The sequence below is a fragment of the Bombina bombina genome, chromosome 1, assembly GCF_027579735.1.
Source record: "Bombina bombina isolate aBomBom1 chromosome 1, aBomBom1.pri, whole genome shotgun sequence".
Lineage (NCBI taxonomy): Eukaryota > Metazoa > Chordata > Amphibia > Anura > Bombinatoridae > Bombina > Bombina bombina.
Window position 1 is genome coordinate 1,066,571,622 of NC_069499.1, and position 72,089 is coordinate 1,066,643,710.

A 72,089-nucleotide genomic window follows, 5' to 3' on the forward strand; every position below is an offset into this window, starting at 1 on the left:
GGCAGGGTTTGTGTATCACTGGGTGATGTATGTACTCCTGGGAGTAGTTTGTATATTCCTGGGTGTGGTTTGTGCATTCCTGGGCAGGGTTTGTGTATCACTGGGTGATGTATGTACTCCTGGGTTTGGATTGTGCTTTTCTAGGAAGGGCTTGTGCATTCCATTGTGTGCTTTGTACATTCCTGTGTGGGTTTCCCATTTCTGGTTGTGTTATTTGTGCATTGTTGGACAGAGTTTTAGGAATTCTTGAGTAATGTTTTCAGATTCATCATTGGGGTTTGTGCATTTGTCAAGATTTTGATGGTCACTGATTTCTTTTAGACAAAAAAAAAATATATGGGTAAAATAGGTAGGAGGGTCATGTGTGACAATATCATAATTTTGTGGACAATTGGAATTCAAAGCAAGGTATCAAAAAAGGTTAACTATTTGTGCCAAGTATTATTAGGTTAACAATGTCATAAGATAAAAAATTGTTTTAGTTATTGATAGTGTTTATGCCTTAAATAATAACAACAGAAAGGTAAAAAAGTTAACGCTATTAGCAATGGGAAATGTCTTATTATTAGAAGAGAAATGTGAGCTGACGTTTTACATTTGTTTTTTAAATATATCACTTATTTTAAAACCCTTTATGCTTCTATTATTTACCATAATATAGAAAAAAATACTTATACAACCATAATATATGAAACTAAGTTTTAATATTTTGTAGATAATTTAGTCTTGGAGAGTAAATTTTGATACTTTAATGTTAAACTGGTGATACCTTTTTTGCATTAAGAATTTTCATATTAAGGGTTAGATTGGGAGTGAAGCTCAAACACAATGGCTGTGGGGTGTAAAATGTAACGGTAAATGCTCAGTTAGGCTCATTTTTGTATATGAAATGGCTCTTTTTGATCTTTAAAACTACAACCCCTGTAAGTTTGAGTTTGCAAGGATAACAGACCTCATTATCTTATATCTTGCTCAACACAATGGCATCCTTACCTTATCTCTGTCTGTATAAACAAAGCTGTATACTTAGACCCTGATGTTCGGCATCTAAACCCAATAATCTGTCGGAATATTTTAAAAAAGAGGCTTGGCTGAGTGACGTCACTGCCTACATCTACAACATCGCTGCTCTGTGGCATTTTACTGCAAATGGGGGGCCCTTTTCAAAGTGTGCTTACATGGCGCAAACATTGCACTCAAAATTAGTTTCTGTCTAGGCATGCTTCAAATATTACTGTGGGGACCTAGGTTTAATTACAGTTACACTAACTAGCTCAGGTGATGTTGGCTTGGCATAGCTGGCGAGACAAACATGGCTGGCCCGCTAACCTCCTTGCAACCTGCACGTCGCTGCTTTGAACATATTGATCTTGTTTAGATTTGTCCAAAATAAAGTTCACGCTATCTCCCCCTGAACACCTATATCTATGTAGACTTAAGCTATCCTCCCCCTGCACTGCCTTGCTACCTCCCACCGACCGCCTACACCTACGTCACAGCAAACCTACACTCCTCCTGCACCACCCAGTTAACTCCCTCTGACTGCCTATACCTACATCACGCCTAACCTACACCCCCAGAAAGCCTGTCTAAGTCCCTAATACTGCCTACAATGATGTAATGTCTAAACAACACTCCCCTGTAACGGCCATCTAATTGCCTACTGTCTAAAAATAACTAACTATAATAAACTATACAATAACTAATAAATCTCCTTATTATAACTATGAAGCTATGTTGCTAAAGTTATCATCAATGTTTAAATAATATATCACATTGATGCACTATAAGTTAACACCGGCAGTGGACCACCGGAGGACCATCAAAACCTGCTTGGCCTATCCGGCCTGCTGTGACTCAGTGTCGTACCAAAATGTAAGTATTGGAGATATCTTAAAATGGATTTAATAGTTGCTTGTTATTATTTCAAACATAAATATAAATTTCAAAAGATATGTTTATGTTTAAAATAATATTACACAAATATTAAATCCATTTAAAGATTTTTACAATACTGTACATGAAAAAGCATACTATTTAAAATTTGACCCCTAATCTGCCATATCCTAAAACTAACTATAGAACCTAAGGTCCAAAACATAAATATTCAATATTTAAATTATGCACTGTTATGTAATGTTATGTACAATGCATAATGTTCACATATTTACATATAAATTAAAATATGATTAATGTTGCTTGTTGTGTTTTATTATTTCTAATTAAAGACAGAATAATTTACATTATAGATATACATAACTGAATGCCTGTTATGTAAATATATTATTTAATGATACTGACTACTATAACATAAATATATATATATATATATATATATATATATATATATATATATATATATATATATACAGGGAGTGCAGAATTATTAGGCAAGTTGTATTTTTGAGGATTAATTTTATTATTGAACATCAACCATGTTCTCAATGAACCCAAAAACTCATTAATATCAAAGCTGAATAGTTTTGGAAGTAGTTTTTAGTTTGTTTTTAGTTATAGCTATTTTAGGGGGATATCTGTGTGTGCAGGTGACTATTACTGTGCATAATTATTAGGCAACTTAACAAAAAACAAATATATACCCATTTCAATTATTTATTTTTACCAGTGAAACCAATATAACATCTCAACATTCACAAATATACATTTCTGACATTCAAAAACAAAACAAAAACAAATCAGTGACCAATATAGCCACCTTTCTTTGCAAGGACACTCAAAAGCCTGCCATCCATGGATTCTGTCAGTGTTTTGATCTGTTCACCATCAACATTGCGTGCAGCAGCAACCACAGCCTCCCAGACACTGTTCAGAGAGGTGTACTGTTTTCCCTCCTTGTAAATCTTACATTTGATGATGGACCACAGGTTCTCAATGGGGTTCAGATCAGGTGAACAAGGAGGCCATGTCATTAGATTTTCTTCTTTTATACCCATTCTTGCCAGCCACGCTGTGGAGTACTTGGACGCATGTGATGGAGCATTGTCCTGCATGAAAATCATGTTTTTCTTGAAGGATGCAGACTTCTTCCTGTACCACTGCTTGAAGAAGGTGACTTCCAGAAACTGGCAGTAGGACTGGGAGTTGAGCTTGACTCCATCCTCAACCCGAAAAGGCCCCACAAGCTCATCTTTGATGATACCAGCCCAAACCAGTACTCCACCTCCACCTTGCTGGCGTCTGAGTCGGACTGGAGCTCTCTGCCCTTTACCAATCCAGCCACGGGCTCATCCATCTGGCCCATCAAGACTCGCTCTCATTTCATCAGTCCATAAAACCTTAGAAAAATCAGACTTGAGATATTTCTTGGCCCAGTCTTGACGTTTCAGCTTGTGTGTCTTGTTCAGTGGTGGTCGTCTTTCAGCCTTTCTTACCTTGGCCATGTCTCTGAGTATTGCACACCTTGTGCTTTTGGGCACTCCAGTGATGTTGCAGCTCTGAAATATGGCTAAACTGGTGGCAAGTGGCATCTTGGCAGCTGCACGCTTGACTTTTCTCAGTTCATGGGCAGTTATTTTGCGCCTTGGTTTTTCCACACGCTTCTTGCGACCCTGTTGACTATTTTGAATTAAACGCTTGATTGTTCGATGATCACGTTTCAGAAGCTTTGCAATTTTAAGAGTGCTGCATCCCTCTGCAAGATATCTCACTATTTTTGACTTTTCTGAGCCTGTCAAGTCCTTCTTTTGACCCATTTTGCCAAAGGAAAGAAGTTGCCTAATAATTATGCACACCTGATATAGGGTGTTGATGTCATTAGACCACACCCCTTCTCATTACAGAGATGCACATCACCTAATATGCTTAATTGGTAGTAGGCTTTCGAGCCTATACAGCTTGGAGTAAGACAACATGCATAAAGAGGATGATGTGGTCAAAATACTCATTTGCCTAATAATTCTGCACTCCCTGTGTATATATATATATATATATATATATATATATATATATATATATATATATATATATATATATATATTAGTACTGCAGAATCTGTTGGCGCTCTACAAATAACCGATAATAATATAAATATATATATATATAAATATATATGTTATCACTAATAAACACAACAAGCTTACATTAACACATTTTAATGTATATGCAATACTTAAACCATTTTGCAATCTTTAAATATTGAATATCAATTCAAGGCCTGACTACATTAGATCTACAATCTGAATTAAAATGCTTGGTCATGAATAATTCATACTAGATTAAGTATTAGATAAATTAATTTAAAATGTAGATATTCTTGCTTGATGCATTTATTAATGTAAATATAAATATATATTTAAAATAGATATTTATATTATTAAAGACCATTGCATTATAATTATAGTATCACATAACTGCAATTGTAACACTAATGACTTTTGTAACATGAATATACATTTTAAAATGTATATTTATATTTAAAATAAAAAACACAAGAAAAAATAAATACATATTAAATGTATATACAATAGTTAAAAGAATATGCCTCATATATAACAATACATAATTTAAAAATTGAAAATAAATGCACTGTTAACCCCTAGGGGCATATCTATCAAGCTTACGGATCTTGAAGCCCCGTGTTTCTGGCGAGCCTTCAGGCTCGCCATAAACACCAGTTATGAAGCAGCGGTCTAAAGACCGCTGCTCATAACCTGTCCACCTTCTCTGAGCAGGCGGACAGACATCACCGCAATTCAACACAATTGAGTATGATTGGGTTGATTGACACCCCCTGCTGGCGGCCGTGAATCTGCAGGGGGTGGAGTTGCACCAGCAGCTCACAAGAGCTGCTGGTGCAATGCTGAATACGGAGAGAGTACTGCTCTCCGCATTCAGCGAGGTCTGTCAGACCTGATCCACACTGTCGGATCAGGTTTGACAGACCTTTGTTAAATAGGCCCTAACCTAATCATCTAATCAACCCCCATACAGGTACAAGGGGTGGTTAGGAGATTAAGGCCTAATAAATGGTAGCCATCAATAATCATCAAATCATCCCTCATACAGGTATGAAGGGTGGTTAGTTGATTAATACTTTATGAATGGTAACCATCAATAATTGCCTAATCAACCCCCATACAGGTATGAGGGGTGGTTCGTTGATTATGGTCTAGTAAATGGTAACCATTAATAATCTTCTAATTAAAGCCTACAAAATACTAACAATAATCACCCAATCAACCCCCACACAGGTATGGGGGTGGTTGGGAGATTTAAGCCTAAACCACCACCTCCCAACGCAAACTAGAACTACACTAACAACTAAACCAACTAAACTAAATTCAGCCAATAGCAAGAACATTTTTAAATTTAGTCCTAACTATCCAGGATGAAGATGGGCCCGATGTTGGATCAAGAGGAGCCGGAGTCTCCATCAGATGTGAGTAACACTTTTGGGATTAGTTAGGTTTTTTTGGGGGGTGTTTTGTTTTTAATTTTAAGAATAGCCTTTGTTATCTTTACTTCTATTTCTTAGGCTACTTTTTTAAAGTTACATTTTCTTTTGTAACATTTTTATTTTTTATGCCAAAGAGCTTTGTTTAGATCAGTGCTCTACAAAAGGCCCCTTTAAGGTCTATTGTAATTTATTTTAGATTTAGTTTTTATTTTTATTTTGGGGGTTTTATTTTATGGGGCATGTAGTTTAGTGTTAGGTATAATGATTTTTTATTTTGGATAATGTGGTTTATTATTTTTTTTTCAGTCAGCTTTTTTTCATTTTGTGTAACAGCTTTTTTTTCCTTGTTTTGGTAACTTAGTGAGATTAGATTTATGGGGGGGGGTTAGTTTAGAGGGGAAGGTTAGGCGTTAGGTAGACTAAGGTTAGATTTTGTTTGGGTTTTTAAAGTTTAATTTTTTGTAATTTATTTTTTTTAGTTATTTTTTAAAACTTTTTTTTAACTTAGGGAGTTTAGTTTAGGGAAGTTAGGTGTTAGGTGGAGTAGGGTTAGATTTCGGTTGGGTTTTTTCGATTTCGTTTCTTTAATGTACAGTTTTTACTTAGATTTTTTTATATATATTTTTAACTTAAGGGGTTTAGTTTAGAGGGAGCGTAAGGCTAGTTTGTGTTTGGGGTTTATGTCGGTATAGCAGGTTGATAGTTAGGACTTGCGGTAGGTATGTGGCTGCATAGGGTTTAATAGATAGATGCGGTGGCTTTGTGGAGGCATAGGGGTTAATAGTTAGGACTTGTGGTGGGTGGCAGCATAGGGGTTAAGAGATAGATGCGGTGGGTATGTGGCAGCATAGTTAAATACTTGCTATGGGTATGTGGCGGTTTATAGGTTAATAGTTATCGACTTGTGGTGGATATGTGGCAATTTAGATTTTAGTTTAGTGTCAGTTTGCGATCGTGGGTTAATTTAGTTTAGGGGTAATAGGATTAGAGGATAAGCACGGCAGTTATATTCAAGGGATCCCTTTACTATACATCACCAATATGGTCAGCATCACTGACCAATGGCATGTGTAGTAAATGCCTCTTGGTGGTGCGGCTATGTCGGGAGCTTGGAATATTCTGACAATCTCTCTTAACATAGCAGCGGATTGCTTAGAATATTTTGCCGCCTCGTAGCACTTTCGATCATCGGGGCCTTAAAGAGAACAACTGAAAATTAACGTTTTAGTACCTATCTCCGCCAACCAAACTGGGAATTTAAATAATTGGCTCTTGTTTACACTCCTGTACACATTACTGCAGTATTGAAATTTTCTACAGGCAAAATCAGCTACTTTGAATTACAAAATAAATGTAAATTAACTATTTTTAAAGAATTTGATCCAATCCAGCATTTAAAATGGTTCATTGGGAATACATATAGGGGCCTATTTATGATGCTGCGAGCAGACATGATCTGATATTGCAGATCATGTCTGCTGCACATCAATAAATGCCGACTGCATATGCTCCAATCGGGCGCTAGCATGGGGTGTCAATCAACCCGATCGTATTCGATTCAGTTGATTTCTTCTCAGAGCAGGCAAACAGGTTAACTTCTGTTTCCGGCGAGCCTTCAGGAAACACGGGGCATCAAGCTCTGTACGGAGCTTGATAAATATGCCCCTAAAGGGGAAAAAAGTTTACAGTACACCGTCCCTTTAATACATTACTATTTATGATCCACCTACTGACTAATAATTTATTGCCAGTTATTACTAACATAATATGACAGACTTGTGATACTTTGTAAGTAGGTATTTTTTAGATTCAGTTCATTTAAGGCACGTGGTTGTCTTAGTTGCAGTTTAAGGTATTTTCTAGGTGATAGGTGAAGCTGAGGGATTAAATCAATGTGAGTGGGAATGTTAGAGTTAGTTTGTGCTTTCCTCTAGAATGTGTTTTACTTTAAGACAGTTATGTCTTTATGGCCTCAAAATGGAATTTGGATGGAATCCCTGAAACCCTGGTACCAGTGTTTATATCAGCTATTTTGACCAGGGCAGGTACTATTTCTTCTCCAACTTCTGCTGATTGTACTGCTATTCAGGATCACTTCTCAATCGGCAACTATATTGTCTTGCTCTTAGGTTGAACCTTAGAACATTTATTTTGTTTATTGCCTCCAGAGTTCAAGTGCACAGTGCATGCTAATGTGATGCAGAGAGTTTCGCTGTTGTTCTTTGGATTGGCTGTTTTTTTGTTGTTGGTGACATTTCATCTGATTCTGGGAAGGTGCTTGGAGTGAATTTCTTTATTAATATCAGAGTTTCAGCAATGAGTATAGCTAAGTCTTGTTTCTGTTTAGTTAAATTTGGAATGCTGTTTAATATGAACCAGTACCTAAAGGTGATGGAGGATTCCAAGAATGAGCATAAAAAGAATGAGCACAAGAGGATCAAATGTAGGGACAAGATGAATTAAAAAAACTTTTGATAATTGGCTGCAGTCTCCAAGTTAGCAGGAATCACTGTTGAAAATACTCCACCAGTCTGTTTACAGACTGAAACATTTTGTTATAGTGAATAGTTTTATTGGCATATGGCTGTCTAGATGTTTTGACTACAATTAATGAGATCTTCTTTGCTCTTTCCAGATTCAGATGGACAACTTAGGGCAGGGGGTATTGGCCAGGGTTTGCCAGGGTATGTGTAATATCTGTAAATGAGGGGGCGGAGTTGACTGCCAGAGTGAGAGGACGTGTTGTATGAGAGCTCCTCTCTTTTTTGCCTAAAACTACTTAAAATCAAAGCTAAAAACTCATATCTACAAGATAAATAGTAGATTTCCTACTTCTAGGACAGTCTGAGACATCAGAAAGACCGAACTGAGGATTTCGTACAACTTTATCTGACTAGTGAACGGAGCTGGCGTGTTGCGCATTTTATTTTGCTTTCCGGAGCGGCTAATCTGTGTGAGCTCTTCACACCACTGAGGACTAGTTTTGTGGCTCAACTTCACTCCGGAGGGTCGGGGCTCCGCTCCGGAGTGCTAGGACACCATCTACCTACAACCAGCATCGTGGCCACCAGAGGCTAGAGGTACTTCAGTTGCCGAATATTTAGGCGGTCACCCGCATCCTTGGCCACGACTTACCGGATCAATCCACAGGCCCCAGTGCTAGCCGTTAATCGGAGATTTTGGCTGAGCTTGACGATCAGCGGCGACACAGTGCAGCCGCAAGTAAAGCCCGTTAGCCTGCAGGTGCGCCACTTCAGCTCTGGCGCGAACATCCGCCATTTTTCCACATCTCAGGCTGTCCGGGGGAGAAAAACGGAAAAATATATAACCGGCACTGGCCCAGGAAGATCAATAACTACTGATCCTTAGAACTACATGGAGGGTAAGACCTTTATATAACCACTGTATATTGGCCATATTAATAATCCTTGTGCTAAGCCTATTGTGCTCCCTCATTGGACTTTGAGGCCTACAAGTGGCCGACAGGGACAGCTATTTTCCTCACTGCCACCAGAATATATAAGAGGGACTTGAGCTTAACATTACAGCACGGCAACTTAAGGCTTTCATACTTTACCAATTACTACTAGAGACTGTGCTTTGAGTGGTACTGACAGTGTATGATTTCATCAGTTTTCCTATAAATTGAGGAGAAGAAAGTGCAGGCAGATTGGGGAGGCGTTTGCTGCAAAGTTTATCTGCCCCATGTGGGATTCTAAAACAGCAATAGGATTGTGAAATACACTGACAAGGACATAAATATATCCTCTTTTTAGTGATATCTGTCATCACGGTTGATTTATACACAACAAAAAAGACTGTCTTTTGCATTTAAACTGCAGTATTCTATGTTATCAGGATTGCACTGCAAAAAAGCTACAGAAATAAACTGTGCATTAAGTGAAGATCTACAATCAAGCTCATATTTAAAGGGGTGCCTCATCATAATTGCTGAGGTCTATATAGTATATTAATAAAGGCAATAGTGGATCATATTCCCTGTGTTATTTACTACAGTTAATGATATAATAATATCTTCTACCAGATAACAAGGCTCTCTTCTCCCTTTCCTGTTGGCCCACGTGCCCACGGGTCATACCCACTCTCCTTTTCCCCTGCTGAGGGTCCACTGTTACTGTTGTATATTTGAAATTTTGATCTCTCTCCCCCCTTTCCCGCCGGTCCTCTTGCCTGCGGGTCATAACCCAAATACCTTGTCCCATATCGCCCTGCAGGGGCAACTCCCTGGGAGAGAGATTAGACACTTAGAAGCAAGGCTGCAGACCTTCCCATGTTACCATAACAACTGAGACCCTGCTATCCACTTGCAGCATTCTCCTTTTTACTAAGAGGCTCTAAGACACATTAACATGTAAGCCCCTTAGCAGCAGCCCACGACCCCGCCAACCCATGAGCACCTAACCAACATACTAGAAGTAAACGGATTCCCACTAAAGCAAGAACACAGAAAGTAAAACAGCTTAGGACCACATTTAGGAGCCCAGGCCCATAATGTCTCAACTCCATAAAAGAAAGCAAAAACCACACGCCACCCCTAAAAGAACGGTCGTTGACCATTTCCAGCACCCGACCAGAATGACTCATACAAGATCTGAGGACGATGGTTCTGATACTGGGAGCCTGTCAGACACCCAACCTGGCAAAACCTTAACAAAAAGAGTTTCCAGATTGCCATCCATAGAAGGTGCCCCTAACAACCTGATGGACTCTATCACAACACTACTAGCATCCCACCATGATTCCCTGTCAAGAAAATTCGACAAATCCCATGCTGACCTTAAAAAGGATATAGGCAGCATTGGAGAGCGAACAGATGCGCTGGAGCGCAGGCAGGAAGACCTTGCTGTGGATCATACAAATCTTCTGAGTTACTCCCAATGCTTGGCTGGTCAAATAACAGACCTAGAACTAAAGTTAGCGGACCTGGAAGACAGGTCGTGCCGCAATAACATTCAAATTAAAGGTATCCCAGAGACTGTTCAACCACAGGATCTAGATGCTTACCTGCAAGACCTGTTCAAAGCAGCACTGGGCGCTGACCTGGGCAATGAAACCCTAATTGACAGAGCACATAGAGCGGTCAGACCTAGATCTGCAGATGAGGGGAAGCCCCGTGATGTAATAGCCAAGCTTCACTACTACACATTCCGAGAAAAGATCATCCGAGTTCTTGCAAGAGAAAAGTCATTACCAGATAAATATGCTGATCTGCAGATTTACCCTGACCTCTCCCCACAGACGCTCCAAATTCGTAGGCACTACCATCCGTATACCAAGATTCTCAGAGATAAAGGCCTTAAATATAGATGGGGCTATCCAGTTCGACTGTTCATCACCAAAGACAGCCAACAATTCCTCGCCACGACACCAAAACAGGCCAGAGAACTTTTGCTGAAATGGGAACTGCTCCCACGGGACTCGGGGGACCGTGATCCTGGCCTTGCTGAGAACAGCGGACTTAGGGCCTCTGCACCAACCTGGAGACCGCTGCCACAACGGCCGGCACCCACTTCCAAAAGACCCCTAGACTCAAGGGATTTATCCTTAGCTGAAGATACATAGGGAATCCGTTTACAGCTTTATTAATACAGTTTTGCATTGATCCAGAGACTTTTGTGGGCTTCTCCCATGCACGCTTTTCAAAAGGAACCTAAGGCCACAGATGAAGATGGGTGAGACATCCAGATTTCATACTAACTTGAACTATGTACTTTCATACTTCCATAGTTTTGTAGTTGAAATGATAACCTCACTGGGTGCTATGTTCTAAATACAAGTTGTACTTGATCTCCCTGTTAACGATCTAACCATAGAACACTCAATATACACAATATATGCATTGATAGTACCTAGTATAATCAGACATGATTACCCCTATGTTTATTGCTGGTTGAATGAAGGATAAACTGTAATGTCTCACCCTAGTTATGTTTTTTCTCTAAGTATGTTCCTCATATTACTCTGAAATGTTTGCTCTGACTACCTAACAGCAGGATACACCGATAGAGATCTGACCAGCTGACTCCACACTACATCTTCTGGCTTTCCTCCTGACCCTTATACCCTGCAAACCCACACCCGACTTGCCCCTAAATGACAATATAATTACACCCGATTATAGGTGACACTAGTTATAATATGACCACTAGAGGAAAGACCAGAGTATATAAGTTAATTAGAACCACAACCCCCGACCTTACACAGAAGCAGCTCACTAACACAGGCTTAGCTACCTATCACTTTCTCATCCCTGTAAGACTGTCCACCCAACCAGAAAATCATATCCCCTCTTTGACTAGGACCTACACTATAAGCCAGGTACTTCTACAGCCCTAATTGACAGATATCTAATACCTTTTATTAAGGAGTCACTTGGTCAGATGACAGAGCACATTCCCCCTCTGGTTTGATAGTTTGATTATATGTTCTTGTTTATTACTGTTTAACATGTTACATATCAATTTAAGTATGTTACGTTATATTTATGTTGTATTCTAAAAGCAATATTGTTATTGGGTTTGGCGGAGGCAACGGCTGACCTCTGCACATCTCCGCCCCACAAAAATAGTTGTGTCCCCCTGATAGACATCAGGAGAGACACTCATTGCGAAAGTGATTCTTTGACACTTTTTTTCCCTCACCCTCTCATTACTCTTTCATAAGAGTAATATTCAGGGCACCCGATTTCTTGACTATAGCAGGCACCACAGCTTGACAGACTACCGTTCCAGGCTCCTCGATAGCAGCCCCCATATTCCCTTTACCTTCCATTCAGGTTGTACCCCTCCCTTTGTCCTTAACTGACCCTAGTAATGGCACCGATCAGAATAGCTACTCTCAATGCGCAGGGACTCAATTCCCCTACGAAGAGGAAACTCTTGCAAAATTATATCCGTACACACAAGATCCACATTCTGTTCCTCCAGGAGACACATTGGTCAGGAGAAACTAATACCATTAAGGGCACGCGACATTACCCTATCTGCGAAATCGCCTCTAATAACACAGGGAAGACACGAGGAGTGGCAATTCTGCTCAGTAGAGATTTAACCTACACATTAGAGCACATTGAGAAAGATGCAGAAGGTAGATTCCTCATACTAATCTGTAAACTTAATGGCATTCAATACACCCTAGCCTCAGTATACGCACCGAATACAAAGCAGATCCCCTTTGTAAGGCAGGTCCTAGCCAGGGTAGACCAACTAAAGAGAGGACACCTAATCATTGGTGGGGACCTCAACATGGTATGGGACCCACATAGAGATAAGAGATCCCCCCTCACCACTCACTTAGATAGAAATATCTCGTCAACCTCTAATGCCTTCAGAAAACTCATGTTCCAGCATTGTCTATACGATGCATGGAGGTGTCTAGCCCCTACTGTTATAGATTTCACACACTATTCCAAAGCACACAATTCCTCTTCGAGGATCGACTTTGTTCTATGTGACTCCTGGTCCTTAGATAAGATGACAAATCCGACTATCCAACCATGCACATGGTCAGACCACGACATGGTCTATTTAGACTTCTCTGAATTACAGACCTTGACTAGTAGACCCCCTTGGAAACTCCCCGATCAACTATTGACTGAGAGAGAGGTACCCTCACTTCTCAGGGAATTAACTGACTTTCTGACACACAATGACACAGGCTCCACTGCCCTAGACATGGTCTGGGCAGCCCTTAAGGCATTCCTGAGAGGATACTTCATCAAGACGTTAGCTCACCGTCGTAAGACAGGATACCAGTCCTTAGCCAAGCTCTATGGAGAGCTTTATTCTCTAGAGACTACTAACAAATCATGCCCCGAATCCCTATTAGCCCAACAGATAGGCCGCATTAGAGATGAAATTGCCAGAAGAGAAACCTTGCGAGTGCAGGACAGTTTACATAGACTTAAACAGCTATACTATTACAAAGGCAATAGGGCAGACAGGCTGTTAGCCAATAAACTCAGAAAGCGCACACAGCAGAGTAGGATAGCCTCTATCACAACTCAGAAGGGACCGGTCCACTCCCCCAAAGCAATAGGAGTAGCCTTCGCGGAATACTACTCCTCCCTCTATAACATCGCGTCAGCTGAGCTGACGACTAAAGCCACTCCAGATGACATCCGTCAGTTCCTGGAGGGACTAGACCTACCTATGCTGACAGCTGATGCCAAGACCGCACTAGCAAAGCAGTTTACATTAAGGGAGGTCAGCATAGCCATAGCTGATTTAGCACCCCACAAAGCCCCGGGACCAGATGGCTTCACTGTCGCCTTCTATCAGACCCTTAGTCCCTCACTCTCTCCATTTTTGCTTCGTCTCTTCAATAGAGTGGCCCAACGTGGTGAGTTCCTTCCGGAATTTCTGGAGGCTAACATCACTACGATCCACAAAGAGGGCAAGGACCCATCGCTGTGCTCTAGCTATAGGCCCATCTCCCTCATAAATGTTGACGCCAAGATCTACGCCAAGATCCTCGCCAACAGACTGAGCACACACCTCCAGACACTAATACACTTAGACCAAGTAGGTTTTGTCCTCAATAGACAAGGCTCTGATAATACGCGCCGTCTCCTGAACATATATTCAGAGGTAGCGGATCTGGGCCTACCCATGCTCACTCTGTCACTCGACGCTGAAAAAGCGTTTGACAGAGTGAGATGGGACTATTTAACTCAGACCCTGATGGCATTTGGGATCCCTAATGCTTATATCAAAGCTACCATGGCACTTTACTCATCCCCCACAGCTGTGGTGAGGGGCTTGGGTTTCTGTTCCCCCACGATACGGATAACGAACGGGACAAGACAGGGGTGCCCCCTGTCCCCCCTACTGTTCGTGCTGGCAATCGAACCGCTAGGCGCAGCCATCAGGAAGTGCCCCGAAATACAGGGACTCCAGCTCCATGACACCATTCAGAAACTAGCTCTATTCGCGGACGACCTTACGGTCTTCCTCACGGAACCTCTAGATTCTCTCCCTCCATTGTTCCGCCTACTGCAGAAATTTGGCGAACTCTCATATTACAAAATAAATGTTAGTAAAACTGAGGTGTATTCCCTCAACCTCCCTTTTGAAGAGGAACGCAGCATTCGGCTCCTTTATCCTTTCAACTGGTCCAGAAAGGGCATTAAACATCTAGGCATATTTCTATCTCATTCCAAACGGATCATTATAAGAGAAAACTATGAGAAATTACTGAGAGAGATCACACTCGAATTGAATACCAATAGGTATGGCGAGATCTCATGGTTTGGCAGAATAGCGGCTCTCAAAATGATGGTCCTGCCCAGACTCACATACGCGTTCCGATGTATTCCCATCCCAATTCCGGTATCTTTGATCCGGAAGTTCCAGACTCTCTTTAATGCCTACACTTGGCGCGACAAGAGACCACGAGTCGCAGCCCGCATACTGCAAGCTCCCATAGAGAGAGGAGGTGCGGGCCTCCCTAACGTGAGGAAATACCATGAGGCAGCAATGGTCACCCACGTGGGGTAACGACCTTCCAGAGACCAGATGGAAGGAGCTAGAACGGGCATCCTTGCCGGCACTGATGGAACTGGAGGACCTTCTGTGGTTCCCTCCACATTGGCGGACAAAAATTTGCATTCCTAATAACATAGTTAAGGGGTGCCAGGAGACCTGGCTGAAATTGAGACATAACAGACTCATAGCCCCACACCCCTCACCCACACATTCTATCAGAGGCCTCCTTATGGGTTTGCCTGATATCCCTGCCAACTCATGGTCTACCACGGAAGTGATCTCTCTAGCAGACTTCTATGATAATAAGAAGCTAAAAACCCATACGGCCATGTTGGCCCTACCCTCTGTAACCCCGAGGTTCCATTTTACACTTCTACGCCTTCGAGCGTTAATGCGTTCTTGGGGCTTTTTAGAAGATGCGTTGAGAGACCCTACCCTATGGGAATTACGCTGGAAGGCCAATCTTCAACTTCACAAACCTCTCTCGGTACATTATCAGTGCCTACTGGGAGACCCTGTCCCCTCCAAAACTATCCACATGGAGGCCTGGGAGAGAGATCTACAACTTAACTACCCACTGGAGGCTTGGGAGGAAGCAATTTGTATCACCAAAAAGGCCACCCATTGTGTCACCCTATATGAGCTTTATTTTAAGATACTTACAAGATGGCATTTAGTACCTACTAAACTGCAGAGGCTCTACCCTGATCACTCTCCCATGTGCTGGCGAGAGTGTGGAGAGAGGGGCACCCCGACACACATTTGGTGGTCATGCCCAAAACTGTCAGGTCTCTGGAAAAGGGTGGAAGCCCTATGTAAGGACCTTGAGCTGGTGGAAACAGTCAGCCCGGCCTTGGCGATTCTACATTTGGGAGTGGACCTGCTCCCTAGAGCTAAACGAAACCTACTAATATACATCCTCATCTCCACCAAACTACTTGTAGCCAGAAATTGGAATAAAAGCCAACCCCCCAGATGGCAGGGAGTAGTAGACTGTATGAATTACATCAGAAGTATGGAAAATTATGTATACGGAGAACGCAAGACACTGACTGACTTCTGCCTTATCTGGGAACCATGGGACACTCTTATGTCCCATAATGTACGCAACTAGACTATCTGACATCTGACACTACCACCATACCTTTACAGCCATTCCCCCACATTCTGCTATACGAGGAAGCCGGATACGGGACACTCAAGGGAGCTAGTGACGGCATTACTATAACCTCTCTTGACCCCCACAAGATACGTGGTGCAATGACCTAAACCCCCATACATGTACATCCTCACTGTGCCTGCAATATTCCCCTACTACATAGTCCTAACAATCCTATATGCTAACCCAAAAGCCGTCCCAGTTGTATATTCACTAAAAAGAGCCACTAGGCTCCATATTGTTTAGCAAGATCCTAACTGACGGCCTCTGTAAAAACGAGGTACGTGTACCAATTGAGGCGGTAATACGCCCCATGTTATGTAGTTTATGTACTGTGTTATACTGTTATTCACTTTGTTATGATGCATAAGCTGTATGCCTTGTGATTTACCTCAATAAAAACTATTTAATAAAAAAAAAAAATATCTGTAAATGATAGATCAGTTGAAAGTTCAAACACATTTGTTTGGAATGCAGAAACTTTGATATGTTGGTTCTTCTTTAAGAAAAGAGATAACTATGTTTGAAAGTTTGAAGACAAAAGTAAGTCTGTGCAATTTCACATTGGATAAATCAGTACCCAAGTGGTTAAGGCACATGGAGGTGACAGCATAGCTGTTGCAGGAAGATTTGGGTTGTGGATTTGCCACCCGCTCCTCTCTGTTTTATAATTTATGTGTTTCAAGTTCAGAAAGTTGTTCAAATATTTTGAATGATGTTGGCTGGGCTTTTTTATTCAAGCTTCTGGGTACTTCAGCAGGCAGTTACAGAGACTAAGCATTTGTTTTTTTCCATAACCTTGAATATATTTAAAATACTAGTGTCTTTACTACAGTAAAAGATTAATTTGCTGGGCATGGGTGCAGAACTGTGATTGTCTTTCATAATAGAGTCGACAATTTCAAGTTTATACTCTTAGATAAGCTTTAGTAGTTAATATTGATAGTCTATTAGTTTGTGCTTGTACTATTTGATCAGAAAAGGTGGCTAGGAGAAATTGTCGAGCAGTTTGGTAACTGACCCATCTGTAAAAGTTCAATAGAAATATATATACATAATCACTATCATTAAAATCTGTATTTTGTATCAGATGGTGTAAATCTCAATAAGGAGTGCAGGGATAGGCATGGACCAAGGCTGTGGCGGACATTTTCCAAAGTACAGACGTTAGTGAAGGACATCAAGGTACATTTCAAATTAAAAACATCAAAAAACACTCTCTTTACAAAGAGTGTAGTGGATACATGGTGGAATAGCCATCCATCAGAAGTGGTAGAGACAGTGAAGTAGTCTAAACATGCATGGGATAGGCGTAAGGTTATGCTAGATATAAGATAAGGCCAGGAACTAATTAAAGTATTCAGAAAATTGGGCAGACTAGATTGGCCGAATGGTTCCTATCTGCCAACATATTCTATGTTTCTGTAAGTCAGGAGAGCGACACTTTGCTGTCAAATGGGCTGCACGTTGGATGCCCCTGGTCTATTTCCACAAGAACAAATTAGTCATCTAATCAAACAAGTTTAAAATAACATTTATATACAGACTGCTTGTGGTAGTACCTTTTATTTATGTTTTGGTTATGTTGAGAGTCTGCAACTCCTGACCAAACCCATCCACCTTGATGTTAATTGCATGATCATCATGGTTGGTTACTTACTTGATTACGTAAGGTTTGTCAGAGTAGGCAGCGGTTTTCTACACACAGACACCAGCACCATGCTGCTGCACAGATCAAGGAATTGGTACGGGTCAGAAACTCATGGTTAGCTGACTGCAGGCAGCTTGCTTCTTCCCTCACTTTCCCATTACTAAGCGTGGCGCCGCTTGGGTCAAGGAGGAGTGAGGATCAGCATTCATCTGTCCTACTCCACCCTCCCCTCTGCAAAATGGGTGGCGGACACTGCAAGGGCCAGTCACGGACACCAGTGTCCGTGTACGGACACCTTGCCTATCCCTGAAGGAGTGGCTTTCATTATTTTTGTGTCATTAGAAAGAAGTGGGATATGCAGCAGAGGGAAAGTTTGGCAGGAACTATCCAACTAAGGTTTATGGGGTTGGTCCCCTGGTGGGGTACTTATCCAAACTGGGGTTGACTTGCATTATCCACAAGATATTTTGCCCATGAACATTTTGCTTGAGAAGACAGTAGAAGAGGTTTAAGATAGATTAGGGAAAAAAGAAATCTTTTGGATAGACTAAATCTGAGTCAATCTTAATCTGCGTATTGCACATTGGTATAATTTAGTATACATAGTAAGCAAAGCATGCAAACAATGACTGAGTTAATGCTTTTTATTTTCTGCAAATCCACTGGAGCCCTGGGGCATAGTTTATACTTGGTAAAATGCCACTACTGTTCTAAAACAAATTAGCACTACCAGTGTGTTTGATCATGCTAGCTGTTTTCTTTTAGTGTGTACATGCCATTCAATTTTATTATAATTATAATGGAGATTCTCAGCTGTCAGCTTTATTGACAAAGAATTAATAATAACAATAAGAAAAAAATTATAAAAATATTTCATAATCGTATAATGAGCAGAAACAAGCCTGCTGCGCATAGTTGATATATTCTTGGCACTGTATACCTGGCAAATCAACTCTTCTGGCAATCTGGATAATACAGACACCTCACCTCCTATAGCTTCAGAATAAAGTAGATATATAGGGACATAAAGAGCTGTGAAATGAAACAAACACTTAGTTACAGGCAATGCTGCCTGTTTCACTATCATTTCCCTGGCCAGTCATTATTTATTTTTATATGGCCTCCATGGTCATTTTACAAACATAAAGCGAACAAAAAGACTCCTCCAATACAGGTGGATATTTAATTTAAATGACATGCATAAACAAGTTTGCATTTGTTCTACACACAATATAAAATCGGTTATTTTATGCAGAATTTTGGTGTCCTGTGTTATGAACAGTGTACTATATGTAACCACAGGTTTCAGTTTATCCTCAAAGGACCTGAAGATCAAAAATGGGCCATCATGGAGTGAAATCTCACCAAATTTTTTGGGGCTTTTTTGAGCATTGCTTTGCAATGTAGGTGTCTGTCCTTCACATCCAGAAAACCACATAGAGAAATAAACAACTCTCAAGCAGATTAAGGAAATATGCAGCATTTTAAAGGAATGCATAATTTGCTTTTCAATCTCTCTAGGAAGAGCACAACATTGCCAATACCAAGAATTTTAACAGGGCAAGTGAAATAAATATTGATTGAATTTTAAAATATTCTCATTACCCATAATTCAATTTGAAAGGTTTTAATTATAATATTAAAGGCTTATAGATAAATTGGGAAAATCCCAGATTAAAAATCTCATGGAGTGTGACCCAGTGTTTGACTAAGAATTTAGAAAGTAAAACTCATCAGAATAACAGGGGCTCTCCATTCAATTGTAATGTTTTATTAATAAAAGTTGCTGTCTTTTAAATTATTTTATTCATTAGAGTTTTAGGTTAACAGCTTTTTTTTCCACTACTATGGGTTTGAGCCCAGATAATTCAAGGAAAATATAGTAGTCCTGATCCACTACTGCAGTTCTGCCTAGAAGTTGGTTTATTTGAATCATGTTTTCCCTCAAATGTGTGCCACTAGTGAATAAAAAATATGTATTTTTTTTATCTATACAGGCTTACCATGATGACAGTAGTCAAATTTATGAGACCACTGGTTTTTACTACCTACATCTGGTTCAACTAAATACAGGTGGGGCAATACAATCTTCTCAATACAGTGTAAAGTCAAAATGTCAACCAATAGTGACAGAAAACAGTGTCCCTATCAAGACACCAACCTGAGGTTGATAAGAGGAGACACTCTAGGATATCTTAGGTTGTTTTAATTGCATTTGTGTTACTGGGTGTAATGTTTAGTATCAAAATAATCCTCATGATATCATAATGGTATTGCTTATAAGGGTTTATGTACTGGATATACATAACTAAGAAGGTATCCTATAACTCCAGCTAGGGTTTGCACTGTGGTTTATGGTGTGCCATAAAACAGGTGGCTACCATTCTTGCCTACTCTGGAAGGGGCCAGATCAATAACCTGACTTAAGGAAGAAAAATGTATTTAATTGTGAATTCAACAAAATAATATTGAAATTCTACATGAGAGGCTGCATGCAGCAGTGTGTTCGACAATATTTCTTCCATCTTCCTGGAATAGAGGCTAATCTAGTAAAGATATAGGTTCTGTTATATGTCTCCTTTTTTTAATTGTTAAAAACTGTTTTGCTTTGTGTAATTATGTTTAGTAACTCATTTTTATATGAATGCACTGTGACTCTTTTTTCATAATAAATGCTCCTTTATTAGGTTTTTGCCTTTGTCTAATATTTGAACCACATTACCGAAGAGACAGTACTGTTTTTTAGATAGATTTTTGCCAAATTGTGTTTGGGTTTTTTAATCTGTTAATCTTGATTTTTCCTTAAGATTTCACATATAATGATCTTAAAGTGGGGGCAGCAGATATAGGTTTAGTGTGGGTGGCATTAAAGGGAAGTTTGGGCATTTTTCCGGGTCTAGTACAAACAAGTGTTTGTTAATCCTTGCACCCACTGAACTAAGTCACAGGCTTGTCTGGAGTGGCTAGACCGTGACAAATTGGTTAAAGTGGAAAGGGTCAGTTAACCCTTTCAGTAAAAAAACTGGTGGCTAGCGGTGGTGATATTTTTGTTATTAGGTTTAGTGCTTTGTGGATTTGCTAGTGTGGAAATCCAAGTACTAAAAGAAATTGTGAATTTCACAATTTCCAAAGACTAAAACTCAGTGCATTATATAGTCGCACATTGCAAACAGTTCTCCTCCCTATTCTCTGTTTTTCTTTCCTATTTTATTTTTTACTATGGAGGCATACCAACAGAAGTCCAAAGAAACTCTTGAAGTTTTGTGCCAGGATAGAGGAATAGCATCCTGGGGTGAAATTAAAAAGGAACTTATCCAAGCCTTAATGAATTATGACAGCAGTGACGCCTTAAACACAGATGAGAGAAGCTTGACCTCATGAGAGGTACATGCTGAATTGGGCAGATATTAATCAAGCTCTGGAGATCCCTTGCTCTGGAATGTTATTTGCAAAATGTTCTAAGGAATGTGGGCACACCGGATCCAAGTTTGCGTATACAACTGATCCTAGAATACCAAGAAAAACAAGCAAGTTAACGCCAGGTCATTACAGCAGCTGAACACCAGGCTGAGAGGAAAGCAGCTGAACATATGGCTGAGTCCCTGATATTCAAAACCTCTCTGCTTAGGGGAGATATTCTAAAATTATCCTCCAGCACTGCGAGATCCCTAGTGAAATTCTCAAAAGGCAGATTTTACTTTATTTCTCAAAGGGGTGTTCCCTGCATTTCTGTATGGGAAGGAGAGACAAGCTCAGTGCAATATAGCACTGCATGGCATAACAGTTCTGCTGTATTTATACTTTGTACTTTATATTTTATTTCACTGTATTTTTGTGTGTGTGTGTGTGTGTGTGTAAAACGGTGTATTTAGGATTGTGTTTTTACTAATTCTGATTATAGTGCTGACTTCTCAGAGGCAGAATTTACAGAATTGTCTAAGTAAAGGGGAGGAACCTGGAAATTCCAGAGAGATGAGAAATGCCTTCCATAGAAAGTAATGAAGCTCTCTGGAAAACAAAAAAATTACATGGGAGAGAAAAGATATATGGAGAACCCCTGGGGCTGATATAAAGGGGGATAGTTATCAACGCGTCTACTTTACCTGCCTTCGCCGGCCCAATACGCCCGCCTAAGCTCGCCTACCATCGCCACCGCGGACCTGAAAAAATTCGCCTAAGTTATCAATAAATCTGTCAAAAAGTACGGGGCGATGAGCAGCGGACTGTGAGAGTTATCACTCATCCGATCTCGCTGCTCTTCGGCTTTTTTACAGCTTTATTGCTAGCCTGTCACTAAGCACCCACACTAACTACACTGTTCTACCCCCTATAACGGCGCCCCCGGAGCCCCCCACAACTCAATAAAGTTACTAACCCCTAAACCGCCGCTCCTAGACCCCGCCGCAACTCTTATAAATGTATTAACCCCTAAACCACCACTCCCGGACACCGCCGCAACCTACATTATACCTAGTAACCCCTATCATGCCCCCTATACCGTCGCCCTCTATAATAAAGTTATTAACCCCTATCCTGCTGATCCCGCACCTCGCCGCAACTAAATAAATAGTTTAACCCCTAAACCGCCGCTCCCGGACCCTGCCGCAACCTATATTAAATTTATTAACCCCTAATCTGCCCCCCATACCGTCACCACCTATAATACATTTATTAACCCCTATCCTGCCCCCCACTACACCACCGCCACTGTAATAAATTTATTAACCCCTAAACCTAAGTCTAACACTAACCCTAACACCCCCCTAACTTAAATATTAATTAAATAAATCTAAACAATATTTATATTATTAACTAAATGAATCCTATTTAAAACTAAATACTTACCTTTAAAATAAACCCTAATATAGCTACAATATAAATAATAATTATATTGTAGCTATCTTTGGATTTATTTTTATTTTATAGGTAACTTTCAATTTATTTTAACTAGGTACAATAGCTATTAAATAGTTATTAACTATTTAATAGTTACCTAGCTAAAATAAAGAGAAATTTAACTGTAAAATAAAAACTAACCTAAGTTACAATTACACCTAACACTACACTATACTTAAATAAATTATTCCTATTTAAAACTAAATACTTACCTGTAAAATAAACCCTAAGATAGCTACAATGTAATTAATAATTACATTGTAGCTATTTTAGGATTTATATTTATTTAACAGGTAACTGTGTATTTATTTTAGCTAGTTAGAATAGTTATTAAATAGTTATTAACTATTTAATAACTACCTAGCTAAAAGAAATACAAAATTACCTGTAAAATAAATCCTAACCTAAGTTACAATTAAACCTAACACTACACTATCATTAAATAAATTAAATAAATTAAATACAAATAACGACAATTAAATACAATTACATAAACTAACTAAAGTACAAAAAATAAAAAAAGCTAAGTTACAAAAAATAAAAAAATAGGTTACAAACATTTAAAAAATATTACAACAATTTTAAGCTAATTACACCTAATCTAAGCCCCCTAATAAAATAACAAAGCCCCCTAAAATAAAAAAAATTCCCTACCCTATTCTACATTAAAAAAGTTCAAAGCTCTTTTACCTTGCCAGCCCTTAAAAGGGCCTTTTGTGGGGCATGCCCCAAAGAAAACTGCTCTTTTGCCTGTAAAAGAAAAATACAACCCCCCCCAACATTAAAACCCACCACCCACATACCCCTAATCTAACCCAAACCCCCCTTAAAATAACCTAACACTAATCCCCTGAAGATCATCCTACCTTGAGTCGTCTTCACTCAGCCGAGCCGCCGATGGAACTGAAGAGGAGATCCTCCAAGGGGCGCTGAAGAAGTCTTCCATCCGATGAAGTGATCCTCCAAGCGGCGCTGAAGAAGTCTTTCATCCGGGCGATGTCATCTTCCAAGCGGCGCTGAAGAAGTTTTCCATCCCGGCAATGTCATCTTCCAAGCGGGGTCTTCAATCTTCAATCGTCGGACTACCGACGAATGAAGGCTCCTTTAAGGGACGTCATCCAAGATGGCGTCCCTTCAATTCCGATTGGCTGATTCTATCAGCCAATCGGAATTAAGGTAGGAAAAATCTGATTGGCTGATTGAATGAGCCAATCAGATTGAAGTTCAATACGATTGGCTTATCCAATCCGCCAATCAGATTGAGCTCGCATTCTAGTGGCTGATCCGATCCTACCTTATTTCTTGGATGACATCCCTTAAAGGAGCCTTCATTCGTCGGTAGTCCGTCGGGAAAGAAGGATGTTCCGCGTCGGCGGGATGAAAATTGAAGATTGAAGACCCCGCTTGGAAGATGACATCGCCCGGATAGAAGACTTCTTCAGCGCCGCTTGGAAGATGACATCGCCCGGATGGAGGACTTCTTCAGCGCCGACTGGAGGATCACTTCATCGGATGGAAGATTTCTTCAGCGCCCCTTGGAGGATCACTTCTGCCGCTCCGGATCTCCTCTTCAGTTCCATCGGTGGCTCGGCTGAGTGAAGACGACTCAAGGTAGGATGATCTTCATGGGATTAGTGTTAGGTTATTTTAAGGGGGGTTTGGGTTAGATTAGGGGTATGTGGGTGGTGAGTTTTAATGTTGGGGGGGTTGTATTTTTCTTTTACAGGCAAAAGAGCAGTTTTCTTTGGGGCATGCCCCACAAAAGGCCCTTTTAAGGGTTGGTAAGGTAAAAGAGCTTTGAACTTTTTAATGTAGAATAGGGTAGGGAATTTTTTTATTTTGGGGGCCTTTGTTATTTTATTAGGGGGCTTAGATTAGGTGTAATTAGCTTAAAATTGTTGTAATATTTTTTAAATGTTTGTAACCTTTTTTTTAATTTTTTGTAACTTAGCTTTTTTATTTTTTGTACTTTAGTTAGTTTATGTAATTGTATTTAATTGTAGTTATTTGTATTTAATTTATTTAATTTATTTAATGATAGTGTAGTGTTAGGTTTAATTGTAACTTAGGTTAGGATTTATTTTGCAGGTAATTTTGTATTTCTTTTAGCTAGGTAGTTATTAAATAGTTAATAACTATTTAATAACTATTCTAACTAGCTAAAATAAATACACAGTTACCTGTAAAATAAATATAAATCCTAAAATAGCTACAAAGTAATTATTAATTACATTGTAGCTATCTTAGGGTTTATTTTACAGGTAAGTATTTAGTTTTAAATAGGATTAATTTATTAAAGTATAGTGTAGTGTTAGGTGTAATTGTAACTTAGGTTAGTTTTTATTTTACAGGTAAATTTCTCTTTATTTTAGCTAGGTAACTATTAAATAGTTAATAACTATTTAATAGCTATTGTACCTAGTTAAAATAAATTGAAAGTTACCTATAAAATAAAAATAAATCCTAAGATAGCTACAATATAATTATTAGTTAGTGTTAGACTTAGGTTTAGGGGTTAATAAATTTATTACAGTGGCGGCGGTGTAGTGGGAGGCAGGATAGGGGTTAATAAATGTATTATAGGTGGCGACGGTGTAGGGGGGGCAGATTAGGGGTTAATAAATTTAATATAGTTTGCGGCAGGGTCCGGGAGCGGCGGTTTAGAGGTTAAACTATTTATTTAGTTGCGGCGAGGTGCGGGATCAGCAGGATAGGGGTTAATAACTTTATTATAGAGGGCGGCGGTATAGGGGGGGCAGGATAGGGGTTACTAGGTATAATGTAGGTTGCGGCGGTGTCCGGGAGCGGCGGTTTAGGGGTTAATACATTTATTATAGTTGCGGCGGGGTCAGGGAGCGGCAGTTTAGGGGTTAATATGTATAGCGTAGCTTGCGGTGGGCTCCGGGAGAGGCGGTTTAGGGGGTAATAACTTTATTTAGTTGCGGCGGTGTAGGGGGGACAGCTTAGGGGTGTTTAGACTCGGGGTACATGTTAGGGTGTTAGGTGTAGACAGCTCCCATAGAAATCAATGGGATGTCTGGCAGCAGCGAACTTGTACTTTCGCTATGGTCAGACTCCCATTGATTCCTATGGGATCCGCCGCCTCCAGGGCGGCGGATTGAAAACCAGGTACGCTGGGCCGGAAAAGTGCCGAGCGTACCTACTAGTTTTTTGATAACTAGTAAAAGTATTCAGATTGTGCCGCACTTGTGTGCGGAACATCTGTAGTGACGTAAGAATCGATCTGTGTCAGACTGAGTCCAGCGGATCGAAGTTTACGTCACAAAATTCTACTTTTGCCAGTCTCTAGCCTTTGATAACTAAGGCGAATCAGCCTCGCCACAAATACGCTGCGGAATTCCAGCGTATTTGAGGTTGACGGCTTGATAACTACCCCCCAAAGGCTCCATTTACATCAATTCCAAATTAAAGTGAAATGTTTTCACTACAATTCAACTTGCTTTTGTCTATATTTTAGTTTATATTACTTTCCTGTTAGTTAAAAAAAGTGTTTTGTGAATTTTGAGCAAACTTTACCTTCATACAGCTGGCAAGACAAATCAGTGAGACCAGCTTGTTTAAAATGCTTGGCAAATTTCACAAGACTTGTCAGAGAGCTTCAGACATACCTGGGAACTCCCCTGTCCAACCCATGGAACTGCCCTGTCCCTTCCACTTTCTGAAAGTGTCAGTTTACAACAGAGAATATACAAAGTGCTTTGTAATTTTATACAAAGTATGATCATAAATTATTAAAGAAACACGGAAACTTTGAAAGCATAATTAGAATGTGTAAAATCACTGCTAGATCAAAATTTAAATGTTTTAAAATACAAATGAGAAAGTGAAAAGCGTAAATGCAATATTACTGAAATGACCCATAATGAAATGTGTAGTAAAATAAAATACAATGCACAAGGTGTAACAAAACTGTCAAATCATGCAATGCTATATTGCATTGGACTTGTCTCTGCTTCACATACATAAATGAGAGAGATCTTGCCATGCTGGAGAGTTCCGCCCTTTTGCTTTTAAAAATTCAATGAGTTCAGCCAGAGTGAACTTTGGACTACAATGTCTCTCCAAGCTGGAGAACCTTTGAATATCAGGGCCTATGGGCCCAATGAGCTAAAGCTCTCCACTCTGGTGAGATGATCTCAAACGTCACCTTAGTACAGCAAGGTCCCTCAAATGATTTTACAAAGGCAAATGATAGCTTTAAAGCTGTTTACCTAGCTATATGGAGGTGAACGAGAGCCACATTTCAATATAACCCTTGAACAAACCCCACAGACTTTGTGGGATTTTTCTCCATGCCAGCAAATTTTTGATCATCAGACCCTAAGTATTGGGTTTTGTGTATACATACAGAGATACAGTATGGTATGAATAGAGAAAAAGATAATGAGGTCTGCCCTCCCTGTAAGCTCAGCCCATTTTTTTTTTTTTTGAATCAAAGTTTTTTATTGAGGGATATCAGAAGTACAAAATTAACGCACAATACACATTATACAAATAGTAAAAACATTATACATCACAGGCTTATACATTCCTAAAGTCTCTAGTACAATATAAGATAGTCACGTTCTGGCGTTCCCTCTTTTCTATTTTGTTTTATTTCCTATGTAGATACATTATAAAGTGATAGAATTTAAACAACCCTGGTAAATTATACTTCCTATAGGGTGATACGTTTATTATAAAAGAGGTGTATTTATTTTTGAAAGATTGACAAATTATAGGGAATCATAACAAGTTGCTCCTATTAGATACACGTGAACAGGGGGCAGAAAGCCTCATTTTCATGGTAAACAAAAGACTAAGAGCAACTTATGACAAAATGATGTTTGTAGCGGGTTAATACCGCTTATTTATCCACCTAATATAAGAGTGGATTATAGCTATGAGGGCGGGGGGACGGAGCTATAGATTCTATTAGAGTTTACAAACTTTCCAGGCTGTCATCATTATAGCTGAACTCTATATATAAGCTTACGTAGAGACCTGTTCAAGTATCCTGGGTTTTTGTGTATAATACGGGTCAGATTACATTCTGGAACAATTATTCTCATAACAGAGTATCAGGATGTATGTAACATGATATATAAGGTAGATAATATGAAACATAGTATAAAACGAGATATAAAGGGCTTCTAGAGGAGCTCCTCTCCTGGGGAGGTGCCATCTACCGGCGACAAGGGAAAAGGGAGTAGGGGTATGACCCGCAGGCAACAAGTACCGACGGGAAAGGGAGGAGAGGAGTCTCTTCTGTATTATTTACGTATAATGCCAATTCCACTGGTCCGGCCGCAACCAGCAGAACAAACCTAGATTAGTATACCGAACCCTTCTAAGTAAACATACATTATCCATGTACACTGCAACATCCTGACTCACAATTAGGGTGTCTAAAGCAAACTTTCCAACTTAGAATGATTAGAAAGTATAACCTTGACAAATGTCAGTGATATACTAAGAAAAGGTTACCTATCTGGAGCAAGCTTATGTTATGGAATAGTAGCCCTATTGAAGTGCATTTAAATGTAAGCAATGAAATCAACTTGGGGTGTCCTTTTTAGATTACCTGCTTCCAAAGTAGGAAATGTACCATTTTCATATTAAGCATATATATTGGCAGATGTGAGTGAATAACACAGCTTTCATCTAGGAAACTGATAAATTTAAATAAAGCAGACCCTAGAGTACTACAATAGGCTATTCCTGTATAAATATATATACGTATGCTAAGCCAAGTTAATGCTATTATTATTATTAGGGGGAGAAATTATTGAAAGTGTGAAAAGATATATATTAAGTTCAGGCTTCAATCCTATTGGCCAACCCTCAGTGAGTATTTCGTATTGTAAACTTATTTTAACGGTTAGTTAGCCACAGAGAGCAAGCATGTAGAAGTAATAACGGCACTTTATAGGGAATTACACATAAAACTAGACAGCCACACTCCTACATACCTTATCTAACAAATAGTATGATATCATTACCCCTAGAATCTAACTTCAGTGTGAACTCTTGAACACCCTCATTGAAAAATAGCTATCAATATGTCTCTAAGGGGTATACGTAGCTGGGATAAATTAGCTATGTATAGAAATTAATATGGACCTTTATAACTGAACCTTAGCATTTTTTACAGAGAGGTCCTTAAAACATATTTAAATATTGTAAAATGACAGAAAACATTTAACAAATAACAGATATAATAAGTAAATTAAATGTGCTATTAGCAATGGATATATTGAACTGACATGAGGTATAACAGGTTGGGCACTTTTTTCAAACAATGCGGTTCTCATTAATGGGCCCTAATATCAAATGCTCAGTGTTGAATTCAGAAGCTGTAATAACACATAGTCATTGGAGATAAAATAAAAACGTTAGTCTGATTACTAGGAACTTGCTAACACTTTTGTTAGAGCCCTCAATATCTTCAGCTTTTGAGTTAACTACTTAAAATCTAAAGTTATCTAGCATATATTAATGCTCTTTAAGATGCATGATTATCAGCTATTCACATGCAAACACCATGAACTTATTAGTAAAGTATGTTTTCATATTGTGGTGTCTGTCTGAAGGAACCTCCTGCGCTGTAGTAGGTACTAGATAGTAGTAGATACAATATGAGCCTTTTGGCTCAATAATATAAGTGCGGTATCACCTAGGTACATATAAGGCAAACACAGATAACAGGTTAAGATGGAATAATACTAACTAAAACAAATATTGAGTATAATCATGCAAAGATACTGCCCTCTAATTCTAGCTGAGATTATAACAGAGACTATACGTGTCAGGCACATTGTTAACACACACACATACTGATAAACAAATTGTGCCTAGCCACATAACTCCTGGTAAAACATTTGCAGACTACAGGAAATCAAGCCACAAACAGTTAAAGAATATATTACCCTAGGCGCTTAGTAGAGGTACAAAGAATTTAGTCAGCCGTGAGGCTTCTGTTTCTAATGTAAGGGAGACTTCTAACACACAAGCCCAACACAATACATAAAACTCTTGTTGCTTATAACTAGAACGTTTAACATAAAAAATGTTGTATGATAACATAGAAAGTTCGGTTTTTATTAATAAGTGGCCAAGTCTGAAGTACTGTCCTGTTTATATATGAGGCCATTAAAACATATGAGGGTTTGCAAAGCTTCAAGTCTAGATCCGTGTGAGCAAGATATGAAGAGGGCACTGAGCACTACCCTGCTGTACTTATACGTTGGACACTAGCCTACCCCGGCTTTATTTTCAAAAGGTGGACCCCATCAATGATTAACCCTCAGGGAAACAGGTTTATGTGTAATAGAGAGGGCAAACATCTGAGCGTGTGCCTGCGAGGGATAGCAGAGTTAACCTATACCCAATCGGAGATTGTTGAGTCGGCCGGCTAGGGTTGCGGCAATGAAACTGTCAAGTAAGCAGAGCACGGCATAATTTAAGCTAGCCAAAGTATCAGCCAGCTCAGGAGAAAGGGATGTAATACCTTCAAGTATGTGTTATGCTACTCAGAATGGGGTCCATATAGACCTTACAGAGAAACATCTAAAGTTACGTTGAAGGCAGACACTTAATCTAAAGTTACGGCTGCATAATAAAAAGAGAAAAAGCCCCACACATATAATTATTACAAGTCCCGTGAGTTTCCAACCTGTGATGACACGTTCAGTTGCAAATTAGTAAGAGCTGGGTGCCCAAAATATCGGGGCTGCAAACATAAATTTACCCCACTCCGACTCTTGATTTCATCAGCACACTAGATGTTGGGGAGATCCGCCAATATGCTGTGTTGCAACAGCGATAAAGAGCCCTCAGGATCAGCGAACCGGGTCCGGTGACTGTCAGTGACTCAGATGTGTGTAGATTCTCCTTCTGACTTTCAATCTCACTCAGGGGCCTGGTCGCATATCGGGGATACCAATAGGGGCTGTAGTTGTAGTCACTAAGGTTTCCGTTAGATTCAGCACATATGGCAGTTCCCGACAGAGCTAGGGTTCCTGTTGATTGGTTGCATACATGAGCATACAACTTCTTGCTCGTAAGCTGATGGCCTGTGTTTTCCCTTGTACCATCCTCATCCCCTGAGGCAAGAGGAGTTAAACAAATAAAGGTTTCTTGCACCTGGGATAATGGTGTTATTACATCCTCATGCTGAGCAGTATTAGTATTTGAAGGTATCTGTATTTGAGCATGGGTCTCCACACATTCGGCCTCTGCCGCAGCAGGTACCTCCTCGTGCTCATCACTACTCCGGATAATAGATCTCAGATCCTTGAATTGACTCGTCATCCGGCAGTCAAGGTCCTTCAATAAAGCTCCCAGATCTCTATAAAAATCCTCCATGATGGGGTATTGGTGCTGACAAGTTTTGGCCGATTAAACTGGCTAATAATTGAGGTGTATTGAAAGTCTAAGATGGTGCCTTACCCCACATGGCTTCACGAGAGGATATGTGTTACCCGTCTATCTTCGGAGTTAGGGGATTTCCATTTCTTGTAAGGTGTCAAGCAGATCTATATGGTCTTTAGCTGGTTAATGAAGAGAGTAAATAAATGTTAGGATTTATATTAGCTGGTTAATGCATGGATTTTTAGTCCCAAAACCAAGAGCTGTAAGGAAACATGTCTGTTCTCCATGATAGTTGGCTCCGCCCCCCAGCTCAGCCCATTTTATTGAGTTGTGGTTTCCAATAGAAAAAAAACAAAACTATTTGCTAAAAAAAAAGTAGCAATTTCCCATCCATTTTTTTATGCTGCAGCTGGTATAACAAGTTATTCGAAACACATTAAGGAGAGGCCAATTTTACTGTACACTGTCCCTTTAATTCTCACTGAAACTAGCAAATACCTATTCTGGCATCCCAATACTAGATATAGTAATCCAATGTAAATTGATATTTAAAAAGTTACTGTATCAAATGATGAACATAGAAAATTATCCTTAAGGAAAACAGGAAAAGAACACTAGTAGGCATTGTTTTCTGCTTGCACGTACATAACATACACATAGGGTGTTGACATTTAGTAGAAATTATGTATTTGATTACTGTAAGATTAACTTGCACTATATAATTAAACCAAAGTATGTGAAATCAAGTATTGTGTTCTCCATATCGCTATGAGTGTTAACACTGTATTATATAGCTCAACTTGCTGCTATTCAAATAGTGAGAAGTAGCTGAACATTGCATTATTATTATTATAAAATTAGATACAGTATGATTATCACGGAAATGTTGTACTGGAAAATGAGAGAAATTGAGACATTAAGTGTCAATGTTTTGAGTGTCTGCTAATACTAGCATGCTTTAGAGTGCATAACCTTTATCTGTCTAATACAACAGTGTAATACATTGATTTTTTTCTCTTTCACTATTTTCCATCATACTTTTTCCTGTCATCCAGAAAAGATCAGGTGCAAAACTCTGGTTCTCAAGGGTTCGAGCTAGCAAGGAATATTAAGCCATTACTGACTTACCTACATATAATATGAGATCCTTTTGAGCTTGTGTGCTAGTCTTCATGTGTTCTTTGTTAAAGAAACATGTAACCCATAAACTAAATCACTTGAAATGAATGCAGCATAACTATAAAAAGCGGATTAGAGAATACGCCATGAACATATATGAGTAAGAAGCAAGTTATTTTACCTCAAAATTCTTTTGGCTCATGAGAGTAAGGGCTCTGTGCGCAGTTATCCTTCAGCTACTCTATTTTTTCTGTCTGCGGCATGGTCGAAAAAAACAACCAGCCAGCATTCTCAGGGGTGGAACTACCATTGGTGCAGCAGGTACAGTCGCACCAGGGCCCAAGAGCTGGAGGGGACCCATAGCAGCCAGTCTATACAGGGCCCCAAAAAATCTTGCACCAGGACCCTCTGTTGAGTAGGTCCACTATTGAGCATGCTTAGTGCTGCTATCACACTTAGTTTTACTGTCATTTTATGGAATTTCACCATCATCTCACAAGATTTCATAGTAAATGTCCTTAAACTGAGGAGTACATAAACTGACTCCCACTGGACATGCCAGAAACATGCTCTCTTGCAAATCCTGGAACAAGCATCCGTATTGGATGCTTAAAGTTCCTTTACAATAAGATGTGGCTACTAAGGACATTTTGAGGTTCAGTATCTTCCTTTTTTATATAGAGATGTCCATGTGATATTTTCTAGTCAGCTTTTTACAGAAATACTGCATCACTTTCAAGAGGTTCAACATTTGGGTAACATATCCCTTTAAATATGTTTAAAGTACTGTCAACAAACAGTAGTTTAGTTTTTAAAAGATATTTTATATATTTTCATAATGGATTAACCATTTAATACTCAAGTATCATTCTCTGACACTTTATTGTTGTCATTGTTTTTTGCACACATTAAAAACTATATCTGGATATATCTGGTTTATTTACTTACAATATGGATAAACAACCGTTCTAGAGATAATTTGAAAGAACATGAAAACACATTTGCTATCAAACACTTAGAAGAGTATAATTGAAAAATAGAAAAATATAGTAAATAGATACGTAGGTGATTAGAAAATGGGGATTTTGGATTAAGAACAATACACAAGTCCACCCTCCCCTCATTTTGGTGGTTGAACTTTATCAAGCCAACAAGAACCTATACATAGTGTTGCCACCTCGGCCATGTTTTTGTGGACAATTATGAGTTATACATGCTGAACCACAATGCATGTTACTCCCACCACACCCTACGTAAGTGTAACTCATAACTGTTCAGGAAAAATTAGCTGAGGTGGCAACCATACCTATACATGAGTCCTTTACCAATTATTTACAATAAATTAGTGATGTCAGCTGGGCCCCTGTTGTGAGACTGCAGTTGGTTTTTCTATCATACACCAAGATTACAAGTTTTTTGTTACGGTGCGGTACGGCTATACCGCTGAAAAATTGGCCATTGTGCATGGAATGGCAGGTCTCCCGTATTACAAGTCACGATGGTATAGCTATACCGCCAGCATTTTAGCCTGTAACGCAACTCTCCATTCTGCACTCAAAAAATTACTTTTGAGTGTGGGATTTTCATACCGCTGTATTATAGGTTATGCGGTCCGGCTAAAATGCTTGCGTTATACCCTATACCGCCGTGATCCATTCCTCGATCTGAGACCAGTAGTTATGAATTTTGCAAAACATAAATGTTTCACAAAACTCATAACTAAAATGTTATAAAGTACACTAACACCCATAAACTACCAATTAACCCCTAAACGCCACCCCCCGCATTGCAAATACTATAATAAGCCTTCTAACCCCTAATCTGCCGGCCCACCACATCGCCAAAATTATATAAAGTTATTATCCCCTAAACCGCCGGAACCCCACATCGCAATTCACTAAATTAAACTATTAACCTAAGCAGCTCTCATACTATTGGCTTATTTGAATTTTTCAGCCAATAGGAATGCAACTATACCCCAATATAAAAGGGGTACCTTGCATTTAAGCTTCAATGTGCAGCAGTTCATCGCATGAAGAGGACGTTCCGCGCTGGATGTCGCCGCCGGTCCTGGAAGCTCTGCTTCGCCCACCACAGCTCCCCGCCACTGGCATAAAGATAGAAGATGCCTCCTACGATGGAGGAAGATGTCACCACCTGGATGAAGACTTGTCGCCACCTGGATGAAGATGGATGTCCGGACTTAAGGAACTGTGAGTAGATTTCCTGGGGTTAGTGTTTTTTGGGGTGTTTTTTTTTTTTAGATTAGGGCTTTTTTATTTTAATGGGCAGTAAAAGAGCTGAATGCCCTTTTAAGGGCAATGCCCATACAAATGCCCCTTAAAGGACAATGGGTAGTTTAGGATTTTTTAGAGTTAAGTTTTTTTATTTTGGGGTTTAGTTGGGTGGAGAGTTTAATTTTAGGGGGGACTTTGTAATTTTTAAGGTAAAAGAGCTGTTTAACTTAGGGCAATGGCCTACAAAAGGCCATTTTAAGGGCTATTGGTAGTTCATTGCTAGGTTAGGGGGTGTTTTTATTTTGTGGTGGCTTTTTTGTTTTTATAGGGCTATTAGATTAGGTTGGATTAGAAAAAAGAATAGAAAATAAGGAACTTAATTAGCACTCATTCCTGTCCTATGAATAACCTTTTAAAATATATAAATTTTAATAATTCAATTAAAATATAAAGTAACAAATGATATTCCACACTATATACAATACCCTATCCTAAAATCTAGCGTGTTTCACTTCCCTGTTTCCTGGCCGATAACAGGAAACGTCGGCTTCAGGTGACAGAAGTGAAAACACGCTTATTCCTTAAAATAAACTAATAATGTATCAATAAAGTTGGCACTAACTTTATTGATACATTATTAGTTTATTTTAAGGAATAAGCGTGTCTTCACTTCTGTCACCTGAAGCAGACGTTTCCTGCTATCGGCCAGGAAACAGGGAAGTGAAACACGCTAGATTTTAGGATAGGGTATTGTATATAGTGTGGAATATCATTTGTTACTTTATATTTTAATTAAATTATTAAAATTTATATATTTTAAAAGGTTATTCATAGGACAGGAATGAGTGCTAATTAAGTTCCTTATTTTCTCTTCTTTTTCTAATCCAATGTTTACTTAAAGGGACAGCATCAATACCATTTTTTGTAAAAGCGGTATTTTTCTACCTACTACATGTAGTGCCAGTATTTAATTTCTTTTCCTATACTATTAGATTAGGTGTAATTTTTATTATTTTGGATAATTTTGTTTATTATTTTTTGTAATCTTAGTGTTTTTTTATTTTCCGTAATTTTTGCGTTTTATTTTTTGGTAATGTTAGATTTCATTTATTTTTTTGTAGTGTTAGGTTTTTTCTATTTGTCATTTAGGTTTTTTTATTTGTAGTTCATTTTATTTTCTGTGACATAAAAAATAAATAAGATTAAATTATAAATAAACCTAAGTTTTTATTTATTTTAAGATAGTTATATAGTAAATTCAATTTAAAGTTAGGGGGGTGTTAGGTTTAGGGGTTAATAGTTTAATTTAATGATTTGCGATGTGGGGTCCGGCGGGTTAGGGGTTAATAGGTTTAGTTTATTAGTAGCGATGTGGGGGGCTGATGATTTAGGGGTTAATAGGTTTATTATAGTAGTAGTGATGTGGGGGGCAGTTTAGGGGTTAAGAGGTTTATTATAGTAGAAGTGATGTGGGAGGGCGGGCAGTGGTTTAGAAGTTAATAACTTTAATTAGTGTCGGCAAATTAGCAGGTGTTAGTTTTTGATGTCTATGGGGGAAAGCGTGCACGAGCACGCAAAGTCAGGCCTTGGGATTTGTGCAGTATGGAGCTTATCGCACCATAACGCACAAAAAGAGAAGTTTTTTTTGTAACTTGTAATGGCAGTGCTATGGAAAGTGCGATAACGCTATTTTTTTTACGTTATTTACGCACCCGGTATAGTGCAAAACTTGTAGTCTTGGCCATTGTTTGCCCAAACATTCTTGTGATTCAGTATACTAAGAAATTTTTGCAGCTGTCAAACCACTGATATTTATGACTTAAAAAAAATGGTATTATAAATAAATGCTAAACAATGTAAGTTTTATCATCTCGTTATTTAAAAACAATCGACCACGTTCTAATAATTGTCAACTCCACTGTTATTATTATTATTGGTTATTTGTAGAGTGCCAACAGATTCTGCAGCACTATAAACAAAGGCAGAGTACAACAAAACAATTGTAGGGATCAAAGGGGTAGAGGGCCCTGTCAAGAGTCTCACTATTGTAGTCAGCTCTTAAGAAGATGATCAGCAAACAGCTGGACTCTTAGGCTTACATGCTAAGGGGGTTCAGGGGATTGCAATGGAGGAGAGGAACTGGTATAAAGAAAGGTTAGTGTAGGCTGTAAGCATCCCTAAACAGTAGAGTCTTTAGGGAGCGCTTGAAGCTTTCAAATCTAGGGGAGAGTGTTGTGGAGCAAGATGGGAGCCAGTTTGGAGAAGTCCTGTAAACGGGAGTGCGATGAGGTAACAAGAGAGGAGGAGAGTAGGAGGTCATGAGCAGAGTGAAGTGGACGGGAGGGAGAGTATCTGGAGGCAAGATCTGAGATATAGGGGGGAGCATTGCAGTTGAGGGCTTTGTATGTCAGAGTGAGAATTTTGTGTTTAATCCTAGAGGCAAGAGGAAGCCAGTGAAGGGATTGGCAGAGAGGTGCTGCAGATGAAGAGCGACATGTAAGGAAGATGAGCCTGGTAGAGGCATTCATTATGGATTGTAAAGGAGCTAGGTGACAGCTGGGGAGACCAGAGAGGACAGAGTTGCAGTAGTCGAGGCGACGAAGGATGAGAGAGTGGATTAAAATCTTAGTTGTGTCTTGTGTAAGGAAATGTCTAATTTTAGAGATGTTTTTAAGGAGGAAGCGGCAGGCTTTAGCCAAGGACTGAATGTGAGGAGTCAAAGAAAGATCTGAGTCAAATGTGACCCCGAGACATTGGGCATGTGGGGTAGGGGTAATGATGGAGTTGTCGATTTTGGAAGAAGGGGGAAAATAAGGAGCTGAGTTTTGGAGAGATTTAGCTTGAGGTAGTGAGAGGACATCCAGGAAGAGATGTGAGAAAGACAGTTAGTGACACGGGTTAGCAAGGAAGGAGATAGGTCTGGTGCAGAGAAGTAGATTTGGGTGTCGTTGTCATACAAATTATATTGGAAACCGTGGGACTTTCTTAGGGAACTTAATGATGACGTGTAAATTGAAAAGAGTAAGGGACCGAGGACAGAGCCTTACGGTACCCCGACTGAAAGTGGTGACGGGGCAGAGAAGGCCCCAGAGAAGGCTGCACTAAAGGTACGGTTTGACAGGTAGGAAGAGAACCACGAGAGGGCTGTGTCACAGATGCCGAAGGATTGAAGGGTTTGGAGCAAAAGAGGGTGGTCAACAGTATCAAAGGCTGCGTACAGATCAAGGAGGATAAGCAGAGAGAAGTGGCCTTTTGATTTTGTTGTAAGTAGGTCATTGGTAACCTTAACTATTGCTGTGACTGTGGAGTAATGGGGACAAAATCCAGATTGCAGTGGGTCAAGGAGGGAGTTTAATGTAAGGAAATGGGATAGGTTTGTATATACTAGTTTTTCAAGAAGCTTTGAGGCAAGAGGGAGGAGGGAAATAGGGCAGTAGTTGGATGGGGAGGTTGGATCAAGGGAAGGTTTTTTGAGGATAGGTGTGACCAGTGCATGTTTCAGAGATGAAGGAAATAAACCGGTGCTGAGGGAGAGGTTGAAAGTGTGAGTATAAGGGTAAGGGTAGAAGAGAGGGAGGGGAGTAGCTGTGAGGGGATAGGGTCAAGGGGACAGGTTGTGAGGTGAGAGCGCAGTATAAGTGCAGAAACTTCTTCCTCAGTAACAGGGGAGAAAGAGCTAAGTTTATGGCTATGTGGGTTGTGGTTGGTTTTATACATACTGTTTTATACATACATACTAATGTCTTATTCAGTTAATTTTAATATGGATTGAATGAACCTTTATGAAACCCAATATTTTTCTTTCAGGATTCAGATCGAGAATGCAAAAAATAAAAACAACTTTCCAATGTACTTATCTCATCTAATTTGCTTCATTATCTTAGTATCCTTTGTTGAAAGAGCAGCAATGCACTACTGGGAGCTAGCTGAATGCATCAGGTAAGCCCTTAACTCGAGGCATATATGTGTAGCCACCAATCAGCAGCTCCTGAGCCTACCTAGATGTCCTTTTCAACAAAGGATGCCAAAACAACAAAACATTAGATCACATAAGTAAACTGGAAACAAGCTTTAAATCACAAGCTCAATCTGAATCATGAAATAAAAAATGTGTGTTTCATGTCCCTTTAAGATTGGATATCTGATAATGGTGCCTTTATACATGACTAAATAAGAAACTTTGATGCTAATTATTTAATGTAGTGATGGTAATAATGAAACTCCAGGGTTGCAGGTAAATTGTAGCTCACATAGATACCTTTAAGAAGTGATTGTGCATACATGAGGAAATCAAAAAATAAAGTGTTCATAAACACAGGTGCTAATTATCCAGTTTTCCAACTTTACAGCTATATACTCTGTCACAACAGTGGCTCTATTGTCTGGGCAGCGCAGCACCGTTTCAACTGACAGCTGCTTGGGAACGACCATCTGTATATTTAAACCCCAATGGGGGGAGGATCAGGCACACAAAATATAGTTTAGTTTCTGCTATGCACCATTCAAGAGTGCCTTGACCTGATTATTACAGGTTTCAGCAGGTGTGCCTATTATAATAAAGATAATAAAATACTTCCTATAGAAATTCAAGTTCAGGAAAACACCACTGACATCATTTAATAAAATTATGCAAATGATTAATATGATCAAAATTATTATTGGCTGCTTTTAGATATTTCAGTTAGATACATTAAATTGTTATATATTATATATAATTTCTTTTTTTTTTTACTTTTAAATTTCTTCTGTGTAGAATGTTGAGTTAGCATTTCTAATCATTGGAAAATTTGCATGATGTGATCATATTTGAAATGCTATTTTCCTAGTTGCATAGCACTAAAGGTGATAATGAAATGTGTTCTTAGAGTATATTCTTCTTTTTAACAGTATTTTGTATAAAAAGTTAATGATTTAAATTACCCTCTTCTTCTGTGATAATCCTATTTCATTATGTTCCTCTGAAACAATTTAAAATCTTTCCATTTTGGGAACATGTTTGAGAACATGAAATAAGATATTTTATTAATTGGTTATGTTTAACCCTTTTAACCCCTTGGCTGCCCGAGAGAATAACAAAGTATTACACATGCACAACAATATAAACCAAGCAATGTTAGGTGACGTGTTTTTGGTGAACATTTAATTTGAAATTACATTAAATGCAACACTGCTATTTCTCAGTTAGAGGGACATTGAATAGTAATGGACAAAGTGAGAGACCAGATTAGCACTCCAGGGTCATACCCATAATATCTAATGAAATGCAAAAGTGCAGATAATAGGTGCTGAAACCTTATGTCATGTTTTTTATATATATATATATATATATATATATATATATATATATATATATATATATATATGAATATATATGTCATATATATTAAAGAACAGCAGTTAAACATTTAAAATATATGTTTTTGTGTAATAAGAGGTTAAGTAAAAGATGCTTAAGTTTAGCATGAAACTAAGAGGATATGCAATTAATACTTAGGTAACTATTAATACTGGCTGATAGGGACAGCACCCACACAAGTTGTTTTTATTAATCACAGGATTATCATATTTTCAAAAAAACAAGCATTGCACTACATACACTGTGTGCAGAATTATTAGGCAAATGAGTATTTTGACCACATCATCCTCTTTATGCATGTTGTCTTACTCCAAGCTGTATAGGCTCGAAAGCCTACTACCAATTAAGCATATTAGGTGATGTGCATCTCTGTAATGAGAAGGGGTGTGGTCTAATGACATCAACACCCTATATCAGGTGTGCATAATTATTAGGCAACTTCCTTTCCTTTGGCAAAATGGGTCAAAAGAAGGACTTGACAGGCTCAGAAAAGTCAAAAATAGTGAGATATCTTGCAGAGGGATGCAGCACTCTTAAAATTGCAAAGCTTCTAAAGCGTGATCATCGAACAATCAAGCGTTTCATTCAAAATAGTCAACAGGGTCGCAAGAAGCGTGTGGAAAAACCAAGGCGCAAAATAACTGCCCATGAACTGAGAAAAGTCAAGCGTGCAGCTGCCAAGATGCCACTTGCCACCAGTTTGGCCATATTTCAGAGCTGCAACATCACTGGAGTGCCCAAAAGCACAAGGTGTGCAATACTCAGAGACATGGCCAAGGTAAGAAAGGCTGAAAGACGACCACCACTGAACAAGACACACAAGCTGAAACGTCAAGACTGGGCCAAGAAATATCTCAAGACTGATTTTTCTAAGGTTTTATGGACTGATGAAATGAGAGTGAGTCTTGATGGGCCAGATGGATGGGCCCGTGGCTGGATTGGTAAAGGGCAGAGAGCTCCAGTCCGACTCAGATGCCAACAAGGTGGAGGTGGAGTACTGGTTTGGGCTGGTATCATCAAAGATAAGCTTGTGGGGCTTTTTCGGGTTGAGGATGGAGTCAAGCTCAACTCCCAGTCTTACTGCCAGTATCTGGAAGACACCTTCTTCAAGCAGTGGTACAGGAAGAAGTCTGCATCCTTCAAGAAAAACATGATTTTCATGCAGGACAATGCTCCATCACATGCGTCCAAGTACTCCACAGCGTGGCTGGCAAGAAAGGGTATAAAAGAAGAAAATCTAATGACATGGCCTCCTTGTTCACCTGATCTGAACCCCATTGAGAACCTGTGGTCCATCATCAAATGTGAGATTTACAAGGAGGGAAAACAGTACACCTCTCTGAACAGTATCTGGGAGGCTGTGGTTGCTGCTGCACGCAATGTTGATGGTGAACAGATCAAAACACTGACAGAATCCATGGATGGCAGGCTTTTGAGTGTCCTTGCAAAGAAAGGTGGCTATATTGGTCACTGATTTGTTTTTGTTTTGTTTTTGAATGTCAGAAATGTATATTTGTGAATGTTGAGATGTTATATTGGTTTCACTGGTAAAAATAAATAATTGAAATGGGTATATATTTGTTTTTTGTTTAAGTTGCCTAATAATTATGCACAGTAATAGTCACCTGCACACACAGATATCCCCCTAAAATAGCTATAACTAAAAACAAACTAAAAACTATTTCCAAAACTATTCAGCTTTGATATTAATGAGTTTTTTTGGGTTCATTGAGAACATGGTTGTTGTTCAATAATAAAATTAATCCTCAAAAATACAACTTGCCTAATAATTCTGCACTCCCTGTATGTTTGCATGTATATATAAAGATATTTATGATCACCAAAAACCTCAAAATCCATAGTATGCAAAACACATTATAAAAACAAAAATATATACTTAGTTTGCAGAATAGACTGTGAGCTCTCCGAAACAGGGCCCTCTTCCTCCTGTACCAGATTTGTTTAGTTTTATGTTTTGTATTTTTATCAAAAATGTTGTCATTGTATACCCCTATCATTGTACCCAGCGCTAGGGAATCTGGCGGTGCTATACAAATAAATGATAATAATAATATTAACAGGTTATAGATACCTCTAAACATTTTTTTAGAATGGAAAAAGTGACATAAAATTTGTTCAAACACACACACAAAGGCATAATCGCCATGTTTTTTAATACATGTTCTATATTTAAATAAATAAAAAGAGAGAAGCGCTCAACTTTTTATTTATTTGTCATGTTCCTTGTTCAGAGGAGAATTGCCTGGTATTTCGGGGCTGGACTGACCTTACTTGGCAGGATCAGACTGATATACTTCAGGAAAGTTTTCTTCTGTGAAAAGCACACTGGTCTAAAAGAGGCTGCTTCCGGGTGGTAAATCGCCATAGAACAAGCCACTGAGCTGTTGTTCGTTCCTGGTAGAGCGCTTCTCTCTTCGTATGCAAATTATTATGACCCTGGGGAAGTCTCCCTATGGGTGATGGGGGAAACCAGACGTGAACTCCTTGCCCAGTGTGCTTAGAGGAATGTGGCTGCACCTCACTGACGAGGCCCATAGGAGGCCGAAACGATCGTCTGGGGTTGTCATGTTCCTTGTTCAGAGAAGAATTGCCTGGTATTTCGGGGCTGGACTGACCTTACTTGGCAGGATCAGACTGATATACTTCAGGAAAGTTTTCTTCTGTGAAAAGCACACTGGTCTAAAAGAGGCTGCTTCCGGGTGGTAAATCGCCATAGAACAAGCCACTGAGCTGTTGTTCGTTCCTGGTAGAGCGCTTCTCTCTTCGTATGCATGTTCTATATTTAAACTACCAGATTTAAAAAAAAAGAAGAGTTTTACACTTGTATTTTAAAGGGACATGAAGCCCAACAAATTTATTTCATGATTTAGATAAAACATATATATATTTTTTAATCCAATTTACTTATATTATCAAATTTACTTAGTTTTTTTTGTATCCTTTGTTAAAGGAGCAGCAAAGCACTATTGGGAACTAGGTGGAAACATCAGGTGAGCCAATCACAAAAGGCATACAGTATATATGAAGCCCACAAGCACCAGCTAGCTCCCAGTAGTGCATTGCTGCTCCTGAGATTACCTATGGATGCTTTTAGCAAAGGATACCAAAAGAACAAAGCAAATTGTAAATTGGAAAGTTTTTAAAAATCTTGCCCCTTTAACATGCATGATGCTAAATTTGGGATTTGCTTGTTGCTTTAAGAAATGGTAGTCTCAGAAGTATGAGCAATAACCATACATATTTTCTTTAAAGAAAATTGTTGTTTTTACTAAAAGTAAAAATGTCCACCTGCAATGTGGTCTAGCACAAAATATACTGATTTTTCACAAATCTCAGTCACATTTTAAGTGATATATTAAATAACTAACCAGTAACAACTAAAAAACAACATTGCTATATCAAAATAAAATGACATAGATAACGCAAGGATGATACCTGTGGGGATGAGAAATGATGGTAGATCTTGCATGAGAAAATTAGAGAGAGAAAAAATAAACATGAGAAAGTTTGTGCAATAATGAATATAGAAAGGTCAGAAGTAACAAAAGAAGGTGAGAGAATGAGAAAAGTTACTGACACACACAGAAAACAACAAACAACCCTAAAATGTAATCTCTTGTTGGCCTTGAGGGTTATGTAAATTCCTCTAAAGCTTCAGATGACCTGGGGATGTAGTTCCTTAATAAGTGGTTTCTGTAGCTTTATTCCACAGCCCTAATGCTGCAGGTTACCTAACGTCACCTTAGCAACACCTTAGAAACAGCCTGAGAAATATAATATACTGCGGTATTCATTAATCTGCATGCCCTTAGGAGGTTTTTCTGTTCTTTAAACAATACAGCCCCACATACATGGTTTTACTTGGGAAATGTCCTTCTTTGTTACGCTGGGCACTGTGTTATTGATCATATCTTTATTTTAAAGGCATATCTGTTGTCCATATGTGCAAAGCACTTAATAAAATGAGGGACAATGTGTAAAATAACAAGGCTCTGGATGTAAAGTTCTCAAATATCCCATACTCATATGAATATTTAATAACTTATTGACACAAATTGCATATTGATGAGGAACATACGGTTCCAATATCACCAATATGGTAGTGAAGGTTGAGATGTCTGTCTGTGCTCTGCAAAGCAATTGATTACTAACCAGCTAAAAAGCAAGACATTGGCTAAAAGAAACAACAAGCTCAACTCTCTCAGGATTCATTAAATATTAGACAATTCTCATTCAGGAAACAAGAGGAAAAAAAATGAATATTACTTGCATAGCCTATGTATAAATATTTAATAAGTTCAGTAAAAGCAAACACACATTGATGGAGTCCATTTGTTAAACTTATGTTAAGGAGATTTAACAAATCGTAATAATTTAACTCATTTGACATTTAGTAAAATGAACAGACATTTAAAGGAACGTTGTACTTTAAAAAAAAAAAAAAACACAAACAAATAATATTAAACACAATAAAAATAAATAAATACATAATAAAAAGACAATATAATAACACCTTTTTCTCACAAATTGTTACAAACCTTTTATTTTATTGCCTTTTGTATATTGCAACTGCCATCAGCGAATCAAAGACTTATATACGTATCCATGGTGAACTCCTGCACATGCTTAGTAGGAGCTGGGGCCTAAGACAGTGTGCTTATAAAAAGACTGTGCCCAAATTCATAATAAAAGAACATTGAAAAGTTGATTTTTTTATTTGCATGCACTATTTGAATTATGATTTTGATTTTAGTATGTCTTTAACGCTGTAACTAGAAGAAAATGTGTGTTAAATACCTATGTATATATTGCTATCTCACTGGTAGGTATAGGGGCTCCTGGAGACCGCAAAGCATGGTCGGAGGGAGCTGTGACCTGGGAGGAAGAGGCCCTTATGGGAGGTAGGAGGGATTAGAGGTGGAACCTTAAGGGAGGTGTTAAAAGGGCATGCAGAGCGGGAAAACCAGCAGACTGTTTATTACACTAGTGAAGAAAACATCCTCTGTGGTTCTCCCGCCCTGCATGAATATGTCGGCGGTGGAGGATCTGCTGGGTCGGCTGAGGGAGGCGGCGGCTGAAAAAGGACCTACCTGGTTGGAGTCACAGGTCCGGTCGCTCTTGGGGGCCTCTGTGCCCGGTCCGGAGGCGGGCGTTGTTCCCCAGCGGAAGAAGTCATCGAGGCCTTCGAGGCCTCCTGCAAGGCTCAGTCCGGAGGTGAGAGGAAGGCCATCCGGTGGTCGAAAGTCGGGATCGAGCTCCAGTAAGAAGATAGCGGTCGCGGCGGCGGCTGGGAGCGCATCATCTTCTGCTAGGCCCCAGGCGATGACGTCATCGGCGGTGAGGAGCGGCGGAGAACCGGAGCGGCATGTGATGGCTGAGACGGCCTCGCAGAGTGGACAAGGTGATATTAAGGCGGTATACGGCCAGGATTTGCCTGTTAGCAGGGGCCTGGTGGCGGGGAGTGAGGCGGATATTGCTGGGCCTAGCGGTCCTCCTTGTTCTTTTGGGGGGGTTGTGGACAGCGATAGTGAGGGCGAAGTTAGTTTGGCGCCACATTTGGGTCCAGGTGGGGGAGCGGGGGGGGGGGGTCCTATTGTCGTTGCTCAGGGTGGGTCTGACGGTCCCAGTGGGTCCCAGTGGTGTAAAAAGGGGCAGGTTGTTGAGGTCAGGCATCAGGGGTTGCTAGTTGATTGTGAGTATGGCTCAGAGGAGGAGATGGAAGATTTTGAGCTAGATTCTGGGGCTGTAGGGCTGTTCCTTAATTCTTCAGATGAGGAGTGTGTTCCCCCTTCCCCTGGTGCTAGTGGTAAAGCTGTTAGTCGTTTTGGGGGGGCTAAAATTGTGTCTCCTTATGTATGTTGCTCCCCTAGGGCTACCTGTGATTCAGGGAAGGGTGGCAATGTTGATGTGGGTGGCTCATGTGTCAGTTTTTCTTTTCCAGAGGCGACTGTGGGGGCCTAATGGCCTGGTCCGCGGCCTGGCCCGTCCGCTGCGGCGGACATCACTGACGGCCTGGAGGAGGATTTCTTCGGCCTGCACGGCTCCTGGACCGATTCAATACAGATAGAGCCTGATGACGGCGGACAAGGAGTTGCCTTGCAAGCTGCTGGTGGTGAGGTGAGGGGGAGGGGTAGGGGAAGGGGGGTGGAGAGGCCTCAGGTACAGAGTGGAGCCAGATCGGGTACGGCAACCACTCGGGGGGGCGGGGGGGGGAATAGACGGCCAGTTAGGTTGCTGGGCCAGGCAGGAATTTCTGGGGGGGGGAACTAGACGACGGCCAGGGGCTGACGCCCCCTGGTCGGGGGGCGAAGGAGGCGGAGCACCGAAGAGGGGTAGGGGGGCCTACAGCCAGGAGGGCCAGTTTGCATCAGGTGAGACAAGGGTATAGGGGTTTTCCTCCACTGAATATGATTTCACGTGCTGTTGTTTTACAGGATCCGCCACGGCAGCCGGACCTACATTCACGGACGGCAGCCACACTACAGGAAGATACACAGCACAGAACGGAGCCACGCAGTGGCGGGTTCCAAATTTCGACAGGAGAACCAGCGCAGAGAGTGCAGTCGGCAGAGGCTTCAACAGGTGAGACAGGTTTGGCAAGGGTGGGGGGGAATGTTACGTTAAATGCTAATGACTCTGTGACTGGAAGGGTGGTTGCTGGTTTGAGGGATTTGCTTTTGCAACTGGAGGGGTCTGTACCTGCTAATGATTTGTCTGTGGTTAGGGCGTGGGTTCCGGATCCGATTTCGTCGGGTGCTCCGGCGCTAGGGAGACTGGAAGTGGGAGCGGGTGTTCCCGCGGGTGTCGGTGGCATTGCTCCGGTGGTGTCTCAGGGTCCTGGGTCGTCGGTAGTTTCAGTTGGTTCGCAAAAGGCGGATGGGCCGGAAATGAGAGTGGCAGACACGGCGATGTCCCGTTCTTGTCTTTGCTCCATTGGTCCCCTAGGGATGCATCTGACCTCGGAGGTCAAGGAAAAAATATGTAAACGTGAGTTTATTGAGTTGTTTTCCCTCCTTCCGCTTGAGCAATCCTTTGAGATCCCGGAGGATTCAAAAAAGGATTTGGCCAAGAAGAAAGATGAGGAACGGAAAAAACGATATAGGAAATTACCAAAAACATTCACAAATTGGTTCCAAGCCTTTGTGATCTATGCAAGCGTTTTTTCGGGTAGGTTCCCAGAGCAAGGTGGTTCCTTGTTCTGCTACCTGGATGAGATCTCGGCCGCTCAGAGAACATACGGGGGTATGGCCTGGTGGTCCTATGACGAACAGTTTCGGCAGCGGCTGTCTGTTAAACCAGAGATGAGGTGGGACGACTGGGACATGGGCTTGTGGTTGAAAATTATGACACCTTTAAGAGCCTCCCAGTCCTTTCGGTCGGGGGCCGGTGTCTCCTCCTCTGGAGGGTCCCCGGCATCAGTTAGGAAGGGATGCTGTTTTGCATTTAATGAGAAACAGTGCAAGTGCGGTTCCGCTTGTAAATTTAAGCACGAGTGCTCAGGGTGTGGGGGATCCCATTCCTATGTGAAGTGTTTCCGGAAGGGTAGATCAGGGGGAGCAGGTGATTCGGCTGACAAAGGGGTCGACCCCGGTGAGGCTAGGCGCGATGGAGCCTTGGCTCGTCCTGTACGCTAGGCGTCAGGGCTGTATGGAGTGAGCGGCCTTGCTGTACCATGGTTTTCAATTTGGCTTTGTTATTCCATCGCAGGGGGGCAGCCGAGTATTTAGAGGTAATTTGAAGTCTGCTCGCTTGTGGCCGGGGGTGTTCATTGATAAATTGAAGAAAGAGGTGTCGTTGGGGCGCATGGCAGGTCCTTTTGGTTTCCCGCCTATCCCGGATTTGAGAATCTCTCCGCTAGGGGTGGTTCCTAAGAGGGAGCCTGGGAAATTTAGGCTTATTCATCATTTATCGTTCCCAAAAGGGGGATCGGTAAATGATGGTATTCCTCAAGAATTTTCTTCGGTTAAATATGCCTCTTTTGACCAAGCTGTGGACTTGGTGAGAAGAGCGGGTCCTTCGGCATTGCTTGCTAAAATTGACATCGAGTTGGCGTTCAGGTTGTTGCCTGTGCACCCGACTTCGCACCGTTTGCTGGGATGTTGTGTGGAGGGCTCATACTATGTGGACTTATGTTTGCCCATGGGCTGCTCCATATCTTGTTCCTTTTTTGAACATTTCAGTACTTTCCTGGAGTGGGTCGTAGCCGAGAGGGCGGGTTTGTCGTCTTTGGTACATTACCTGGACAATTTTTTGTTTGTGGGACCGGCTGGCTCCCCGGCTTGTAAGAGGCTAAAGGATGTTTGTTGTCAGGTAGCGTTGGAATTTGGTGTTCCGATTGCGCAAGAAAAATCGGAAGGGCCGGTGTCGGCCCTTGATTTTCTGGGCATTACTATTGACTCCGTGAGAATGGAGTGCAGACTGCCATGCGCTAAGGTGGCGGATTTGCTGGAGGTTATCGACCGTTGTTTGTTGGTTAAGAAGATCACGTTGCGGGAGCTCCAGTCGTTGGTAGGCAAGTTCAATTTCGCATGCAGAATTATCCCGATAGGGAGGGTTTTTTGCAGACGATTGTCGCTAGGGACGGCGCGAGTGGCTAAGCCTCACCATTTCGTTCGGTTGTCTATGGAGATGAAGGATGACTTACGGGTTTGGAGGCATTTTTTGGTGGGTTTTAACGGATCCGCTTTATTTCAGGCACCTAGGTTGTCTAATGAGGAGTTGGGGTTGGTGACTGATGCAGCCGGTGGTTGCGGTTTTGGTGCATATTTTTCTGGTCATTGGTGTGCAGATAGGTGGCCGGCTGATTAGTTTTCATTAGGCCTGGTAAAAAATTTGGTATTTTTGGAACTTTTCCCCATTGTTGTCTCCTTGTTTGTTTGGGAAGCTGAATTGTGTAGCCAGTCTGTTGTGTTTTCAACGGACAATATGGGGGTGGTTTATGCTTTGAACACATTGACTTCTTCCTCCTTGCCTGTTCTGCGTTTGTTACGGCTTTTGGTGCTGAAATGTTTGAGAATGAACGTGTGCATTAAGGCTAAACATATTCCGGGGGTTTATAATTCTATAGACGACTCCCTTTCTCGTTTTCAGTTTCAACGATTTCGGGAGTTGGCCCCCCGGGCAGACGTGACTGGTTGCCCGTGCCCGGTTTACCTGTGGAGGCTTGGGGCGGAGGATTGTCTAGACTGGTGAAGGCTTCATTGGCTCCAGGTACTTGGGCTTCCTATGCTAGAGTATGGAGGGACTGGGAGTTCAGGTTAAGGGCAAGTGGTGTTTGTGAAAAGGGCGTTGAGCTTACAGGTTTTCTGTTGGACTGGATGAGGGAATGGGAATCTCAAAATTTGTCGGCTTCGGCGATGGATAAGCGGTTATCTGCTTTGTCTTTTCGCTTTAAGCTTTTGGGTGTTCAGGATGTGTCAAGAGTCTTTTGGGTTCGACAAGTCCTAAAGGGCTTGAAGAGGGTTTCGGTGGGCCCCTCCCCTGATAGGAGGAGACCAATCACCTTTTTGTTGTTAAAGAAGTTGTATGGGATTTTGGAGGTTGTTTGTTCGTCGGTTTTTGAAACTTGCTTGTTTAGAGCGGCTTATGTTTTGGCTTTTTTCGGGGCCTTCCGGATATCAGAATTGGTCAGCAAAAATTTGACTTCTATGGGGGGTTTGGGAATTTCGGATGTGATTCTTTATGAAGCCAGAGTGGAGATATTTTTCAGGAGGAGCAAGACGGACCAGCTGGGGAAGGGTAGGACGGTGGTCCTATTTCCTAGTGGGTCAGAGGTTTGTCCGTACCAGTGTTTGCGGTTGTACTTGGGTAGTCGGCCTGTGATTGGGGGGTCGTTGTTGGTCCACCAGGATGGGAGACCTTTGTCGCAATTTCAGTTTCGGGCGGTCCTCAAAAAAGCTTTGGGTTATTTGGGCCTGAATTCGGCTGATTTTGGGTCCCATTCGTTTCGTATTGGAGCGGCAACGGAAGCTTCCATGGGGAGGCTTTCGGAGGCTGAGGTTAAAGGCATTGGTAGGTGGGGTTCGAAGCGTTTTCGTCTGTATGTCCGCCCTGAGTTGGGCCTTTGAGGGGTATTTGTGTGGTTTTCATTTGTTTTCTGTTTTTCAGGTGTGGAACGTTTGTGGTTGGTCGGCCACTCATTTATTTATTGGGCCCGGAGGGCGGCTTCGGTGAAAGCGGATGGTTTACAGTTGGGTATTCCTAAGTCCCGGTGTGAAGCGAAATGGTTCGGTGTAAGGGGACTTAAATGGGACGGATTGTTGCCTTTGGTGTTGGATTATAGCAGGCGTTTTCAGCCTCCTACTGTTTTGCTGATCCACGCTGGGGGGAATGATCTTGGTTGTTTACCACAGAGGGATTTGGTGAGAAACATGAAGAGGGACATTGGTAGACTGAAGGTGCTGTTTCCCTCGATGACTCTTATATGGTCTGACATTTTGCCGCGTTTGGTGTGGAGGTCAGCTTGGGACCCTGTTCGGTTGGATAAGAGTAGACGTAAAGTTAACAAGATCATGGGGGCTTTTGTTCGGAGGCTAGGTGGTACGGTAGTACACCATTCAGACTTAGCTGAGGTTGGTGAGGGTGAGTTCTACATGCCTGACGGCGTTCACTTGAATGATTTTGGTCTGCGGCTATTTATCCTCAACTTTAAAGAGGCCCTATGTGCGGTTGGTGGTTTGGCGGGACTGGGCTGAGGTGTCAGGCCAGTCGGTGGCGGGGGTGCTAGCCCTTAAGTTACAGAATATTATGGCCAATTGTCAAGTGTAGTGGTATGTTGAATTCCCATGGGGGGATTTTAAGATGGGGTTTTCTAAGGGCAAGGGGTTCCTTAGAAAACTTAGATGGATGATCATTTACGGGCCCAACCACTGGCACGGTTGGGTCTAATTAAAGGAGCTACGGCCATAGTAAGAGTTGAAGAAAAACAGGAAGGACTAGCACCGCTGGGTTGTCTTTGATGTGTAAAATGTTTACAGTTATTTGCACTTTATTAAGTTATTAAAGTTTTACAAAGTTATTTATTTTGAATAAATGGCTGCGGCCAATTTATACCATTAGCTAAGTCTGTGGTCTGTTATTTATGTGGGTGTTAAAAGATTGGGTTTGGGTGTTGGTTGTTAAAGGGCCGGAGCTTGACGACATAAAAGGTCAAGGGGCTCCTGGAGACCGCAAAGCATGGTCGGAGGGAGCTGTGACCTGGGAGGAAGAGGCCCTTATGGGAGGTAGGAGGGATTAGAGGTGGAACCTTAAGGGAGGTGTTAAAAGGGCATGCAGAGCGGGAAAACCAGCAGACTGTTTATTACACTAGTGAAGAAAACATCCCCCTCCCGCCCGTCCCCATTTTAATCTTGTGAGGAGCGTTTTTTTTGTTTCTGTTATTCTAGGTTTTGTCGCAGTTGGAAGGTGGGGGTGCTAGCCCTTAAGTTACAGAATATTATGGCCAATTGTCAAGTGTGGTGGTATGTTGAATTCCCATGGGGGGATTTTAAGATGGGGTTTTCTAAGGGCAAGGGGTTCCTTAGAAAACTTAGATGGATGATCATTTACGGGCCCAACCACTGGCACGGTTGGGTCCAATTAAAGGAGCTACGGCCATAGTAAGAGTTGAAGAAAAACAGGAAGGATTCGCACCGCTGGGTTGTCTTTGATGTGTAAAATGTTTACAGTTATTTGCACTTTATTAAGTTATTAAAGTTTTACAAAGTTATTTATTTTGAATAAACGGCTGCGGCCAATTTATACCATTAGCTAAGTCTGTGGTCTGTTATTTATGTGGGTGTTAAAAGATTGGGTTTGGGTGTTGGTTGTTAAAGGGCCGGAGCTTGACGACATAAAAGGTCAAGCTCCAGCAACTCTATTAGTGAAGGGGGCCAAGTCTAGAGAGAAAGCAAATGTGAAAGATACTGATAGCTTATATAAATACCCAAAATGACAAAAGCCTAGGATAAAATAAAGTGACACATGTATGCCTGCTCACCAGCAGTATCCTTATCTGGAGTGGCACAGAAGTACAACATTGAGTATTGAAGCTAGAAACGTTTGTGAGTTTATCTATTTTTATGTAATAAATAACGTTTTTATCAGATATACTGCACCATGATCGTTTTTCTTTTTTCTTTGCACTCCATGTTCTCTCGTTTCTAGCTTCAATTGTACATCATTCCCGGAAATCACACCAGTGAATAAGAAGGGAGCTGCATGTCAAGGAGGAACGGCTTGTTGGAATCGGATACTTTTATATACAAGATTGTGCAAGTGTCTAAAGCAAAGTAGGATCTTACAATAAACTTTTGAAATATATATTTTTTCCGTTATATTTTATTTTATGATTTTTTTTTAATCAGTCCAAAGGTATACAAAGTTGTGTAAACATACAGATATATATTTATATTTTTTTCCGCTCTCTCTTTTTTTTTTTCCTTTTCCTTTCAGTTTCCTTCTTTTTGTGAATAAAACATATAGACCTAGATTTGGAGTTTGGCGTTAGCCGTGAAAACCAGCGTTAGAGGCTTCTAACGCTGGTTTTAGGCTACCGCCGGTATTTGGAGTCACTCAAAATAGGGTCTAACGCTCACTTTTCAGCCGTGACTTTTCCATACCGCAGATCCCCTTACGTCAATTGCGTATCCTATCTTTTCAATGGGATCTTTCTAACTCCGGTATTTCGAGTCGTTTCTGAAGTGAGCGTTAGACATCTAACGACAAAACTCCAGCCGCAGGAAAAAAGTCAGTAGCTAAGAGCTTTCTGGGCTAACGCCGGTTTATAAAGCTCTTAACTACTGTACTCTAAAGTACACTAACACCCATAAACTACCTATGTACCCCTAAACCGAGACCCCCCCACATCGCCGACACTCGAATAATTTTTTTTAACCCCTAATCTGCCGACCGCCACCTACGTTATCCTTATGTACCCCTAATCTGCTGCCCCTAACTTCGCCGACCCCTGTATTATATTTATTAACCCCTAATCTGCCGCCCTAGCTATCGCTGACCCCTGCATATTATTATTAACCCCTAATCTGCCGCTCCGTAAACCGCCGCTACTTACATTATCCCTATGTACCCCTAATCTGCTGCCCTAACATCGCCGACCCCTATATTATATTTATTAACCCCTAATCTGCCCCCCACAACGTCGCCTCCACCTGCCTACACTTATTAACCCCTAATCTGCCGACCGGACCGCACCGCTACTATAATAAAGTTATTAACCTCTAATCCGCCTCACTAACCCTATAATAAATAGTATTAACCCCTAATCTGCCCTCCCTAACATCGCCGACACCTAACTTCAATTATTAACCCCAAATCTGCCGACAGGAGCTCACCGCTATTCTAATAAATTGTATTAACCCCCTAATTCTATCAGCCAATCGGAATTAAGGTAGGAATATTCTGATTGGCTGATCGGAACAGCCAATAGATTGCGAGCTCAATCTGATTGGCTGATTGAATCAGCCAATCGGATTGAACTTGAATCTGATTGGCTGATTCCATCAGCCAATCAGAATATTCCTACCTTAATTCCGATTGGCTGATAGAATCCTATCAGCCAATCGGAATTCGAGGGACGCCATCTTGGATGACGTCCCTTAAAGGAACCGTCATTCGTCGTTAGTCCGTCGGGCCAGCAGGATGTTCCGCGTCGGAGGTCTGCAAGATGGATCCGGAAGAAAGAAGATTGAAGATGCCGTTGATAGAAGACTTCATCCGGATCATGGACCTCTTCAGCTCCCGCTTGGATGAAGACTTCATCCGGATCATGGACCTCTTCAGCCCCCCGCTTGGGCTTGGATCAGGACATCGGAGGAGCTCTTCTGGACAGATCGTTGAACCCGGTGAGGTGAAGATAAGGTAGGAAGATCTTCAGGGGCTTAGTGTTAGGTTTATTTAAGGGGGGTTTGGGTTAGATTAGGGGTATGTGGGTGGTGGGTTGTAATGTTGGGGGGCTTGGGTATTGTATTTTTTCTTTTACAGGCAAAAGAGCTGAACTTCTTGGGGCATGCCCCGCAAAGGGCCCTGTTCAGGGCTGGTAAGGTAAAAGAGCTTTGAACTTTAGTTATTTAGAATAGGGTAGGGCATTTTTTTATTTTGGGGGGCTTTGTTATTTTATTAGGGGGCTTAGATTAGGTGTAATTAGTTTAAAATTGTTGTAATATTTTCTTATGTTTGTAAATATTTTTTTATTTTTTGTAACTTAGTTCTTTTTTATTTTTTGTACTTTAGCAAGTTTATTTAATTGTATTTATTTGTAGGAATTGTATTTAATTAATTTATTGATAGTGTAGTGTTAGGTTAATTGTAGGTAATTGTAGGTAGTTTATTTAATTAATTTATTGATAGCATAGTGTTAGGTTTAATTGTAACTTAGGTTAGGATTTCTTTTACAGGTAAATTTGTAATTATTTTAACTATTTTAGCTATTAAATAGTTCTTAACTATTTAATAGCTATTGTACCTGGTTAAAATAAATACAAAGTTACCTGTAAAATAAATATTAATCCTAAAATAGCTATAATATAATTATAATTTATATTGTAGCTATATTAGGATTTATTTTACAGGTAAGTATTTAGCTTTAAATAGGAATAATTTATTTAATAAGAGATAATTAATTTCGTTAGATTTAAATTATATTTAATTTAGGGGGGTGTTAGTGTTAGGGTTAGACTTAGCTTTAGGGGTTAATACATTTATTAGAATAGCGGCGAGATTGGGTCGGCAGATTAGGGGTTAATAATTGAAGTTAGGTGTCGGCAATGTTAGGGAGGGCAGATTAGGGGTTAATACTATTTATTATAGGGTTAGTGAGGCGGATTAGGGGTTAATAACTTTATTATAGTAGCGGTGCGGTCCGGTCGGCAGATTAGGGGTTAATAAGTGTAGGCAGGTGGAGGCGACGTTGTGGGGGGCAGATTAGGGGTTAATAAATATAATATAGGGGTCGGCGATGTTAGGGCAGCAGATTAGGGGTACATAGGGATAATGTAAGTAGCGGCGGTTTACGGAGCGGCAGATTAGGGGTTAATAATAATATGCAGGGGTCAGCGATAGCTGGGGCGGCAGATTAGGGGTTAATAAGTGTAAGGCTAGGGGTGTTTAGACTCGGGGTACATGTTAGGGTGTTAGGTGCAGACGTAGAAGTGTTTCCCCATAGCAAACAATGGGGCTGCGTTAAGAGCTGAACGCGGCTTTTTTGCAGGTGTTTTTTTTCAGCTCAAACAGCCCCATTGTTTCCTATGGGGGAATCGTGCACGAGCACGTTTTTGAGGCTGGCCGCTTGCGTAAGCAACTCTGGTATCGAGAGTTGAAGCTGCGTTAAAAATGCTCTACGCTCCTTTTTTGGAGCCTAACGCAGCCTTTTTGTGGACTCTCAATACCAGAGTTATTTTTATGGTGCGGCCAGAAAAAAGCCGGCGTTAGTTTTTCGGGTCATTACCGACAAAACTCCAAATCTAGCCGATATATTGCAAAATATAGCATGAGAATGTCAATTGTTGGAGTAATTGCAATCCATGAAGACAGACAAAGAAGCAACTTAAAAGACGGAGGGGGGGGAAGGGTAGAGAGAAGAGAAAAAAAAAAAGGGGGGGGAAGAGGGCGCCTTAAATAGTTCCATTCCAAATTGCCAAGATCATATCATGAGTGTCCAGTTTATCTATTTTAAGATAATGATATCTTTCTAGGGTAATAAGTTCTGAGACTTGTTGTTTCCAGTCCTCAATAGAAGGTACACATTGTGTCTTCCATTTCTTAGGGATGAGTTTTTTTGCTCCTGTAAGCATTATTAGGAGAAGTGCCAGCTTAGCTGGGTCTTTTATTTGGGTATTGCTCAGAGAGGGAAATAGTTTATTGAGATTGAGGTAACTCTCTATTCCAAGCTAAAGTGTATGATGGCAGTGTTGAAAGATCATCAATGTAAGTTATTTTATATAAGAGGGATATAAGGTGTCCCGGGGTATCTGGTAGGGTAAAGAGTTTTTCAAAGGGTGTGAGTTCCCGTCCGAAATCTTTCCTATGTTTGTGGTGTGAGATGTATTGGAGTAGTTGGTTATAGCTTAGCTATGAAGAGAAGATCTCTCTGTGAGCTTCTGCCAACTGAGCCTGTGTTTTAATGATGTTATTTTCCTTGAGGAACTGCATAGATCCTGTTTTTAGACTGTAGGGTTTTTTAATACGGGAGCCCATTTTACAGTATGGGAGATCCATATTCTCAATTATAGGTGTGAGGAGAGAGTTTCTGGACGATATTTGTGTACTGGTTGCTAAAATCCTATCCCATTCAGCTAGCGTTTCTGCTGTCATTACATACTAATGTAGGCATTTTGGTTTATGCATTGGGGGAGTCCATGCTAATGTGCCTATGTTGTTCAACATAAAGATTTGCCTATCTAGATGTATCCACGCAAAAAAATAAAGAACACAAAGAGAGGCGCTTGTGTGTACCAGTAGAGACAAGAGATATAAGTAAGATCACCCACAACAGGGTACTCACATTTGGTAGGAGCACTCAGACAGTGCTATTAGGCGCGGACTGGGTACTCAACAGCAACCCAGTTTGATGATACTTCCAGCGTGTCACCAGGAACACCTAGAGCTCTCCTTTCTCATCCAGGATAGCAGGCTGCCAGACCAGGCAGTCTCACAGAAACAGGCAAATGTATCCAAAAATCCCACTCCAAGCAGGAACAGTCCCAGTGTAGATAATAGGAGGAGGATGATGTGGTTAGTAGCAATGATCAGTAGCAGTTCCAGTATCAAAAAAATAGGTTTATTAAAAGAGTAAAAAATTAAAAACAGGAACAAAAGGAAGGGGTATACATATACCCTCATAATTTACATGCAACGCGTTTCTCAGCTGTAGTGCTGTTTCATAAGGCATCAGGTTATGCCTGATGAAACAGCACTACAGCTGAGAAATGCGTCGCTGTTGAGTACCCAGTCCTACTGGTACACACACGCACCTCTCTTTGTGTTCTTTATTTTTCTGCTTAGACATCCTGCCTGGTTGATGTGAGGAGAGTGCTGCTGCTGCTATCCTATTACAGATGACATCCACTCATTGATATATTCCATAGTCTCCTGGTCTGGATATGTATTGGGACTTATTACACCTATAGACTTTCTTTTGTCTTTATGACATATTTTTTACTGTTGTTTTTTTACCATATTATCCTGATTAATATAGTTTTGTTAATAATCATATTATTAAATAGAGATATCTATTTTTTCCTAGATGTATCCATGCCTTATTAGTGTTGTTGTGGGACCATTCTATTACATGTTGAAGAAAAATCGCTCTCCTATATGCCATCAAATTTGGCATTCCTAGGCCCCCCTGTCCCTAGTCATGTACATGGTCTTCCTCGGAACCCTGGGTCTTATGTTTGCCCAAATATATCGTTCAACTATGGTTTGTAACTGGTTGATATAACCTTCCTGCAAGGGAATTGGTAGCGCTTGAAGGATATAAAGGATCCTCGGAAGAACATTCATTTTAATTACTAGCCACGACAAAGGTTTGTTCTTCCAGCTTGATAGATCTCTAATGATTTCATTTTTTAAAGGGATATAATTATGTTTAAAAAGATCTTGTATGGAAGGTGTCAAAAATATCCCCAGGTATTTGAGGTTGTGTTGAGCTATTGGAATATGATAATCCGTAAGATTTTAGTTCATTTAGCAGTTCGGGTATAGAGGTTTCCGCCTCTGTTCGGGTAAAGAGGATGTCATCCGCGTATAGTGCTTGTTTAAATTCCGTATCTCCAACCACTATTCCTTTAATTTTATCATTCATCCTAATTTTTTGGGGCAAAACTTTGATGGATATGGCGAATAACAAGGGCGAAAGGGGGCAACCCTGCCTCGTCCCATTGCTAATGAGGAATGTATCTGATAGCATACCATTGACCCGTACTCTCGCGTTTGGGGCTGAATAAAGGGCCATTGACATGTTTAAAAAGGCTTTTGGTATCCCCATCTCACTCATTGCCCTCTGCAGAAAAGGCCACCCCACCCTATCAAAGGCCTTCTCTGCATCTGTCGAAAATAGGACCATTGGCACCCCTGTCACTTTTGCATGATTCATTCATTGTATGACTTTGGTGATGTTGTCCCTCGCCTCTCTCCCGGGCACAAACCCCACCTGATCACTGGAGACCAGGCTGGGTAACAGTTTATTTAGCCTATTTGCTAAAATCTTGGCCAATATCTTCATGTCGGTATTAATCAAAGAGATCGGTCTAAAATTTCCTGGGCATGTGGCCGGTTTACCCGGTTTGGCTAACACTGTGATGTGCGCTTCAAGAAGTGCCCTAGATAGTGCAGGGTCGTCCCTAAGTTTGTTAAACAAGTGTAACAAATGTGACGCTAGAGCTCCCTCACATTTTTTATAATAATTTGGTGTAAAACCATCTGGACCAGGGCTTTTACCTGAAGGGGTATCTTTAATGGCCTGGTGAAGTTCTTCTTTCGATATTGGGGCGGCTAAGGAATCAGCTGCTTCCGTGTCTAAAGTTGTGAGCCTTAAATCATTAAAATATTGGTTGGTTTCCTCTTTGAATGAGGGGTTATCTTGTGTTCTACTATCTCCTAAGTTATATAGTTTGTTATAGTAGCTCCGAAAAGTAGCAGCGATTTTGGGGCTATCTTTAACTGTTTGACCTTCCGGTGTGGCAAGAGAGTGTATATATGTGTTTAGTTGTTTCCTTCTCAAATTTCTGGCTAGGATCTTACCTGGCTTATTTCCACCTTCATAGTAATACTGTTTGAGGAATAATGCCATACGTTGGTGGATTTCGGTCAATTGTTGTTTAAGCGAAAGTCTAGCGTCAGTAAGTTCAGTTGTAATTCTGTCGTCTGAAGGGTTTTTTTTATGATCAGTTTCTAAGGAGCTAATTTTGTGTAAAAGCTTAGTGTGTTTCTCCCTGGCCAATCTATTCAGTTTGGATTTATGCTTTATGAGAAAGCCTCTAATGACTGTTTTATGTGCTTCCCATTTGACCTGGTGGAAGTATGCAAGTTAATTGCAAAATATTCAGTTATGACCTTTTGGACTGCTTCCAATAGTAGGGGGTCATTCAAGAGAGAGTCATCCAATCTCCATATCTTAGAAGAGATCGGGACATCAGGCCACAGTACTCTGCACGTGACAGGAGCATGGTCAGACCATGTTATTGGCCCAATTTCACAGCTACAGGTGATGGAAAGGCCATGTGAGTCAGTAAATATATGGCCAATCCTTGTGTAGCAGTTATGGGGATTAGAATAAAAAGTGTAATCTCTATCTAAGGGATGTAAAGTTCTCCAAATATCATGGAGTGTAAGGTTCTGTATTTCAGCGTATTATTAGGAATGCTGGATGTTCCCCTAGAGGAGTCTAAGGGGGGATCCAATGAGAGGTTAAGGTCACCTGCCAAGAAGGTAACCCCCTGGGAATGGTCGAGAAGCAGATTAGCTATTTTTTTAAAGAACCCGGTTTGCACCTGATTTGGTGAGTAGATATTAAGGAGTGTAATTTGGTGTCCATATAGTAAGCCTTTCAGAAGAATGTATCTGCTTTCGGGATCCCTTTCAGTGTGGAGTATTTTTATTGGTAGTGTTTTGTGGAAGAGTATGCCAACTCCGTCCTGTTTATTAGGCCCGGAGGCAAAATAAGCTGTGGGGTACTGCGTGTTATGCCATTTGGGTTCTTTTCCCTTCTGAAAATGGGTCTCATGAAATATCAGGATGTGGCTACTTAATTTGTTCAGATCTCGGAACGCAATAGAGCGTCAATAGAGTGTTTAACGGGATTATTTAATCCCTTTGCATTTATTGTAGTTATCTGTATCGTGTGATCTTGGAATTTGCTGGCCTTTGAATACATCTTAGCGCTATGGAAAAAAAAAAAAAAAAAAAGCGGAAGGGGAGAAAAGGTTTAGTATAAAGAAAAATCAGATGAGAAGTGAATGTACTTCTATATGTTCAAGAAAGAGATAAACAATAGATTCTAAACAATAGAAATTAAACTAATCGACAACCAAAACTAATAGGAGTACTATACCCATGTTCAGAAAATAACAAACAGTAATAGTACATTTATTAACTACCTAGCATTTGGAGGGGGGGGGGGAGTGTGATGGGGAGGGCGGGGGAGAAGGAGGCGGGGGAATGGGGGAGGTGGGAGAGGAAGAGGTGATTATGGGGTCATAGATGAAGAGATGGAGGAAGGGGAACTGTTTGATAAAGTTAACTAGAAGTCTGAGGAGGAGACATCAACATTTGAAAACATTGTGTAAACACTTTGTTTTATCCTATTAGCTTTTATTAGCTTTTAAGAGCTGAACGTCTGGTTACAGTACATTAAGCCAACTCAAAAAACCCTCTACCTTTCTCTCCCCTCTTTTCTCTTTTCTTTTTTCCCCTTCTTTGAAACTAAGTAACTCTATAAATTTGAAATGACACTTGAAACACAACAATATCCATTGTGCCAGTAAATAAACTTCTATTAACAAATTAATGTCCAACAATAAAAACTTTGCACATGTCATTTTAAGGCTATATAGGGGGCAAACCCATTGCCTATGCATATCCCCCTCAAGTTACAAGATCATGTTAAACCATAACAGGAGGCATTTAAGTGCTCTCTAGTCCAGACATGTGAATGAGGTACTTATCTATGCATCTGAAATGAGGTCGGCAGCAGGTGTAGCAGATTGGGGTACCTCTCCTCTTGGAGTGTGATCGGGGGTCTTTTCAAGAATTCCTGGCAGAGCAAGATTCCTATAGAAGAGTTGAGGGTCAGTCCCAGGCCTATAAATGACTGTTTTGTTGTTGTGATTTACAATAAAAAATACTGGGAATCCCCAATGATACTATATCATGTTGTTGCGGAGATGGGAAGTTATGTGGGACAACTCATGGTGCTTCTGGAGCGTAGCTGGTGAGAGGTCTGTAAATATTTGTATTTCTTCTCCACCGTGAAAGATATGGTGCTTTGCTCTGGCACACGGGAGGATGTCCTCCTTGTCCTTAAAGCTAAGGAATTTTACTATGATGTCTCTTGGTGGGGCTTTTGGAGGGGGTTTGGGCCTAAGGGCCCTGTGGGCTCTTTCAATAGGAATCTCCTTTGCAATAGGGGTACCTTTTTATAACCCTAAAAAGGGCCTGCAGATAGCCCTTGATCACTGGAGGATGGACAGTCTCTGATATACCCCTTAATCTGAGGTTGTTTCGCCTGCAGTGATTATCGAAGTCTTCAATTTTATCTGCTAAGAAATTAATGTGTTCTGATTAATTCTGTAATTCCGTAGAGGTGTTTTGGATATTGGTAGTGATAGTGCTGTGTTGATCTTCAATCGCTAGGACTCTGATCTTTGCGGAGGTCCCCAAACAAGTTTCTCATCTCCTGAAGGATGCCTTTTATGTCTTCCTTTGATGACAAGTGTTGGATATCTTCCTTTGTGACAAAAGGAGGTTGTGAAATATCAGCTTGTATAACTTGGGCTGTCGTGGTTACTTGTTTGCTGGCCATATCTTCTTTTGGGGTATCAGTCCTTGACTCAATTGGTTTGAGATATTGACTGAGTGGATTAGAGATGTTAGATTTCCCAGATTTGTTCTGTCTCTTGCAAGGCATTACATTGGGTGCATACACCAGGGAATTTCGAAAATGTATCTCCACTTTGAACAGCAGTAATCCTCCAATGTAAGTGTGCTGGAGAAAAGTAATGTGGTGTCCTTGTTTCCCAGGAAGAGTTTAATTCCTGCCTATTTCTTCCTCTCCTGCTTTATAATAAATTGGATTCATAATTATTGCCACTCCTGCATTGCCCCGAAAGTTTAAAATGTATATGTATGTGTCCTTGAGGGGAGATCTGGGTCCTATGTCAGGATTGTGGTTATAACGTATTATATCCTGCCTGCTGCTGTGAGTGTTCCTACGTCTGCCACAGTATCTTAGGCCTTAAGATCCGCACAGAACATAATCTGATTAGGGTATGGGGATCTGAGGACTATCTTGGGGAGAGAAGCCATCGACTTACCCCCATCCATGCACTGCTAAGAAGGTCGGATCATACCATCTACACCTGTCCTGTAGTGTAATGTCTAAGCGGCTCGTGACGCCAAGTTAAAACTTCCTCTTTCAGTTAGGCCTTTAACTCCATCTGACACGGCACCCTGTTCCGCCCGCAACAGCTAGCAGTCCGGGTATATAGTGCAGAGGCGCGTTATTTGATCCTGTGGAGCACTTCACTATGTATGCCTCCGAAGTCTGTGAGCGATACTATCGCCAGGCAAGGCCTTACAGGCGCAGGGAGCAGATCAGGTCGCCAGTATTGCGGTCAAGCACCGCCCGTAAGTTATACCTCAGTAGGAGGTCAATCACCAGCCTTCACATATGTGACCCCTGGGTTTGGGTGGGAAAGATAGGGGATAATGCCGGGTTTGAGCTTTTTTTACCTACATGGGTGTTTGGAGCCCTTCTAATGTGTGGCCATCTCCCAGCGTGGCCAGACTCCGCCCCCTTTTTTATGGACTTTTATGATAATTTAAGTAAGATTGAAAGTATAGGTGTCTATTATAGTACTTGGCACTTCTGAGCTGTTGCTTTGGTGTATACAACATTGAATATGTATTTAAATCCTTTTATGAAATATTCTTATGAAATTTAGTGTTTTATTTTTATACCAGAATTCCCTTTACCATTTATGTTCTGGACTTCTGGTATGATTTCAGTTGACACATATTTTATCTTATAAGTAACATTTCACTATTGCACTTTATCACTGCTCATAGTGGCACTTTTGCTATTGCATTGTAATTTGTTTTTTAAATTATCATTATCTTTATTTATTTGCGCTGCGGAACCTGTTAGTGCTCTACAAATAACTGATAATAATAATTTATGTAGCGCTACAAAATTCTGTAGAACTGGGTACAAAAGTAGTGGCATACAATGACAAAGATTTGTGGTAAGATGTAAATACATAGCAGACTAAACAAAGCAAATAAGCCCAGGGAGGGAAGGGTCCTGCTCTAAAGAGCTGACAGCCTACAAGTTTAGGGCACAGAGACATAAGGTTTGGGGTAACCAACACATTTCATTATCCGTGTCTGTGACATATTATTTAACATTTCAAAATCAGCAGTAGGGCTAATTACAAACAAATAACCAATGAACCCTGCAGTACCCCTTTCTTATGAGCCAAGCACCCCCAGGGGTAACCCTTACCACTATTTGAGAAACTAGGCCCTATAGAACTTAACAACAAATTGTGCAAGGGCATGAGAAAATCTCTGTTTTACACTGGTTTCCAATTTCAGCAGGATGATTAGTTAAATCTGATAAAGGGTTCTGAGGGGTCCATTGAGCTATTGTTTATTTAGGTAAAAATTGGTGCTCCTGAAGTTCAAAAGTGCATGGTAGCAGCTTGGCCTTTTATTTATTTATTTATTTTAAAAAACCCAGTGTCAAGAAAAAGAAATACTCCTAGTGTGAATTTCTTGTTTTTTTTGTGAGCCTGTGATAGATTTGAGACACACAAAACTCTGAAATAAATCATGGACAAGTCCTATTAAAACAATAACACAATCAAATTTGTATTTTCAGTGATAACTGACAAGATAGTCAAGTAGCTTTGTGCTATGTTGAGAATTAGAATCTATTTAAATAGCAGTTTTGGGGCCAGATTATCTAACTTTCACCAGAGCAGATTTAAAAAACTGTTGTGACACTCGCAAGTGATGTCTTTAGAAAATGAGGCAATTCTCATTTTAGTTATGGCGGAGATAAAAGCATGAGATTAAAATCCTTCATTTCATAAAAACAAGTCATAGAATAAAGACTTAGGGCCCGATTATCTAAAGGTCTCTAGGCTCTCAAGATTCTATTAGAAATCCTGTCAGTAAGATGAAACCTTTGGTGAAATTGTATTATTTAATCATATTTAAATTTGTAACAAAATTGTTTGGCAAAAATTGTATTTTGTGGAAATTATGCGTGAAAAAAACTTTTTAATGCACACAGTAGAAATTATAATAAAACTACTCTGCAAAAAAGCACTGTCATTTGTGCATTGTTTTTCTTATTGTGTTAAGTGGTCTGTGAGTTCTGGATTATTCTCTAAACATTTCCCCTACAAAAGTTTTAGCTTACAAACTGAAAGGTGGCAAAATTGTGGCAAAATATGCAAAACGCTTATTATTCTAATTTACAAGAGTCATATAATTGTTGTATAGAAAATTAGCAAATATAGGCAAGTTTTCCCACTTGGTTTACCCAAATGCATAAATTAGATATACAATATACAATATAAATTAGATATACAATATAAATTAGATATACAATATACAATATAAATTAGATATACAATATAAATTAGATATACAATATACAATATAAATTAGATATACAATATACAATATAAATTAGATATGCAATATACAATATAAATTAGATATACAATATAAATTAGATATACAATATCTCACACTTTTTGCTTTCAAAAAATGATTCCACAGCAATTCCCCTTCATGGGATAGGTACAGCATGAGATATTGTATATCCATTAGCCATAGTTTTATGGTGCATTGGTAACAATATATACAGAGTACTTCTGGGGTAAAGCAAGTGGGATACTTGCCTAGATTTGCTATATAATAATTTTATGACTCTTACGCTATTAGAATAATAAACATTTTGATTATTTTGATACAATTTTGCCACCTTTAGTAAAATAAAACATCTGTAGGGGAAAACACTCCAAACCTCACAGAGCACTTAAAGGACCAGTTCACTTAGGGGATGTAGTGTATTAGCAGCAATAACGCTGTATTTACAAATAAAGTTGAATAGAAAACATAATTATTGTAATAATAAATATATATATATATATATATATATATATATTATTATTATTTTTTACCTTTTTCCTTGTTTTTTTTAGCATTCTACTAGATGACCTTGGAACTCCCCAATAAAAGGGCTGTATTAGAAAGGTTTTTTACCCCACCCCCATGGCCAATCATGTTCAGGTATGTAATTATATGCAAAGAACACTAATTTAACAATGCTCATGCTCAATCTGTAGCTAACGCGTGCACCCTATCCGCCCTATCCTTCAGCGGAGTGCGGCCTATCCTTCAGTGGTTTGCGCCCTATATTTCATCGGAGTGCGCCCTGTCCTTCAGTGGTGTGCGCCCTATCCTTCAGCGGAGTGCACCCTATCCTTCAGTGGTTTGCGCCCTATATTTCATCGGAGTGCGCCCTGTCCTTCAGTGGTGTGCGCCCTATCCTTCAGCGGAGTGCACCCTATCCTTCAGTGGTTTGTGCCCTATATTTCATCAGAGTGCGCCCTGTCCTTCAGTGGTGTGCACCCTATCCTTCAGCGGTTTGTGCCCTATATTTCATCAGAGTGCGCCCTGTCCTTCAGTGGTGTGCGCCCTATCCTTCAGCGGAGTACGCCCTTTCCTTCAGTGGTTTGCTCCCTATATTTCATCAAAATGCGCCCTGTCCTTCAGTGGTGTGCGCCCTATCCTTCAGCGGAGTACGCCTTCAGTGGTGTGCGTGCAATGCCGTGGGCACACTTCACTTGCTTATACAAGGCTTTTGTTCTCTTGTTGTAAAGTGAGTATAAGGGTTCTTGCTAAACACACAGCATAGGTTGTAGTGTGGTTAGCTTATACAGCAGCTAGATATAATTTTTGCTTAAATGATATAAAACAGCAAACTTTGGGCAAGATTACAAGTTGTGCAGAATTTTTTTTCGCAATTGCTAAAACACAGCACACGTTAAGGTTTTTGCGCATTTGCACGTGCGTTAATCCGCGTAATCCATAAAGCCAGATTGCATGCCCATTCACGTATTCCCCCATAGAAGTCAATGGAGAAGACAAATAGAAAATAAAATAACTAAAGCCCATGATGTACTCTCCTCAAAAAGTGTACATGAAAATGCGAATATTTCATATTGCAAGAATGTTTTGTTAACAGAATATGTTCTAGTTATTTCTAAATAAATATTTCTCTATATATGGGAAGATTTTTGGACTGATATATCTATTTATAGAGAGATATGTATATAAATACATTTATGTCTAGATATCTTGAGATCTGTTTGTGAATATCTCTGAAAATCCATCTGAGATATTGTTTAATGTGCATAAGATTGTAATGTGAAATATTTTCATTATCTCCATAGTTAAAGGGACAGTATAGTATAAAATAGTTTTTCCCTTAAAGTGATGGTAAATCCTAGCATTTGTGAAACGCTAGGATTTACCATTGGAACAAATAAAAGGGACTTTCATTCATAAAGTATAAAATACTTCATGCTGAAAGCTCCTTTATTTGTTCCAAGCGATCACCGCATTGAGCTGCTAAGGCAGCCCACCGGCAGAACGCTATTTTCACTATTTGGCTGAGGTGACATTTCCACCTCTTAGCCAATAGCCGTGCGGGACATATAGATAAATATAGAGAGATGGACAGACATGACTCAGCTGTTCCTCTCATTTATAGAAGAACTACCTTTCAGTTCTGGCTGTACTGCCATTTTAGATGGGATCAAACCGGCATAAGGTAAAGTGTTTATCTCTGTACAGCACAAGTGACATTGTCATTCTTGTTTGTTAGCAACATTTAAACTCTTTGCTGACCTTTACCTAGCCGGTTTAATATAAAGAAACATACGGCTAAGGTTAGCTGTTTAGTTAATATTATTATTTGGCAGATCTGTATATTTAGATGCTGTTAGAGTTATATACAACAGGTGAATCTCTCTTAAGGGACCCGCTAACCTTAGAGAGACTCTTGAGATTAATCATATTACTACTTTACCTAGGCCTAGAATACAAATGGAGTGTGAGTGTGTTATCTTGCGCTTGGTCACACGCTAAGAATAACACAATCTGGAATTACAAGTGGATTGTGAAAAATGTTAACCAGAAAATCAAATATTTTTTTGTGATATTATTGCTTATATTATAAGTGTAGAGTTAAAGGGACAGTATACACTCATTTTCATATAACTGCATGTAATAGACACTACTACGTATAAAGAATAAGATGCACAGATACTGATATAAAAATCCAGTATAAAATGGTCTAACCTACTTAGAAGCTTTCAGTTTGGCTCTGTTGAAAAGGCAGTTGGAAAGCCCACTGCAAGTGGGAAATAAGGCACTCCCCCCTCCCCCTTCTTTTGTATATGAAAAGACCCTTTACACAAACAGGAGCAAGCTGGAGAAGGTAGCTCACGGTATTCACATAAAACTTTGGGGCTTGGTTAGGAGTCTGAAAATCAGAGCAATGTTATTTAAAAATAAGCAAAACTATACATTTAAAAAAAACAAAAAAACTTTATGGGCTATATAAATAGATCATCTACAAAACATTTATGCAAAGAAAAAATGAGTGTATAATGGCCCTTTAAGTGTTTTGCTCAAGCCCAATAAAAAATACTGCTGAAAGAAAATCATTATCCCTTAATAGTTTGCATAACAAAACACAGGAAAATTATGTGGAAGTAGAAAATATCCTTAATACAATTTAAACAAATGTATATTAACCCCTTAATGACCAGTGATGTACACTCTACGTGACTGGTCTTTCTATGGGGGTGTCTTTTTAATAGAGCTGTTTTGCCGCCAGCGGCAAGACAGCGCTATTTTAACAAGCCAGCAGAAGGGAGAGAGGGTCTAATAGCCAAGACCGCGCTATTAAAAACACACTATAGCAACCAGGAAAAACCCTTAACGGCAGTTGTTAAGGGGTTAATGAAAAAAGTATGTAAAGTGCTAATTTTCATTGAAATAATATAGCGCATAATTAAGTGAAGCTTAGAGCTTGAGTGATAGCTAATATGCAATTTTCAGTGTACCCCCATAGAAGTCCATTATGTAAGAGACTTAGTGCACCCAAACTGTTTGACTTCCCATTGTGATAGCCCCTAGACTATAGGTTGTGCAATAAAATATAGCTTTTAACAATATGAGCTCAAACAGCCCTAATATTTTTGTGCTCTACTTGTAATCTAGCCCATAGTGTGCAACAAAGTTTTCTTATGAACACACCTCCTCCTAAAGATACATAAAATAACTATATAAAATGTACAACAGAACGTTTCCAATAACCATTAGAAAATGTTTGCAACTGCTTCTATGTGCTAAAAAGCTTAAAAGTTGCCAGGGCTTTAATAGGTTATGTCCTCAAAGGGGCTCTACATTACTTTTGACCCTTGGGGGCCGATTTATCAAGCTCCATATGGAGCTTGATGCCCCTGTTTCCGCGCGAGCCTTCAGGCTCGCGGGAAACAGAAGTTATGAAGCAGCGGTCTAAAGACCGCTGCTCCATAACTTGTCCGCCTGCTCTGAGGCCGCAGACAGAAATTAACCTGATTGAATGCTATCGGGTTGATTGACACCCCCTGCTCGGCAGGGGGCAGCATTGCACCAGCAGTTCACAAGAATGCAGCGTATGCTGTCGGCATTTATCGATGTGCAGCAGCCATGATACGCTACATTGTGTCCGCTCGCATTATGATAAATCTGCCCCTTAAAGTGGACCCATATAAAGAGTGTACAAATGGAGAGGGAGTACAGTTATTCTGTATTATGGGAGATGTCTGCTTTCTGGTAGTTACAAGGGGAAATACTTCCTGTTTAAGAGCAGCTTTGTCCCTGACTAATCTAGATTCTCTCTCACTGAGTGTGCCTTTTTTAATTTAATACATTTTGATAGATCATTGTATAAGCAAATATTATTAATCTCACATTTTCCTTATTAAAGCATGTGTGTTCTTTTTAGTTTTTCATTTATTTAATTTTATGATGTGATTACAAAGGAACCTCAACACGTTCCAGCAAAATATTATTAGCAGTGTGACTCTTAAATCATAAGAACGGTAACAATCAGCAACCAGTCTTTCACTTTTAGTAGAATGAGATATTCCCTCAGGGACTTACCAGTCTCTCCAACTGTAGAGCTTTTCCCTTGTATTTGTATAATTAGAACAAGCTAAAACGTTCTACATTGGAAACCAGGCAACCTATGTAACAAAGTGTCATTAAAGGGATATGAAAAACAAAATGTCCATTTCATGATTCAGATAGAGCAATTTTTAACAACTTTCTCATTTTCTTCTATTATCAATTTTTTTCTATTCTCTTGGTAGCTTTTTTTGAGAAGCAGGGACGAAAGCTCAGGAGCATGCACGTGTTTGGAGCACTATGTATAGTTTTGCAAGAATGTTATCCATTTGCACGAGCACTAGATCGCAGCACTATTTCCTGTCATATAGTGCTCAAGATACCTACCTAGGTATCCCTTTAACAAAGAATACCATAGAAAGGAAGGACATTTGATAATAGAAGTAAGTTGGAAATATTTTTTTTTAAATTGTATTCTCTGTCTGAATAACAATGTTTGGGTTTCATATTCTTTCATATATTTCATATTAACTGACTGACTCCTAATAAAGTGCAGGGAAATTAAAACAATATAGGGCCTGGTTTCTCAACAGCTAGGCCGCGGCCTAGTGATGGTCGGGCTGGTGGGCCCCAACCTGACATGACCCCGCTACAGGCCTGTCAGGGTGCCAATGCACATGTGCGCTGTGCACATGTAGCAGCAGTTCAGTGGGAGGACAAGGATTATATATATACATATAGATATATATATATATATATATACTGTATGTGTGAATATATATATATATATATATATATATATAGCGCTGCTATTACAGGTTTTCCAAAAACCTGCGTTAGCGGGCAATATGGTTGCATTGAGCTCCATACCGCACACAAATACCAGCGCTGCTTTGAGCTGGTTTTACGTGCTTGTGCACAATTTATTGGCTGTTCCAATCAGCCAATAGAATGTGAGCTCAATCCTATTGGCTGATTGGATCAGCCAATAGGATTGAAGCTCAATCCTATTGGCGGACTGCATCAGCCAATAGGATTTTTTACCCTTTAATTCCAATTGGCTGATAAAATACTATCAGCCAATCGTAATTCAAGTGACGCCATCTTGGATGACGTCATTTAAAGGAAACTTCAGTGTACGGCTGGGACCGTATAAAGAGGATGCTCCATGCTGGATGTCTTGAAGATGGAGCAGCTCCGCGTTGGAAGGATGAAGATAGAAGATGCCGTCTGGATGAAGACCTCTGCCCGCCTGGAGGACGACTTCTTGCCGCTTGGATGAAGACTTCTCCTGGCTTGATGAGGATGGATGTCCGTTTCCTCAAAAACTGTAAGTTGGTCTTCGGGGGTTAGTGTTAGGTTTTTTTAAGGGTTTATTGGGTGGGTTTTATTTTTAGATTAGGGATTTGGGTAAACAAAAAGAGCTAAATGCCCCTTTCAGGGCAATGGGGAGCTTAGGTTTTTTAGATAGGATTTTATTTGGGGGGTTTGGTTGTGTGGGTGGCGGGTTTTATTGTTGGGGGGTTGTTTGTAATTTTTTTACAGGTAAAAGAGCTGATTTCTTTGGGGTAATGCCCCGCAAAAGGCCCTTTTAAGGGCTATTGGCAGTTTAGTTTAGGCTAGGGTTTTTTTTATTTGGGGGGGCTTTTTTTATTTTGATAGGGCTATTAGATTAGGTGTAATTAGTTTAAATATTTGATAATTTCTTTTTTATTTTGTGTAATTTAGTGGGTTTTTTTTAAATTTAGTTAATTGTATTTAATTAATGTAATTTATTAAATTGTAGTGTAATGTTAGGTGTTAGTGTAAGACAGGTTAGGTTAGGTTTTATTTTACAGGTAAATTTGTATTTATTTTAACTAGGTAGTTAGTAAATAGTTAATAACTATTTACTAACTAATCTACCTAGTTAAAATAAATACAAACTTAGCTGTGAAATAAAAATAAAACCTAAGATAACTACAATGTAACTATTATAGTTATATTGTAGCTAGCTTAGGGTTCATTTTACAGGTAAGTATTTAGTTTTAAATAGGAATTATTTAGTTAATGATAGTAATTTTTATTTAGATTTATTTTATTTATATTAAAGTTAGGGGTGTTAGGGTTAGACTTATGGTTAGGTTTAGGGGTTAATAACTTTAGTATAGTGCGGCGGTGACATTGGGGGTGACAGATTAGGGGTTAATTATATTTAACTAGTGTTTGCGATGCGGCAGTGCGTCGGTTTAGGGGTTAATATGTTTATTATAGTGGCAGCGATTTTCGGAGCGGCAGATTAGGGGTTAATAATTTTACTATAGTGTTTGCGATGCGGGAGGGCCTCAGTTTAGGGGTTAATAGGTAGTTTATGGGTGTTAGTGTACTTTGTAACACTTTAGTTATGAGTTTTATGTAACAGATTTGTAGCGCAAAACCCATAACTACTGACTTTAGATGGCGGAACGAATCTTGTCGGTATAGGCTGTACCGCTCACTTTTTGGCATCCCATGCAAAACTCGTAATACCGGCGCTATGGAAGTCCCATTGAAAAAGGACTTTTTGAAAGGTGCGGTAGTTACGTTGCGTTACGGCCAAAAAAGTGTGCAGTACAGCTATACCTGCAAGACTCGAAAAAGCAGCGTTATGAGGCTTTTTCACTCATAACACAAAACTCGTAATCGAGCCATGTATTATTTTTTTTATTTTTTTAAATCATCAAATTATAGTTCGGTTTTCATAATGTTTTCACTTATAATTTTCAAAGAATTTGCTGCAGTTATGCTGTACATGGTGAATGTTTTCAAAAACCCACTCAAATATTCAAAAGCCAGAATACTATACGTAAACACAAACCTTAGGAGTACATTATTAATAACACACATTATATCACCAATACCATCACATATATTAGAATTTTTGATATCACACAATACATTATTGTAGTTTTATTAATATAATTAGAATTAAATGCATTTTTTGCAATACACATAGGGTTTGATTACAATTGCAGTGCTATTTTAACTTGTGCCTGTAAAGGGGCGAATTTGCCCGTTTATGGGCGCACGTTAAATAACCAGCTTTACAAGTGGCTGGTTAATGCTCCTGCAAGCTTGGGGTTTCACTTTGCGCTTTCAATTAATCAGAGGTCAGACTGCTGGTTAATAAAAAGAATGTGCCCCAATTGCCCCCAGATGAAGAGGACATTTCTTTAATCTAAAATAAAAAGATGAGCATATATATATATATTTATTTTTTTAAACTGCTAGAAGAAGTAATGAGGGGTTAAAGTTAGGGGATGTGGGGTGTTTGGAAAAAAAAACTGCACTGAACGTGTCTTTACATTGAGGTGAAATGGAAATGTGTTTTCACTATAAATATATATACTGTATGTATATGCTTATATACATATATATTTATATGTTAATATGTGTATATGCATATATCATATACATATATAA